Source organism: Callospermophilus lateralis, unplaced genomic scaffold (genome assembly GCF_048772815.1).
Source record: "Callospermophilus lateralis isolate mCalLat2 unplaced genomic scaffold, mCalLat2.hap1 Scaffold_43, whole genome shotgun sequence".
NCBI lineage: Eukaryota > Metazoa > Chordata > Mammalia > Rodentia > Sciuridae > Callospermophilus > Callospermophilus lateralis.
The window spans coordinates 2555010-2615957 of NW_027514380.1; the positions used below are offsets into that span (position 1 = coordinate 2555010).

At 38.5% G+C, this 60948-nt stretch overlaps 2 pseudogenes; both read right to left on the reverse strand.

Annotated features, from left to right (window-relative positions):
- Positions 1-21131: 21131 nt before the first annotated feature.
- Positions 21132-21239, reverse strand: LOC143389099 (small nucleolar RNA U13; annotated as a pseudogene).
- A 9465-nt stretch (positions 21240-30704) lies between these two features.
- Positions 30705-60183, reverse strand: LOC143389050 (semaphorin-4C-like; annotated as a pseudogene).
- Between the last annotated feature and the right edge of the window lie 765 nt (positions 60184-60948).

A 60948-nucleotide genomic window follows, 5' to 3' on the forward strand; every position in this document is an offset into this window, starting at 1 on the left:
CATTTTTTTGCTCAGTATGAATAGCTTTTTTTCTCCCTAATTGTAGTTCATGTTCATATATTTCACTCTATTCCAATTATTATATCATTCTCATTTACTATTTTTAAATTGAGTAATTTTTACTACAATATTAAGATTTTCTTTTTAAAAAATATAGTACTATACCTTTCATTATCATCAACTGCATGTATGTTTGCTTTATTATTAATTAAAAATTCTACCATCATGTGTCTGTTTTTCTTTATGGAGAGTAAAAGTGGTTTTTGGCCACTCTGAAAAACAACAAAAATAGTTTATTCACAAAATTACTACTTCCCAACTGAACTTAACCTCACAAAATACTGTATGAATGAAAGCATATAATATTAATGCAAATTAAGAGTAGCCACTCCCTTCTCTTTCCATTCTGCTTCCATATGTGCTGCTCTTTCACTCTGAAATGCTTCTAGACTGGACACATGAACTCCAATCATTTCTAAAACTGCTTCAAACATTTACTGTTTCCACAGATCTTTGCCTCTGACACAGCATTCATCATGGCATCTTGGAATTAAGTAATCTGCACCCACCTCCACCAAGAGTGTCTAGAGGACATGAACTATACCTTCTATCTCATTAGCCCCATTACCTAACACATATTAGTAAAGGATGTAAGTATTATATTTAATTAACAAGCTAAATTTTCAACTCACTAGTAGGGAGAATCAATCATTTTTTAAAAAATGTCTACTTTTCCAGAAATACCAGCCCTCATCAGAAAGATTTCTTGTTTTACTCAGATAAAATGTACAGAATTGTGCATTGTATGTCCAGTATTGCAGAAATAGCTTTACCATTGCTTAACACCTATTTTACATTGATTTCTCACAGTAGATATTCACATGTGAAGAATTCAAGTTGAAGGAATAGAGTTCTGTCTGAGAGCTTTCCAATGACATGAAAGTTTCCTCCATGTTATACAAGTCCTCTTGATTCTTTTCTATTTATGGAATCAGAATCCCAGATACCAATGTCAGGCATTCCTGCTTAAAACTGAGAGACTCAGAGTAAACTACTTTTATATATATATAAAATTGGTCCCTGTGTCTTCTCTTATTATAAGATGAAAGATATTTATCTTACATGTCAGAAATCTCAATACAAAAATATATTATTCTTACACAATTGGAGAAAAAAATGACAGCTAATTCACTGATAGGGGTTAACAAAGAGAAATAACCAACTCAAAAAAATCAACACCAAGCTGGGGTTGTAGCTCAACAGGAGAGCATTCACCTAGCACATGTGAGGCCCTGGGGTTGATCCATAGAACCACATAACATAAATAAAATAAAGTTATCATGTCCAGCTACAACTAAAATATAAATATTAAAAAAAAAACAAAGAAACAACAACAAAACAAAACAAACAAAAAACACCAAGTCAATAACTGGGCAAAAGAACTAAACAGAAATTTCTTGAAAGAAATACAAATATCCAAAATATATATGAAAAACTCTTCTACATCTCTAGCCATTAGGTTAATATGAATAATAACTACACTAAGACTTTATCTTACTCCAGCATAATGGTAATGATCAAGAATACAAACAGTGATACATACTGGTAAGAATGTGGGGAAGGGCACACTTGTAACACTGCTGGTGGGACTACATACTAGTACAATAACTCTGGAAAACAGTTTGGAGATTCCCCAAAATCTAAGCAGGGAACCACAACAAGAACCAGCTATATATGCATCTGTTGGTTACAATTCCCTGTGTAAACAGAGAGTCTTTGAGGGATAGTGTGGCTCCATGTCTTCTGTGTACACATCATCCTTCTCTTGCTCTCTTACCCCCAAAGCTACTGTGAAATGAACCTTCATTTGCAATCTATTTTAGTATTTAGAGGATTGAAATGAAACTAAGAGTATTGTTTTTTAACAGAGAGTCCCAGCCAACCATAGTAGGGAGGTCTGAACTGACCAAATGAGACAAACACCATTTGCAACCTGAAAAGCTGACTTTGTAACTAGTGGAGTTGTTTTTGTACCTCACATCTCTTTTCTGTTTGTAAATGCCTCCTGATCCTGTGGCCCTATTCTTCTACTTTTGTGATGCTGGATTGTGAATTGTTCTTTTTTTTTTTTTTTTTTTTTTTTTTTTTAAAGTTATTCAATAAATTGCTTTGCTTCACTTGGTGAAGTTTCTTCATTTAAAAATGACTTTGGGATGTTTATTATTTTATTTTTTCCCAACCTTTCCCATCTCTTCCCCCTTCTTTCTGCAGCTTTTGGTAACTTCTAGTCTACTCTGAACTTCTGTTATTCTTACTTCTTATATATTTTTAGAATTTTATTAATCTAAAAACTTTATAGTTTTTACACAAAGTGCTCAATTTTTAAACAAATCATGTTGGGATTTTAAAAGAACATGTATGAAGCTGTATAAATTAATATGTAAAAATACATTGTAACAAAAATATATATTCCTTATTACTCAGCCATAAAGAAGAATGAAATTGTGGCATTTGCTGGAATGTAAGTGTTATGGAGAGGCACTCCAGGAAACACTGTAAGTTTGAATTTGAAATCAAACGAGAGTTTTATTTACCTTGCCAGGGACTGTCACCCACCATAGAGACTCAACCTCTGTAGGAGGACAGCAGCTTCCTGGTTCATCCGAGAAGAATATAAGCATAAAACCTACAACTTAGTGACTTGCTGATAATCATGTAAGCTAGACAATCAGAGAAATTAAAACATTAACATGTGAGACCTGTGGGCTTTAGGCAGGACTGGAAATTTCCAGTCAGCAAGCAAGTGATAAACAGAAGCACTAATAAGTAGCTGAATAAGAAATAAACATATAGAAATAAATGTTTTTTATGTATGTATTAATCATAACCAGTTAGGAAAAAAATATAGGTAAAAACATTGCCTTCATAATAGCTACAGCAAATTTATAATACATTAAAAATTTTTATTGATCTAGAAGAAAATTATAAATCTTTTTACTGAGATGCTTAATAGACCACAAGTCCTCATAGGAGGAAGGACACAGGTCTGGAGAAGAATACCGTAAATATTTGGTTTTTGCTTAGTTGAGACAAGATTTATGTTGCCCAGGCTGGCCTTGAACTCATGGGCTCAACTGATCCTTTTACCTCAGCCTCCCAAGCAGCTGTAACAACAGGCATGCAGCACCATGCCTGGTTAATAAACCTTTCATGGCCATGATTGTGTTGTATATTTTCTTCATAGATAACTTCTTACTATTTATAAGTTAAAAAATACTAGAAAGGGCAAGCAGCATAGGCCCTCTCTTCATTCCCTGACCCCAACTTAAGCCTCTGGAGATGGGGCTGCCCAGGGGACTCTGCTGCACAGCCAGTTTTGGCAGTGACTCAGAAGCCACTTTTTGCAGAGCAGAGACCTCTGAATTTCTTAGCATTCCTGACAAGGAATAGATTTCAAATAAACACTTAATTTAAGACTTTTTAATGATTCAAACTATTGAAGAAGCTGTACTTACACAATTTCAGCATTGTCTTCACAGAATAGTTTTGTGCAATACTGTCTGAATTATTTTGCTCTTTAGGGAAGCTGCATAAAATATTCTACATCAACCCGGATTCTTAAAAGTGAAACAGAGATAGTTCCATTACAAACAAAAATTTTGAATAATATACTCATTTAAAACATACCTATATAATTATTATGCTTAATGTAAAACAAAACACATACAAAAATTCTTTTCTAATGGCACTACTACAGGCAAGGCAAAAGCTCTTTCTTGAAGAATGACAAAAAAATCCTTATTTTTATGTAAAAAGCACAAATATACATATAGTACATAAATTGATGGTGAGCATATGTTGGTATGAAAATTTCAACAAAGAAGCCCAAAATTTTTTTAAAAAAAGTGTTTCAATGAGGATTTGATGGTTGAGACATAATGAACAAATCTGTGAAGAAATTCTATTTATGATCTTTAAATATCAACAGTGGTATAAGACCAGAATTACATGAAAGTTTCTGTAAATAGATGGATTTTGCAATAATTAGTATTTGCCAATTTTGCACGAAGAAATAAAATACTGAGATTGGATAATAAGTTCAATATCAGGCTGGGGGTGGGTATGCAGCTCAGTGATAGAGTGCATGCATGGGTGAGGATAGCATGTATGGGGTCAATACTACAAAACAAAACCAGTACCAAAAAAGTACAATGTTTTTTCTTCAGATTAAGGCAAATGACAGCCCACTTTACCAGATTATTTCAATGTGAACTAGTCTCTTCCCTGGATCCTCATCATGCCTATATGTACATCATCTTTTGTCTCATAAAGTTTAGGAAAAGGTGATTGCCTAATTTCATCATCTTATTCTCCTGTCTCAATACACCTAGATCAAAATACCAAATACAAAAAGAAAGTCCCCAAGAGCTCAAAACAAGTTATTTTAATAACAATTGTGGTTATAAACATGCAAAATTACAAGCTGGAGAAGGATCTACTTTTTTCTTAAGTACCTATAAATCCCCAATATATAGAAATTCCTGCTGTCACATTGTTCTTTCAATTCAGGAGAACCTCCTATTGCAACTGAAGTTTACTTGGTATTGCTCCTCCTTCAATAGAAGAGTACTCATAGTTATTTATTAAACTGACAATCTCTTACTCTGAGAAGGAAACTAGAAACATTATCACAATACGCTGAGACTGACTTGTTGCTCATGTTTTCTAGTAAATGTGACATGTGACCCCAGAGTCAGTGAAGACTACCCAGTCACCACCCAGTTACCAGCTCATTACGATTTCTCTCTCTACCTTAAGCTGTTGAGAGCCACAGCCGAAGGGGCTCCAGCAAACTTTCAGACTGCCAGCTGATGATTGGCTCACAGCGGCCCCAGCAACACCTAGCTGATTGGCTCCTCTGTGGAGATGCTCATTGAGCTGTATCCCTGCCCTTTCAGACTACCAGCTGATGATTGGCTCACAGCAGCCCCAGCAACATCTAGCTGATTGGCTCCCCTGCGGTGATGCTCATTGGGCTGTTTCCCTGCCCTTTCAGACCACGGAGCTGCTCATTGGGGGACTTTTTTGGCTCCGCCCATGCAACCCAGCCAATCGGCCTCAAGAGCAGGAGGATTGTGGGAGGAAGAGGTTGTTGGGGTGTGTGGTTTGTGGGAAGCCGGTGGTGGCAGTTGGGCTCTGAGGGTTTTTTCCTGAGGAGCTGTTTTGTTTATCTTGTGTGGTTCTAAAAATAAAGTTAGTTTCTTTTGACAAGTGGCTCCTGAATTGTGCCCAGCCAGACTGCGGCATTTGGTGGCTCGCACGGGGAGCGACTGAGGGTAAGTAAACCGCTCGCCCCTGAGGGCAGGGTGAGAGGATGGGGAGCCATTTTAAGATTCCTCTTTTGTTTTGCTTCATTTTTGTTTTAAGTTGCCTGTCCCTGGAGATGAGTGAGACGGAAGAAAAACCGCTCACTTCTGAGGAAAAACTATTTACGTCTGAGGAACAGATAGGGAGAAAGGACGGATGCACATGTAAGGAGGATAGAAAGGTTATAATGATTTTGTGTGGTTCCATTTTTATTTCATTCTGTCTCGGTTTTGTTTGGCGTCATCTTGTTGGGTTGTATTATAGTAGAAATACGGGATCAGAAATTAGTAAAAAACAAACTGAAAGAGTGTTAAGTAAATTGTTAGAGGAAGAAGGCATCCCAGTAAAATCAAGAGCAGTCAGGGCATACGTTGATACAATGCAAAAATGTAGCCCATGGCTTTTTAAGGAGGAGTTGTTAAATATATCACAATGGAACCATCATGGTGAAGATTTAAAAAGAATAGAAAAGAACAGCCCAGGAACTCTGCCAGCTGGCACATTGACATTGTGGGCATTGGTATCTGGTTTGCTTAGTCCAAAACCTTCAATTCAGACAAAGGTAGAGGAAGGAGAAGACATATTGATTCAAGTAAATGAGGAGGTCTCTCAAGTTAGTCAGAAAGAGGAAAAGATTCAAGGAAAAGAGAAGGTCTTTCGAGCTAATCAGACAGAGAAAGAAAGTTTAGAGCAGAAAAAGCCATCAGGGGGAAAGTTACAAAAGGAGACTGCTACTAAAACCTTTCTATCACCAGAGGGCTTACGTGTCCAACCAACAGCACCACCTCTACAGGAGACTGCTACTAACACCTTTCTATCACCAGAGGACGTAAGTGTCCAACTGACAAGGCCACCTTCATATGCTGAGAGGCCCCCAACCCCCGCAGTGGATAGTTCAGATCCTGAGACAGGATCTCAAGTATTAACATGCCCTGTATTTGAGGTAGGAGGGCAGCGAGTTTACCATACTTTAAATTTCAAAACAGTGAAGCAGCTAAAAGAGGCTGTAACAACCTATGGTCCTCAAGCACCCTTCACTGTAAGCTTGGTCGAATCCATTACCAACTTGAACATGACGCCAGCAGATTGGGCTAATATGTGTAAAGCTGTGCTAAATGGAGGACAATACCTGTTATGGAAGGTTGCCAATGAGGAATTTTGCAAGGAGACGGCTAGGCGAAATGCAGCAGCTGGTTATCCTCAGAGAAATCTAGATATGTTGTTAGGAAAGGGACCTTATGAGGATCAGCAGCAACAAATTGCATATGATCCTGGTGTATATTTACAAATTGCTGTAGATGCAGTTAAGGCATGGAAGACTTTACAAGGACATGGAGGTTTACAAGGTCAATTATCTAAGATAATACAAGGAACTAATGAATCTTATGCTGAATTTGTAGATAGGCTTATTCAAACAGCTACCAGAGTTTTTGGGAATACAGAACAAGCAATGCCATTAATAAAACAACTGGCTTATGACCAAGCGAATCGTTGGTGCAGAGATATCATTAGACCATGGAAACATGAAGATTTAAACACATATATTAAATTATGTAGAGACATTAATGAACAAGAGCAAGTCATGGCAGCTGCAGTAAAACAGGCTTTAGATGCCAGAGACATTAATGAACAAGGGAAAATTGTGGCAGCTGCAGTAAAACAGGCTTTAGATGCCAGAGACATTAATGAACAAGGGCAAATTGTGGCAGCTGCAGTAAAACAGGCTTTAGATTCCAGGCCAAGAACATGCTACAATTGTGAACAAACAGGACATTTTAAAAGGAATTGCCCCATAGGAGGAGGGTTTAACAAAACTAGGTATCAAAGGAGTAGAATACCGGGTATTTGCCCACGATGCCGTAGAGGGAGACATTGGGCTAATGAATGCCGTTCTCAAACCACCATAGAGGGTACTCCATTATCAAAAAACGAACAAGGACCAAGTGTTTATCCACGATATCGTGGAGAAAGGTACTGGGCTCCATTGCCAAAAAATGGACAGGGGGGCCCAATGCTCCGGGGCCCAAAACCACAAATATACGGAGCACTGGAGGAACCCAGCAACCCCATCAGGGTAGTGCCCAGGACACATTGTCCATCAGATCCCTCATCAGACAAACCAGAGGGAGCGCAGGGTTGGACATCTGCGCCTCCGCCAGATCAGTACTAACTCCAGAGATGGGAGTTCAAATCATTCCCACAGGGGTGAAAGGACCTCTTCCCAAAGGAACAGTAGGCTTATTATTGGGACGCAGCTCTTCTACTCTAAAAGGACTTATGATAAGTCCTGGGGTAATTGATCCCGATTATGAAGGTGAAATAAAAATTATAGCCAGTTCTCCAAATGGTATATCAGTAATTTCACCAGGAGATAGAATAGCACAGTTACTAATAATACCAAGCCTACATGATAAATTTTCCAGTCGTGCTACAGAAAGAGGTTCCAAGGGATTAGGCTCCACAGGTGTAGATTGGGCTATGCTGTCTTTAAATTTAGATTCTCGCCCCATGCTAAAACTAAATATTCAAGGACATGAATTTAATGGGCTACTGGATACAGGTGCAGACCTTAGCATCATCTCTCGTCAAGAATGGCCAAAACATTGGCCATTACAACAAGCCACTCAAACGCTTCGAGGCCTAGGAGTGGCTACTAATCCCCATAGAAGTGCAATGGTATTAGATTGGAAGGATCCTGAAGGATGTGAAGGAACTATACAGCCATATGTATTGGATTATCTTCCTATAAATTTATGGGGACGAGATGTCCTAGATCAATTAGGTTTGACATTAACAAATAACATCAACCAAAATGCACCCACTATTATGACTAGACAAGGTTTTAGGAAAGGAAAAAGATTAGGAAAACAAGAACAAGGTATAGCAGCACCAATACAAATAGATCAAGGAACAGACAGACATGGGTTGGATTTTCAGAAAGGGCCACTGAGACAATAAAAATTACTTGGAAATCAGAAAGACCAGTATGGGTTCCTCAGTGGCCCCTGACTAAAGAAAAGATACTAGCAGCCCATGATCTGGTCAAACAACAATTAGCAGAAGGACATATACAACCTTCTGTATCTCCCCATAATACTCCCATTTTTGTCATCAAAAAGAAATCTGGTAAATGGAGATTATTGCAAGATTTAAGAGCCATTAATAATGAGATGGTTATTATGGGACCTGCTCAATCGGGGATTCCTCAATTGTCTGCTTTGCCAAAAACTTGGTATGTTTTAGTTATAGATATTAAAGATTGTTTTTTTTCAATTCCAATTCATCCTGAGGATAGTCCACGTTTTGCATTTACTATCCCTGCACTGAATCATGAAGGTCCTGATCAGAGATATGAATGGAAAGTACTCCCTCAAGGGATGGCTAACAGCCCAACTATGTGTCAAATTTATGTTGACAAAGCAATCCAGCCACTTAGAAATCAAAATCCTGAACTACAAATATTTCACTATATGGATGATGTATTATTAGCACACAAAGCTAAAAACACATTGCTAGACTGTTATGCCACACTTACAAACTTATTAAAAAATTATAATCTAGAGATAGCAATAGATAAAGTACAATTAAATTTTCCAATTAATTATTTAGGAGTTCTATTATCCTCAACCATGGTCCGTCCACCAAAAATTCAAATACGAGTAGATCAACTCAAATCACTTAATGACTTTCAAAAGTTATTAGGAGACATAAATTGGATAAGGCCTTATCTAGGTATACCAACAGGAGAGTTGGGACCTTTATTTGATATCCTAAAAGGTCCATCAGATCCAAATTCACCCCGAATGTTAACGCCTGAAGCAAGAAAGGCATTAAAAATCATTGAAACATATATGGAAAATATGCATTTGGATAGAATTGATATAAGTTTGCCTTTATTATTTATTGTACTACCAACAAAAAATATTCCTACAGGAGTATTTTGGCAAGAAGGCCCATTATTATGGATACATTTATCTTATTCTCCTAACACTATTCTTACTAGGTATCCTGAGGCTGTAGGACAATTAATACTCAAAGGAATAAAAGCAGCAAAGGGAGTGTTTGGAATTTCTCCCAATAAAATTATTACTCCATATACTATGAATCAAATTGATGAGTTAGCTAATGAGTTAAATACTTGGGCAATAATCATGTGCAAATCTAATGTTTCATTTGATAACCACTTACCATCTAATCCTTTATTGTCTTTTTGGTCATCGCATCCTGTAATTTTTCCAAAAATGACAAGAAAAACACCTATCGGGAATGCTCCAAATATATTCACTGATGGATCAAATAATGGTACAGCAGCAATAGTTACACCTGATCAAACTTTTACATTTTTAGTACCCAAACAATCAGCTCAAAAGGTAGAACTTAAGGCAGTATTACAGGCTTTTGTGATGTTTAAAAATTCTGTATTTAATTTATTTTCCGATAGTCAGTATATAGTTAATGCTATAGTATCCCTTGAAGATGCTGGTAGGATTTCCCCTTCCTCTACTATTTTCTCTTTGTTTTCCACTATACAAAGTCTAATCTGGGACAGAAAAGATGCATTCTTTATAGGACATATCAGGGCACATACAGGATTGCCTGGAGCCCTTAGTTTGGGCAATGATTTAGCAGATAAAACTACACATGACATACATATTTTCTCTACACTAGAAGAAGCTATAAATTTTCATAAAAAGTTCCATGTCAATGCTAATACTTTACAAAAGCGTTTTAAAATAACTAAGGAACAAGCTAGACAAATAATAAAACAATGTCAAAATTGTGTGACCTTTTTACCACAAGTTAATCTTGGAGTCAATCCTAAAGGATTGATACCTAACCATATTTGGCAGATGGACGTCACACATTTGCCAGAATTTGGAAAATTAAAATATTTGCATGTTACAGTTGATACTTCTTCTGGATTTTTGATGGGCTCCCTTCATGCCGGAGAAAAAACTAAAGATGTTATAGCTCATTGCTTACAAAATTTTGCCACTGTGGGCGTTCCAAAACAGTTAAAAACAGATAATGCCCCTGGTTATACTTCTACCTCTTTTAAACAATTTTGCTCATCATTTGGCATTACTCATATAACAGGAATCCCATACAATCCACAGGGACAAGGCATTGTTGAAAGAGCTCATCAAACTATTAAAATGTACTTATTAAAGCAAAAAGAAGGAATTGGGAAGGGGTATATATTCCCCAAAGATAAACTTAAAATAACCCTTTTTACTCTAAACTTTTTAAATTTGGATTCATCAGGGCTTAGTGCTGCGGAAAGGCATATGTGTCCAAAAAATGTATATAAGCCCAAGGTACTTTGGAAGGATATTCTAACAGGACAATGGAAAGGTCCTGACCCAGTAATTGTCTGGAGTCGGGGGTCTGTTTGTGTATTTCCACAGGGAGAACAGCAGCCGATTTGGATTCCAGAGAGATTAACTAAGGTCCTGACCCAGTGATTGCCTGGAATCGGGGGTCTGTTTATGTGTTTCCACAGGGAGAACAGCAGCTGATTTGGATTCCAGACAGATTAACTAAAGCGATTTCTACAGACCAAAAAGAAGATGTGATATCCAGAACTCCAGTTTGGTTATTCTTACATCTGCGACAGAACCAGAATGCTTTTTTCAATATCTATTTTATTATTGCCCTTTCCCATATTTTTTTTTTTTTGAGCTCATACAGACCTAGGTTAATGTTTTGCTGATCAGTTCTATTTTTTGACTATAGAGTTTTTAAACATTGCAATGGAGATTTCACCTGTAAAAAGTTATAAGGCCTTTACTATTATGTTATGTGTCGTATGTATTATGTGTGCACACTTGTGTTTTGTGTTTGAATGTACGTATGTCCATATGTCATATATGATGAGCGCTCATGAAAAAATGGATCCAAATAATTTTTTTTTTTATTCACGTGATTTAAATGGTTTAATTTAAATTGGGTAAACAGCTGTTGAAGATTGTTTTAAAAGGTGAACAAAAAAGGAGGTTAACAGATCTGTTTGTTTACTTTCACCTTTCCTTTTCATTATATTTAATAATTCTCTTAAAGATAATGTAAATTGTTAAGAAAATTGTTTTCTTTTAATGCCTTCTGGAACGTTACATAATTTTTTCTTTAGCCATTATTGCCAAAATTCCTATCTTCATCCCAGTGCCGGTGAAGACAATGTAAATTGTTAAGAAAATTGTTTTCTTTTAGTGCCTTCTGGAATGTTACATAATTTTTTCTTTAGCCATTATTGCCAGAATTCCTATCTTCAGTGAAGACAATGTAAATTGTTAAGAAAATTGTTTTCTTTTAGTGTCTTCTGGAATGTTATATAATGTTATATAATTTTTCTTTAGCCATTATTGTCAGAATTCCTATCTTCATCCCAGTGCATGAAGACAAAGATAAAACCAATCTACAGCTTCTGCTATAGCCATCACTGAACTGCTTGCAGAACTTGCCTGGACTATGTATCACTTATACGCATTGTGAACTCACTTGTATGCATTGTGAACTATCTGTTGGTGCAGCAACTTCTGGTAGTGTTGGGGTATTTATGCTGATGGTGTCATCGGTGGTACAATTTTTCCAAAAGGAGCCGTCAGCTGGCTTGGTGTATCTTCCTCCCTTCTGTTTGTCATGATCGTTCAGCTAAAATTTGGGGGCCAACAGAGGTGAGGCAAAGAACCTCACCCCCCCGCTGGTACGAAGACCTCTACACAGGTGTGGCTGTATACTGGACTGGTAGTCAATGACGGGTAAGATCCAATTACTATGGTACCAACCTAAGACAGGAGGCTGACGCCTTGAGGTCAGCTCATCCAATAACGGGTAAGGACCATATGTACTATTGGACAACCTAAGGCAGACACGGTCCCTAAGCCACATGCTTCTTGTTTAAACAGAGAGGGGGAGATGTTGAGAGCCACAGCCGAAGGGGCTCCAGCAAACTTTCAGACTGCCAGCTGATGATTGGCTCACAGCGGCCCCAGCAACACCTAGCTGATTGGCTCCTCTGTGGAGATGCTCATTGAGCTGTATCCCTGCCCTTTCAGACTACCAGCTGATGATTGGCTCACAGCAGCCCCAGCAACATCTAGCTGATTGGCTCCCCTGCGGTGATGCTCATTGGGCTGTTTCCCTGCCCTTTCAGACCACGGAGCTGCTCATTGGGGGACTTTTTTGGCTCCGCCCATGCAACCCAGCCAATCGGCCTCAAGAGCAGGAGGATTGTGGGAGGAAGAGGTTGTTGGGGTGTGTGGTTTGTGGGAAGCCGGTGGTGGCAGTTGGGCTCTGAGGGTTTTTTCCTGAGGAGCTGTTTTGTTTATCTTGTGTGGTTCTAAAAATAAAGTTAGTTTCTTTTGACAAGTGGCTCCTGAATTGTGCCCAGCCAGACTGCGGCATTAAGCCACTTTGATAAGCAGGAGAATAAGGAACACACACTTGAGCACACAATCTGATCTCTGCAACCTGAGGCTGGACCAGCAACCTACCCTTCTGGGAAGATAAGTGTTCCTCTCTACTCCTGTTACTGTCTTTCTTGCAGCCACCCTTCCCAAATGGACTTGCTCCATCACAGGAGCAAACTGAGGGAATACAACAGAGAACAGCTGGTGAAGGCTCCAGGAGATGCAAAGCAAAGTGCCCAAACCCATATGCCCTTTCCAGGAAGGAAGGTGGAGAAGAGAGAGGCTGCCCTGCACCACCACTTTGGCTCCTGGAAATATACCACACAAACCTACAAAAGAAAAGGAAGATTTGGTTTTTATGTTTGATGTCAAGAATCTCTAGTCACATAATTGAACCAAAAGTTCCCTCTGGAAACCATCTCAGGATACATTTTACCTTACAGAAGAGGAGAGATGTCACCCTCTGGACCTGCTAAGCCAAACACAGTCTCCAAGTTAAAGAATTTCAGGAGGAATACAGGTCTCCCAGATTCTTTTTCACTGTTTTTCTTACTACAGTAGTCCCCTCATCCACAGTTTCAGTGCTCACTGGTTAAATAAAACTTGAACATATTAATAGGAAATTCCAGAAATAAACAATTCACAAGTTTTATGTTATGCTCCATTCTGAGTATTTTGATGAAATCTCACCATCTCCTTCCATCTCGTTCCAGCAAGACCAGAACATGAAGTATTCCTTTGTATAGTATACCCATGCTGCATGTGCCACCTACCCATTAGTCACTCAGTAACCATATCCATTACAGAATTGATATTGCAGGTGCTTATGTTCAAGTAACCATTAATGGCCCCAAAGTGCAAACTATTAAAGTGTATTATTATTATTATTATTTTACATATTATTATTAATCCTTTACTGTGACTAATCTATAAATTAAAGTATCATAAATATTAATGTACATGGAAATAACCAACCTATATTCAGAGGTTTTCACTTGGGGTTTTAGAACATATCACCCACAGGTTAAGGGGAGTACTATAAAATCATTGTGACTCCTTAACTAAGGAAAATTTTTAGAAAGTAAAAATTTAAAAATGCATTGCTTTAACTTCTGAAATCAGAAAGCTTACAAATGATTGTCAGTCATGTCATGTGTGAGACTGATATAAAACTGCAACCACACGGTTATCCTCTCCATTCACTTGCACGGCTTTTTCCACCCTCTAAGTTTGTTTACATCCTGTCACAAATGGATTTTGGCTCTATGAAGATGTGTATTTTTATTTGTTTTGCTTACTGCCATATTTCCAGGACCCACCACAGTGTCTGGCACATAGTAAGTCTTCAAAAACTACTTATTGAGGGGCTGAATGAAGAAATACTTGCAGCTTCTCTTAAGGGGAACCACTTCCACTTAAGTGACATTCCTCAACATCCTGACTGAAACACAGGATCATCATACTCAACAGATAATTCAAAGCCTAAAAATCATGTGTGTGTGTGTGTGTGTGTGTGTGTGTGTGTGTGTGTTTATTTTTCTCATCCCTCTTTGTCCCTCACTGGAACCTACTAGTTTGGCTATGCTGGTTGTGGCAGCACACAATGGACAATGGGCACTGATATTGCAAGAAGTCAAAAAGAGGCAGGCCATAACATGGTGTAAGCAAAATACAGAAGCATGAATTGGGCCTAAGTCTAAAGCAACCAAAAGGGAGGTGTCAGCACTAGACTGAGAACTCCAAGCCCTCTGCTGAAGTGTCTACACCGACTGAGGATTTAAAATAATTTTCTCATTCCAATATCCTAGACTATGACTCTAATGCCTGGATTTGGATGTTTTGCCATTTCCAATTTCCCAAAATTGATCTTACACAACCAGTCTTTGTATGGCTATCTTCTACCTTGTGCTGAAAATCCTAACACCTTAGGTGACAAAGTATTCTACATTGTGAGTAGTGTTCCAAGACACAGTGAATAAACACATATAAAATATAAATGCCCCTCTTCCAGTATGCATGGCTTTATTTCTGTATCTAGACACATGCTGTTATAAAAGTCTTTCACTGCAGTATTTCATTATGAATAGTCCAATTCACTTTGTTTAATAATAATCCAGAAGCAACCTGGATTTACAATCTGTAAAATTTTTAAAAGACAGATAAACAATGCATAATTTAAAAGTAGAACCATAAAATTATAAACCTTACAATCATGATAACTACTTTTAATATAAGTGAGCAAACAAATTCTTAACAAGTAATTTTGTCTTAAATTGTTAGACCAAAGGTAAATACTAAATTGTATAAGCAACAATAAGTAAGTCATTTTCAATGATCTGCAGGGATGCCTTTTATCTCCATATTTTGAAAATATCCATAATTATATTTACAAGCAGGGGTCACAGCTATATTTTAACATTTTTTTAAAAAAGGAAAAGTAAGTAGGAATACATGTATATTATACTCGTATTAAAAAAGAAGTAATGATAAAAAAACAAAATAAATATAAACTATTACCTATAATGGAACAGAGAATAAATTTAAAGAAACAGAATCAAAGTCAAACCTGTTGGAATATATCATGTTACATGTTATTGTTATTATAAACCCAGATTTCATTGTTAGAGACAAAATAAAAATATAAAAAAATTTTTTGAATTGACATTCTAAGAATTCATGACTTTTCAAATGTATTTCCTTGTTCTGCCTAATGAAAGGGCTTAGAAGCAATGTTGTCCTAAATTTTAAGATCCTAAATGCCAAGAAGCAGAAACACAGGTATTTGTAGTCATATTATTCCTACTTTTCCAATTATTTAAACATTTTATATTTAAAAATGTAAAAAAAGTATATTGGTGGGCTGGGGATGTGGCTCAAGTGGTAGAGCACTCCCCTGGCATGCACAGGGTGCTGGGTTTGATCCTCAGCACCACATAAAAATAAAATAATGATGTTATTTCCACCAAAATCTCAAAATAAATATTAAAAATTCTCTCAATTCTCTCTCTCTCTCTCTCTCTCTCTCTCTCTCTCTCTCTCTCTCTCCTCTCTCTCTCTCTCTCTCTCTCTCTCTCTCTCAAAAAAGGAATGTTGTTCATTGTAATTCTAGTAATGATATTATCTGCAGGTAACAATTGTAAACCCTGGGGCAGGGGTAATGATCTGAAGTCACTGAAGTGGTGCTCAAAGCAGACAGGTCCTAAAAGACATTTGGTTCCTCAAAGAAGGAAACCTCACAAAAATCCAGGTTTTTGTAGCTTTTCCCAGAGCACCTCCCACTGCTCTGACTCCTTTTCTTAATATTGGAGTGGTGGAAAGGCTCTTTTTTTTCTCTTTATCCCCATCTCCTGCTGGTTCACAATTGCCTCAGATTCTATGTATAAGCTTTTCCTTTACTAGGATATTAGTTTCTGTCAACCCACCTCCAAAGTGTAATGAACATATAGCCCTATGTGATTCCCAATCTTAAATAGGATCTTCTGAGTGAGACATTTCCTGACTTCCCAAACTTTATCTGGTTCTGTTAAGATAAAGAAAGCTTATTACAGAAATAAGGAAAATTATTGTAACACATACTTCCTCCTATTTTCTGGTAATAAAGGATGCACCAATTAATTTTAGGAGGTGAATATCTACCAAAATGTTCAATAAAAATGTTTAATCAAATTTAGTTACATTAAGATAAGGTGGTTTCATTATCCTATGATTTGAATTTTCCCACCTACTTTTGAGAAAATGGAATAGACTTTCTGCTATACAAGTGTATAGACTATATGGATTGCATTTGCCTTGAAATGTGGTTACTGCTTGCTACATTGAAGTGTGATGCTTAACATTATGTGTCAACTTGGCTTGAATAAGTCTCAAAATTTTAATGAAATTCCCTTACAGAGGTTGCTATGAAGATTTATTTAGATGTGGCTGATATTTAAATAGATTTTCAGTAAGACAAAATACCTGTCATAATTTGATCCAATCATCTGAAGGCTTTATGAGAAAAGACTGAGTTCTTCTAAAGAAGCATGATTCAGCTGCCAGACTTCCTTTAGATTGAAACTACATCATCATCTCTTTTCTATCCCACAGAAGTGCTCTGCAGATTTTAGAATTATCAATCTCAGCAAATGCCTAAAACTAAAGCTGTATCCCCTCTCCTCCCGCTACCCCTCCTCTCCTCCTCCTCCTCCTCCTCCTCCTCCTCCTCCTCCTCCTCCTTCTTCTTCTTCTTCTTCTTCTTCTTCTTCTTCTTCTTCTTCTTCTTCTCTCTCTCTCTCACACACACACACAAACACACACACACACACACACACACACACACACATGCAAACAATCTATTGAATCTGTTTTACTAATGAACCTTGACTAATACAGAGAGAATAGAGGGAAGTAAGAAAACTAATTTAACAAGTGCATTCATCACTCTTTCTATTAGTTATTTTAATTTCCCAAGAAACCCTAGAAAGTAAGTTTAATTATTATTGTAATTTAAGAGGAGAAAAAAAATGAGTCCCAGAGAAGATAAGAGGTACTTTCCTGTATAATGGGAAGCCATGCAAAGAACCTACAATGACAGTCTTCATGCCTTCTGCTATTCTTAGATTACCTGCCTGTGAGAGACACTGGCTAGGGAAACTTGTATTAGCCAGAGACAGCACTATGCTCCAAAAATAAGAGAGACTCTTTGGATTAGAGAAGGGCAAAAATAAACCTCAGAGTTATTGTTGGTAAGCTGTGATTGTTGCTGTGGTTTTATTAAGCAATAATTTTTTCTGACATTGTGCTGGTTTTCAGAGATTATGAGATAGTCCCCATTTTAAAAATAAAACACAAAAATATATTTCTTCATTCCATTAGTGAGCTGAGAATGGTTTTTATTTTCTTTCAAGTTTTTTGCCCAATTTTCTTGATGCAGCCCCCACATTTGTAAGTTTCACTGAGGCTAGACTAAGACAAACCTTTTTCCTTCAAATGGAGCATGTGTTTCTATTTCAAAGTCTGTGGCCCACGTGTACCTTGGGTAAGAACAATGAATGGAAGAGTTGCCAAAATTATAGTATCCTAGGGGAAAAGCAATGTAGACTAATTGTACTCTCTAAAGAGTAAAATAAAGAATAGGCTTCTTTGCTCAAAGCCAAAATTATTTCTATATATATCTAGTATTTAAAAGTTCCCAAGAAGCATTCCAAATTTATTCTTAGGACTATCGAATGTGATGGCTTTAAGGCACCACACTAGAGGTAGAAATGAGTTTGAGTGGATGACATCTTTTTAAATAGAGAGAAAGAGTTTTCTGATGTTAATATAAATGTAAACTTTGATTGATTTTTTTGGAAACCTCTCAAAATATTTTAGATGAAAACATGAGTCAGTTAAAATATGATAATTAAATCAAATCTTTTGTACATATTTTGTCACTATATTTTTATTTTGGAACTGGTTTAAAGACTGAACTTAAATTTTATAGCAATGAGTTATCAATTTATTATTTCTGCTGTTTTTTTCTCTTTTGTATTGATCACTAGTAAAACACAAGCTTGCAAGAAGAAATGTCAATATTTCAGACTAAGCAGAATGGAGGCTACCCCCTAACTTTTCTGACCTTAAATTCAGAAGAAAAATATTGATAGGAGATATAGAAATCAAAAGCGAAAAAAGAAAAAGAAAATTAGCTCAACTGGGCTTAAAATCTGAGAGTAGTATTTAGAGCTAAGAAATAAATTCGAGTGAAATGCATCTTAGAATAAAAGCAAAACCAAAATTCCAGTGAAGAAACCAAACCATATATGTAAGATGGAAAGAGTAAGACAATTCATTGGAAAAGCTAAAATTCTAGTGGAAATGAGATTAGAAAGAAAAAGAAGATGCAAAATGGATGAAAATGAAAAGAGAAGATCTGTGAGATCTGAATGCTGTGAGAGTTTCATTTAGCAGGGCAGAGGCTCCTCCATTGCCTTCAGGTTGGATGAGTCCCCAGGCCTTTCTAACGAAAGAGTCGCAGATGAGTCCCCACACCTTTCTAACGAAAGAGTCGCATATTGTGATTTCCTCATTTCTCTCTAATGATGACGCTTTCAAAAAGTTCCTCCTTAGCTCTGATATTTGGAACTTTTTCCCACTCACCAAAACTCAAAATAATTATTAATCGGAGAAACTGTTTTTTTTTTTTTTTTTTATGAAAACAAATGCTGCTCTTTGATGATTTTCTCTATTCATGTTAGTTTTAATGTTTTTACAACTTATTGGTGTCTTTCCCCTTACTAAACATGACTATTTTGTTTTAATTAATTTTAGCATTTACATGAAAGAATACTTTGTATAGATTCATTTATTCAGTGTTTTGACCTTAATAACACTCTCTGGGAATAAAGTTATTTTCCATTATTTTGTTATTGTTGTTGTTTTTCCAAATGAAATTATGCTCTTTTTATGCATGGTATTATATTTGAAGAATGCTAATGCAATAATGAAGCCATACTCAAGCTAATTCATAGCCAAAAATGTTGTTTAAGCACCCACCAATATTGTGACTCTCTTTTAAGCTACATTTTTATGCACTTCCTTTTGTTTGCTGTTATTTCTAGGGTCTTGAATTTCCAACTAGACTATTAAATCCTCCATGATAACAACAGTATTTTAATGCTTTTATGACCTCCATTGATATTGGTATAGTGCTCAGTAAAATGTGCATTTGAATGAGTGTGTGTTGAATTGATACAGTTCTTAAACATGCATATAATTGAGTCATGTGACATCTCTGAGTTGCCAAGTTTTTGAGTTAAAAGGCACTTAAATTAAAGTAGCTAGCTTCCTTAAAATTGATAAGATTTTTCTAAAATCTCATCATTCCTAATTCAATTTGTTAAAAAAGATGCATATTTCAAGAGCCAACAATTTTAGAATATCACTTATTCAATTGCATTTTTGCTATTTAACTTTAGAAATCTTAAATAAATCTTATTTAGTATACATCTTTTCTTTTTGGCAAAGAATATACTTAAAGAATTAGAACTACATACATCCATTTTTGGCAAGAATTCTTACTATATTGGCAAGGTTCAGTTGTTTCTTTTAAGATATTTGTATTTCTTAAAAGCTTCACAACAAACAATAACAATATGTGAATTATGTGAAACTGAAGTTCATTCTGTATGTTGTGTATAGATTTATCTTCTCATATACTAAAATATTTGCTGTCCTAAACACATTGTACTGGCTCTGGTGCAATATAAAAGCCTTTGGTAGCTCTCAGTTTTCCTAAACATTTTTTTAAAGTTTTTTTTTTTTGGTGGTTGATCTAGCTCAGAATTCTTTTTGTGTGTGTGAAAGTTCTTGACTTAGAATTTAAAAAAAGTGTAAGAATTATAAAAATTTTCAGATCCATGTTGTCTTAGAGATTTATTGGTTAAAAATTAACTTTTTAGTACTCAAAGCTACTCTTTTTTTAATATATAATTTGTAAGTGTACATTGACAGAACACAATGCCTTTATTTTTATGTGGTGCTGAGGATCGAACTCAGGTTCCACCCACACTAGGTGAGCAAATCCCAGCCCTCAAAGTTACTTTTTTTGTGAAGTTGCCTGTGTGCTTCTCTCTTTCTCTCCTTCCCTCACTGAATCTTGATTTCTATGTTATCTATTTGTCAAAGCCATCAGACTTCCATCTGTTTAATAAAAATAGTGTAAATGAAACATTAGTTTTGTTATAATTAGTTGGTACCTTAATAATTTTAAAGAATTTTTTATCAATTTCTTTTGGTATTTATGCTTGTAAGAAAAAATTAACATTGACATTCATACAAATTCTATTAACATTCTGTAAATGGTGAATCCACATAATAAAAAATTTGTGTTCACTTTTATGTGCAAAATACAATACTTAAACAATTTAGGGTAGTTTTTCAGGGCTATTCTGTAAATTATCATCCAGGAGATGAGGCCTGAACATATTTTGAAGCAACTGTGTTCAGGGAAGTGAAAATATAATATACTGGAATTATGTGAAGAGGGTAAAGAGATCAAGAAAGGTCAGATCTGTCATTATTTAGAGTTAGACTTCATCCTTTAGTTGGTATAGAATTGTAAAAAAAATAAAAAATAAAAAAATTGAAAATTGAACAAGACAGTATGTTAAATTGAAAATTGAACAGGACAGTATGTGATATGTATTGGAAGATAATAAGAAAGATAATTCTTTTTGTTCTTTTTAGACAATTTCTAGGGTGGCTCATGGGCCTCAGGAGGAGAGATCAGAGTAAGGTGGAATTATATCACTTATTAAAAAGAAATAAGAACTCAAGAGAGAAGGAAGGAGTTTAAATTTACCTAATAAAATACCTTCCTTAGCCTTTTTTTGACAACAGTTAAGTAATGTGCAGATGAGTGACAAGATGTAGAGCAAGGCACATCTCCCACACCAGCCACATGAACACCCAATAATCATCACACTTATGAACCAAAAGTATATTTATTCTATTTTTATGTTATAATAAAGATTGTTGTCATGATGAAATAAATGATTAAAGTTTAATGCTTTTTTATATAGGTCATAAAATCCATGCAATTATATCTTGGTTAGTATAACAAATTGAATCATATCATAATTTTAATCATAATCATATCATAACTTCATGATATACAAAGAAATTGGATGTCAGGAAAATAACTAAAAGAATGGTCTGAATACTTCTTTTCTGCTATTTTTTCCATTTTTTCTGAACCTTTCATTCTGTTATAATTCAGTTATCAATTTCATTTATCAATGGACATGTATGAAGTTCTAACATATATTTCAAACTAAATGTACTTGAAAAGTTCACTTGAAGTATGCACTTTAGTGTAAAACAGGAAGTTATATAAACTTATCTATGTCCTTCTTGATTCTGACCATCCTTATTGCTATTCTCCTTTCAGTACTCAGAATCAAACTAAATATCTCTGCTCAGTCTTTGTCAGTGCCAGATTTAGTATTTGTGCCATTTAGTATTTATGCCCTATCAAGTTTCTTAACCTTTTTGAGGCCATAGATTCCTTCTATAAATTCTGCTTAAAATATTTACATCATAAAATAGTTTTGAGACTTAGATAAAATAAAAAATTATTTAGAATATATAGTGCCTCAAAGAGATGCTAACACTATATGTCAATAATATCTTGGTGTATCTTTAATATTACTTGTTTGCATTTTAAATCCTATCAGAAATATGTTTTAAAATTTATTTTTATAAAATAGAAAAAAATCTAGCACTGACAAAGATTGAGCATAGAAAAATTTTAATAAATTTGAAATTTTTAATAAGAATTTCTGTGTTATCATCATAGGTTTTTTTTTCTCTATATGGTTTACCTTATCAAATTAAACAGTTAAAATTGATATTTCTAAATATGAAATTAAAACCAACTGTGGCTCTACAGTGATCTTTAAAGAATATTATAATTAATGATGTTCTTATTAAGATAGTATGTCCAGATATCTATGCTAATTTTCGATTTTGAAAGCCAAGGTAAAGAGCACATGCATTAAATTTGACATTAGGATAGGATAATTTTTCATCAGCTTGCCCTTGTTTTAAATAAACTAATCCCCTCCCACTGTGGCAAAAGATGTGTAGAATTTATTCATACTTTACTCTTCAAAAAGTTCTTAAGAGTAAAGGAAATGTCATTTAATATTTTATGACATATCAGTTGAGGAAAAACTATGTGAATTCTCCTTTAACATCTAGATGAATTTTCCCTCTCCTTGCATCCCCTCAATATGTGGAAGAGCTAATTAATGTGTGGAGCATTACAGAGTATTGTATGGATTGCTGCAATTAAGTGCACATCTCCAAGCAACATAGAGCCATTATGCAAAACCATTGTGAACAGATGATACATTAAGCAGCACAGCTCTGCTGTGTATCTAGTCCTTGATACTGAGAAATACTGCACTTGAGATGGAATATGCAAATAGAAAATTCACACAAGATCAGAGTGAGAAGGCCAAAATGCCACCCTTTGTTGGTTTCAAAATGAGAAATCCATTTCTGCTGCATAATCAAGTTAAAATAGAAATAGAAATCCGTCAAAAAAATTCAGATATTTCTCCTCCTTTTTGCTTCTTTGTAAAATAATTCCTTGACATTTGCCACTAGAGATAAATAGAAGAATTATTTTCACTGTGTATTATTCCTCTGGGGTGATTTTATACTTTTATTAATTTCCTAACATTTTCCCTCTTATATTTACTCTAATGAGAGAAAATGGTGATGAACCATTACTCAAGAAGTCATCCATGATCATTGCTTTATTTCTGCTTTCCCACTCTCTGAGTTACCTTGAGAAAGAGTCTTTTCATTCTTTTCTTTCTCCATCTTAAGTACAACAATAATAATAAACAAATAAATGTATATACTTTATTTTCCTAATAGGATAAAATGATTAATAAATGGTGAAATGATTTTTATTTAGGTAAATAAATTTGTAGTTGTTTCTCTTTTGTGTTCATCTCAGGTGCACAGGGGTCATCTCATGAATTTCTGCATTTTGTCTCATGCTATTCTCCTAACTCACCTTTTTCTTATCCTTCATCCCTAATGCCCACTTCTCTGTTTATGCAGATTTCTAATGAGTTTTATGTATGTACTTGGATAAATATAAATGTGTCTCACTAAATAAGTCTACTGTGCTTAATTCATATAGCTATAATTCAATTTTATACATTTGAAATTGTACAAATCCAGTATAATTATCTTAACATTGTCTCCAACTTCTCCTGATTATCTCTAATTCTGGCATTTCTGTGAACAATGCCAAAATAAAGCAATCATGTCTATGTTTTTTTCCAAACTTTTTCAAGAATTGCTCTAAACTTAAATCTATGAGTAAAATAACTGGAACAAAGGATATATTACATTTAACTTCATTTATAGTCAGAATAATTCAATGATCTAAATTTTCATTTAAGTATTAATTTTGTATACATAAATTTAGAGTATTCATATATTTAAAGATTTTCTGAGCAAGATGTAGATACTATTTATTTTATGTCTTGAGATATATGGATCTCTCTTTTTTAATTTTAAGAGAAAAAATTAGATTCAGAGAAAAATTGAGGGAAGTTACAGAGACTTTTTATATACTCCTTGCCCCACATGAGCAGAGCTGCCTCAAGTTAACATTCTGTGCCACTAATAATATATTAATATTTGTTATGAGTGTGTGTGTTATAGTCCTTGAAATTATACTGATATAATCAATATCCAAAATAGATAGTTTTTCTATCTAAATAGATAGTTTCTCAATATCCAAAATAGATAGATTTTCTTTTTAACCTGGCAGATTTTTATTTTTAATATTTAAATGTTTGAATTATTAAATAGTTAGCCATATTCTTTTATTTCCTTTTATCTCTCTAATGTGATGGATTAGACTGTAAGGCTTCTTGATATTGAACCATGTTTGCATTGTTGGGATAATGCCCAATTAATTATGTATTTTTTTCTTTAAAAAATAACCTTTTCCTATTCTGGTGAAGGAGACATAACACAAAATTTCCTCTTGTGATTACTATGAAGCATACCGTTCTGTGGCACCCAACTAACACCACCATGCCATGTATTGTTTTGTAGTACATCATTAAATTTTCTTGTCAGGATTTTGTATCTAAAACCAGAAATGAGGAAAAATGAGACCATAATTTCATTGACTTGAATTCTTGCTCACTGATTTGGGAACCCAGGTTTCCCAGCCTTCTAAATAAGCTGGCAGCTTTCACTCTGTTTGCTAGAAATCCTTGCATGGGAGCGAAAGCAAGTTTCCTCCAGGCGCATGAAGAATCACCTATAAAACCTCCCTGCTGGTGTCTCTGTGACATTTTTGGGTGCATTTGAGTGTAAATATTTTATGGTTACTTTTTGTCTGTGCTAGGCAAGCACTCTACTGCTGAGCACACCATTCTTTTAAATATAACCCAATGGCACTCTTCAGTCCCCTGCCTGGCCCCTCTGCCAGGCCCTTTCTCTGATTCACCTCTTCTGCAGCTCCTGGTTGTGTTCTTCTAACTGATACTGGAGCCGCTTTCTCTGCTGCTCCAGGGGCAAGTGGCTAAAATCCTCTGAAGCCACAGTCTGCAAAGGAAAGAGAGGGTTGAGTCTGGGATTCTGAAGCTGAAGCTTCCAGGCGCTGCACACTCCTGAAGATTCAAGTCCACCTTCCTCCCCTTCCAAATATCTTGGGAGCAAGGTCATAGACAGAGTGAAGAAGGAGTGGGACCCAGCTGGCTGCAGGAAGCAAGCCTACGGTCCACCACATTGCTGATGGGAGGGCCAGTGCCATCCCTCCTCCCACAGTCCTCACTTACCCCCATGGCCTCCTGGAAGAATCTGGAAGGATGATAGCCACAGATTGACTGACTTACTGATCTCACTCAATAATACCAAGGGATCATAGACATAGCTGGTAAGGGAACCCATTAAGCAAGGCCAAGGACATGACACCCTCTAGGGGGAAGAGGGTTGGGGGAGCGTGACTACCAGCTGGGTCCAGGAGGGGACAGGCAAGCAGGAGGAAAGGGCAGAAAATGAAGATGGACAGAAGGATGAACATAAGTATGGATGCAGAGAAGCAAAAGCAAAAAAGAAATAAAAAATAGTAATAATATCCCAAATCAAGATGCATAATCACACAGAAAATACATGTAAGGGCAACACAAAATCTGATAGGTAACAAGGAGGATATTAGACTCAGAGAAAGAGGTCACACCTCTCTCTACCCCATCTCCTACATCCCTTGACTATTAGGTCTAGGCGCTGGAACAGGGATGCTATAGTCCACTGGGCTTTCTGGACTCAGTTTAGAAGGAGGTACAGGAGGCATTTGCATGAAGAAAGTCTTCAGACATAGGCCAAAGTGGCATGCCACTCATAGAGGGCTGTGGAAGGCTGGAAAGGTCAGGGGTTACAGCTTAGGAGGAGAGGGCTGAAGACCAGAATGGCTGGTGCCAGTGGGAGGTGTCTAAGGCATACTAGGGAGTCAGGAGCTGTCCAAGATATAAACCAGTGGTGTTAGGGTTTACATCTGATGCTGAAAACACACAAACAAACAAAGAATACCAAAACTATAGAGCATAAGGATCCATCAGATGGATAAGGATCTGGGGTTAGGGGCACTCCTAGAAGACAGGAACACAAACTGTCAGTCCAGCATGAATTTCACCAGCAGATCTTCTCCCAGCCTCCCGAGCATCAGCAGACAGATGCCACAGGACAACATCCTGCCCTCCTCAGTCTCAGGGGACTCCCAGGCCAATGTGCTGCTGACTTGTCTTCCTTCCCTCCAGCCCAGAAATGTAGCAAAGAGGAAAAGTATGGCCCAGGACTCAGCATTCCTGTGGCTGGGCTCAACTCATTAGGGCCTCAGCTGTCCCCACTCACTGTCTTCTCACACAACATTCTGGGCCCCCACCTTGCTCTTCTTGCCAAAAGGCCAGCGCTTGGCACAACTATGGCCAGGGCCCTGGAACTTAGGCTCTCCATCTGAGCAGGTGTCCAGGCCATTTTCTGAGTGTGCACAGATCACAGGCTGGCTGAAATCCTCAAATTCCACATCACCAGGGCGGGCATAACCTGACTTGTGCACTTCTATGAGAATCTGGGTGTCCTGGGGGAAGGAACAGTGGGTGGGCAGTCAGGGGCAAGGCCCTACCTAGTTTGGGAGATTCCCACAGTGCCCACTCATTGGCCTACTCAGGCACCCACTTTCTTGGCATCCACAGCTTAAGCAGCCACCTTCATTTCCTCAAAGCACTTGATAATGATGAGTAACACCTGCAGTTTCATCTCTGACAGCAGCCAGTACCCTGATTTACTGATCTCACTGAAGGTGGCTCTATACTCTTCCTTGACCTGCAATTTCTGTGGGGACAGGGAAAAGGCATGAAACACATGGGTGGAGGCAGATCAGGTATAAAGCATTCTGCAAATATGATGGTGCCCTAACTGTCAGCACTAGCTCCTGCCCAGTGTGGTGGGGAAGACACACTCCTGTAGGCGGAGCTGCAACACAGGGCTGGGGGTTGAAAATGAGTTATATAAGAACTGTAAATTTCTTCAGGTCAATTTGGTATCACTTGTGTTTTGACACAAAGTTATGGAGTATATCTTGTTTCCAATGTTTATTTAGTATAAGTGATTTCAGATCTGTATGTACTTTTTTGGTAAATTATTTTATTGAAATTATTATTTGAAATAATAATTTTTTTTTCATTGAAATAAAAATTTACAAAGAATAGGTAACTATCCCCAAGGAGTTTATTGGTTAAAAATATCAACTATTTGGCTATTTTATCTGCACATAATTAGTGGAAGTTTTAGTTGTTTCATACTGATTGGACTGAAATAAATTTGAATATATATTTAAGATAAATATGAACTCTGATAAATTTTAAGTTATTCACTTCATAAATTATATTTTTGGAAAAAACCTCATGGTACTTTTAGTTGAAGAAAGTAAATGTCTTATCTGGAGCTTGGCCCCAAACAAAGAAAGGCACTTTGATTTATTTCACTGAGTGGGCTTTGATATGTTTTCTTTCCATTGGTAGTGTGTCCCATTACTAGGCACAGCTAAATTCTAGAATCACACATTTCAGGAACAAGGAAACCATAAGCAAATGTGGACATGTTTAGGTAGGTTGAAAGAAAAATCATGTCCTGTGATGTAGAAGAAACAAGTGATCATATCTTTTTTTCAGGTATAGTGATCAAAATATGTTCAAACTAACAGGACTTCTCTCCCTGTAATGATATCCTATTAGATGCTGATGAGTACCAAAAGCATAGAAACATGTGATAGGGAGACTCTCTTGATGTTATTGGCCCATGGTTATAGCTTAATTTGAATCAACCAATGTTCAGTCTTAAGTCATTTTATCAGAGGGAAGATTCAACTTTTACTAACCCAGATAGCATCCAAAGACATAGCTTTTTCCTCATATATAAGTAGAGCCATATTTGGGGCATACAATGGAAGAAATATATCAAAAGTGATAAAAAAAGTACAGTGTTGCTGGCAACTCTAATGGGTTTGGATAAAAGTTTATGTTCACATCTTGTCAATGGTGGTACTCTTTCCTTGGTTGTCCAAATTGACCTTGAACAAACTCCTTATTGTATATATATTTGAGATAAATATGAACTCTGATAAATTTGAAGTTAATCACTTCATAAATTATATTTGTGGAATAAACCTCATGGTACTTTTAGTTGAGGAAAGTAAATGTCTTATCTGGAGCTTGGCCCCAAACAAAGAAAGGCACCTTGAGTTATTCATTCTCAGCAAATAACATTTCTTTCCATACCTTTATTCATCCACTATATAGCTATTGTAAATCAGTGAAACTATTTTGCAGTAAATTCAGAAGATACGAATATCCTCTTCTAACCAGTTCTCTATCTCAATTTCTTTAGGAATAACGAGCAGCACCTATGTTCCCAATGGAACCTGGAGGAAATTAACAATAATGTTGAGGAAATAGGTCCTCCATATGATTAGATTGGTTTTATATCCATCAATCAATCATTCAATAAATGTTTTGAACACTAACCAGCATTGTGTTCCACAGATACATGGTGATGTATCTGTGGAAAACAAACAGACAAACATTGTTTTTTTTAAATTCTTGTCTTTCTTTATAAAATTTACATTGTTGTTAGGATAAATAAACCAAGTTATTGTTGCTTAGCATAGTTATATTCTTCAGCTATTATTTTCACTATACTTAGTATTCCAAAATAATGATAGTTATGTCATTAAATAATGGCTAATTAACAAGATTTTAAATTGGTACATTTCTGGGAAGCCCCTTGGAATATAAAACAATAAACAAACAGAGGTCCAGTATTCCCATTTGACAAGACACAATTATTTGCCTTAATTAAATTAATATTTTCAGAATTATTGTGGGGATAAATTTGTTAAACTGGTGCTTCAAAGAATTTCAGGTTTCTTGTAGTTCTTGTAAAATCAATTCTTTTATATTATTCGGGGAATGGAAGCAAGTGCAAGTTTAGAATTTTATTTTTGTCAGGGTAACCAATTTTTGAAAAGCTAAGCTTGGTTTCTTTCTTCTGACTTATAAAATAAGAGTCAAGAATTATCTTCCCAAAAGAGTATAAAATACTAAATATCAATATTTACCTCCAACTCGTAGATTTGGGCAAATAATAATTTGAAAAATTAAAGAAACTTGTTTAATGTAATGAACTCAGGGGTGTGCTTCTACTGAACTACTCCTCAGCCCTTTTTGTTTTGTGAGACAGGGCCTCACTAAATTGTCCAAGTTGTCTTGGAGCATACAATCTTCCCACTGAGACTCTGGAGTCACTGAGATTACAGGCCAGCATGATAGTATATGGAGCTTACATGGAGCTTATGGAAAGGTAAGAATAATGCATATGTGTGTATCTTATACATAAATATATGCTTAGTCTGAAATATATCTGTGTGCATAAACTGTGTGTGTGTATGTATATATTATGGTAGTGCTAGGTGCTCTGAAGTCAGTGAAGGGCTATAATGCAGTGGGCAGGGATGGCTTCCCTGATAAGGTAACAAAGGAACAAAACATAAAAGTGAGAAAAGGGACCATTTGAATAGATGTACAAAGATAATAAAAGCAGCAGAAACTCCCTCACAAAATCAGACACACTGACTTATCAACTTGGAGTTATAGGACTGAAATCTACATTAAACCCAGGGAGAAAAAATCCCAAGTTAAGAATATTATATATAAGATTGACCAAATTATGGGCATGCACAGATGTGGCATAATGAATCCTATGATTATGTATATTTACAATATACCAATTTTTAAAAGTTATAATCTAAGTTGAGTGTGGTGGTGAATGCCTGTAATCCCAATGACTCAGAGTGAGGCAAGAAGATCTGGAGATCAAAGCCTGCTTCAGCAGCTTAGTAAGGCCCTAACCAACCTAGTGAGAACCTGACTCCATATAAAAAAAAAAATTCTGGAAATGTAGCTCAGGGTTAGAGTGTCCCTGGGTTCAATCCCCAGTACCAAAAACCAAAAATAATATAACAATAATTAAAATATAAATAAAAAAGAGAACATCTAAAAGAAACCCAAAAGAACATTATGCATCAAAGATCAATAATCAGATTAACAGAAGATTTAACAACTGCTGCAGACACAAGCAGATAAAAGAGATTTCCAAAGGACTGAACAACAACAACCTGTCATTCTAGAGATTTATGACTAGTTAAACTATAACTAGAGTAGGGGCAGGAAAGGACAGCTTTCTCCCTGAAAAAAACTATTAATCTGTTATTAAACAACTAAACCACATATTTTGGTGCACACCAGTAATCCAAGCAGCTCTGGAGGCTGATAGCAGAGGGTCGCAAGTTCAAGGACAATCTCAGCAACTTAGTGAGGCTTTAAGGAATTCAGGGAGATGCTGTCTGTAAGTAAAATATAAAAAAGGGCTTGGGATGTGGCAACCCTGGATTCAGTCCCCAGTACAAAAAAGAATACATCTGAATAAAGCAAAATGACCCCAGAGAAAATGTATCATTTGAAGGAGGAATAATTCACACAATACAATTGAAAAAGATCTTTATCATTGTGGAATTAGAAAATACATAAACAAAGAAACAAAATGGAGTCAGGTGACAACAGTGTTCTGAGGAGAGCAAGATGAGAGGTGTGTCAGAGCAACCTGGAGGGGAAGGGCCCTGCTTTGGACAGGGCAAGTTTTCTTTCTCAACATCAGCACAACTGAACTTCTGAGCCAGAACAGTCCTTAGGGTGGGAGCTGACCTGGGCATGAAAGGATGTAGACAACACCTGCCATTTTAACAACCAAAAGTGTCTCTAAACAATATCACAGGCCCTTAGGCCTGCTCCTGAGGGCCCTAGAAAGAGGTGTTCAAGAAGGCAGGGGCTGGCCTTGGATGCCAGGAGGTACAGATAGGGACCCAACTCCAAGCTGGTCCCAGCGTGTCCAGGCACAATCTAGAGGGGACCATCCAATTACTAGTATCCAACAGGATCTCAAAATTACTCTTCTGTTTCTGAGCTGGAAAGGGGACTGATGTGTTCTTTGAGCAACTCCAGCGGGTACAACAGGCTCTTCTCTGCTGCCTTGATATCTTTTTCCAGATTTTCCTGAAGCTGCTGGCAAAGCGACCAAACCAGAAGAACCAGTAACACCAGGCACAGAGCCCCCAGGACAACCACAGCCAGCCACATAAGCCATAGGTATTCCATGGGGGCCTGAACCTCCAGGTCACTGAGGGGCCCACTATCACAGCCACAAGGTACCCCTCAACAGCCAGCCATGTCCCCTACTCTTCTGAAAAGAAGTTGTAGGCCCCAGCATGGTGATATTGGGCAGTCATCACCACCAGGGCTTGGAGACGGGTATCATAGTGGATGGAGCCTGGCTCCTCTGCAGGTAGGTCCTGGCCCTCAAAGATCCAGCGCGCATAGGCCAACTTGGAGGAGAGGGACAGGGAAGTACCAAGTCTGTGCCCACTACCATTGTGATGTTTTTCAGCATTCACCTGATTGTAGGAACAGAGAGGGAAGGTAGCAGAGTCAGTGCAAGAGACCAAGGGCCAGGGAGGTGTGATGTGAAAAATCCACCTAAGGACCACAGCCCATCTGGAGTGGAGGGGAACACAAAAAAGCTCACCTTTCTTAGTGCCATGAAGGTCACAAAAGCCTATGGTATCTGAGATCCCCATGTTCTGAACAAGTAGAGATCTGGCAGAGGAAAGGGGTATCAGAAGTGTGGTTCCAACCACCGTATCCACACACCTTCCTGGTCCCAGCCCTTGCAGAACCCAGCTCACCCAGAGTAGCTGGCCACAGACAAACAGTGACTAGTGTTGATGCTCCAGGCAGAGTTGGAGTCCCACGCAAGGACACAGTCTGCACAGATGTGGTACTTCACAGAGTCTGCCAGGGGCAGCTGGACCAACTGAGAGCAGGAGCCAGCAAAGAGCAGCTTCTGTGGGAGAAGAGGAGTGAGAGGGTTGGTAGGGCCACATGCATCCCAGGGCTGCTCAGACTCCAAGGAGCACAAGCATGAGAGGTGCCCACATGAAGAAGAGGCAGAAGACAGCACTGCAAAGCAAGGTGCAAGTCTCAAGAAAACAGGGAGGCTATACACACAGAAGGCATGAAACATTTTCCTCCAGTGCCCTTGGCTCTCACAATGGCACCAGAACAGCATAAGGTGTTCTCTGTTTGAATGGTAACTGCCAATCTGAATGGTTACACAACCCCATATTCTTTCTGCCATTACTCCATGTGCTGGGGAACAATTTTAAGTGATAATAGCTGCAAAAGGCAAACAAATCATCATCCAGAGGATGCTGCAAATGTTTATGAGGGTTAAGGAAAAAGACAACACTTCAGGGGACATGGTGGGGAATCAGCAGGTCAGGCCCAGAGCACCACTGGGGACTAGGCAGAAACCAATGCTGGGAGGGCACCATAAACATGTCAAAGCTGGGGAAGTCTGGCGAGTATGGAGAGAATCAGAGAAGAGGCTGTAAGCAGAGTCCTGGACCCACATAGAGGTGTCTAAAAAAAACATGAGTTTTCTCCAGGACTAATTCTGGGGATGCAGCCCTGCAGGGACCAGGGTATACATAATGCTCCTGTGGAGTGCCAATCCTGTCAGCACACACCCTGACTTCCCAGGCTTGCCCTGAGCTGACTTAGGTGTGCTGAACTGGCCAAGCATGCCAACCTGATTTGGGGATGGTGGAGTGGGTGCAATGGCAGTGCATGGAGTCTAATTAGCTACCTTGCTTGGTGACAGCACAAGGCTTTCCACAGTTTACTTATCAAACACTTGCAGTTCCTCAATCAGGTGGACCCCATGCCTCAAGATCACAGCCTTGAGCAACCAGCCACCTCCTGGAAAAGTCTGGAGAAGGGAGTGTCAATGACAGGGAATGAGACTCTTGGGTGTCTCCCAGCCCTAGACACACCCAAGAGCTTACCTACCTGTGCAATTAACAGCAGTGTATAGGTGGCTTTGTCAAATCCTGTAAATTGGTAAGCCACCAGGTGGGTGAAGTTGGTGTTTTCATGAGCGGGGGCTGGCCCCATGAAGGCTCTACCTGCTCGTCCATCAGTGGGTGCTTCTTGATGAAGATGAGGGTTCTGTCAGCCAGCTTCAGAGAACTGGTGTGACCATGGTGATGGTGCCATTTGTTGATGCACTTGTGGGGGTAGGGGTATGGACAGGGGAGCTATCAGCTGGTGGGAGGCCACTGGAACTGACAGGGAACACTTCCTGCCCAAAGGACTCACTGAACCAGGCTGGGGGCTGGGTACTGGGTCAGTGTATTGACCCCACTTCTGCACTTCCTCAAGCAACCCAGGGTGGGTTTCTGCCTAGTCCCCAGTGGTGCTCTGGGCCTGACCTGCTGATTCCCCACCATGTCCCCCTCCTTGTAGGGACCTTGGAACACCCACTGGATCTCTTCCAACTGGTACTTACAGACTGATGAAAGGTCCACATTACCCCTGTTGCAATGAGAGAGGGATCTCAAGGGTCAGGTCCGATGCCCACCTTAACATCTCACCCCAGCTCCAGAGATTGCAGGAATGTAGGGATCAGCAGAAAATGCTCATGGGCAGAATAATATACCAGCAGGCAGATCTAAGGTACCACCAGGCAGGGCCTTGCCTACTTTTCCCAGGGGCCTTTAAAAGGGGCAAGTACTCAGTGTTCCAGACACTGAACACTTGGATGTCCCTATAGGACAGCATGGTTCAGGCCCTTCCACCCACATACTGCCCTTGACCTGAACACCTGCTCATCCCCACCCCAGCATTCCTGGCCAACTCACCATCACATATGAAATACACCAAAGAAGGTGGTCTTGTGCCAGGAGGCACCCTGCAGGGTGTGCACAGCCTGCAACTGGTTGAAATAGAGCTGCTGGTTGGGCACTGAGCACCCCAGCTGTGACTTCAGGAATTTGGTCCACTTCTTCTGCAGTGTGCGTGCACCGGCTATGTCACTCTGGCAGATATCAAGGGGATGCACTGGGTCAGCCGCTGCCCAGCCCAGAGGGTTCCCAGGGCTCATGCTGGGGGCTCAATATCTTGCAGACACGGGTAACTTGGGTCAGCAGCTGCTTGGTACAGCAGTCGTATTCCACCACCGTCTCACTGAAGAAGTACACCTTGTCGTCATCCCCTGTGATGCTCCCCACACTCTCAGGGACATAGGCAGAGGCAATGAAGTGGGGCCCTGCAGCAAGGCAAGGAGTTTCAGTCATGAGGTGACAAGGACCTCACAGGTTTCCCACCCTGGGCTTCCCCAGTCCTTCTCCCTGCTCACTGTTGAGCCATGAGGCCTCGTACTCTGCCTTCATGGGGTGATAGGGCCCCATGTTCTGGAGGATGACAGGCTGGGTGCCCAGGAAGTTATTGAGGGTGGCTGAGTACAACTCACCATCTGTGGGAAATGGAAGCATAGTCAGGCCATAAACAAGGTGTAGACACCCCAGAGTGTGTCAAGTTCCAAGGGACTCACTCAAAACAGGCACATCCACTCACCTACAAGAAGGCCAATGTGGCCCATAGCTGGGTCATAGGGACAATTCCCCTTCCCATCATCAAAATCTTCATGCTCCAAAGTGAAGGTGAGCATGTTCTAGAGGCAGAGGGAGCCAGTCAGAAAGATGAGCATGAGGGCAGGACCCCATACTGGAGGCCAGGTTGGCAGGCAGCCAGGGTGGGGCAGCACTCACAATGTAGGTGCACTAGGGCTAAAAGGTGTAGGTACCACAGACATACAGATGGGAGGTGTTTTAAGGCTGCAGGAAGCAGATGCAGTTGAAACACTCCATCTTGGGGATAAAGGGATCAGTCAGTGAGACCCCTAGGTGAGGGCCACTAGTGCTGAGGCTAAAGAGAGGTCTGCCCTCAAGTGACAGTACTCCAGGGAACAGTGCCCTGTGAGGCCCAGGAGGCCAGGAGTGCCTGAGCATTCACATGGTTGCTCTTCCCTTTCTCAGTACACTCGATCTTCTTCTCAGCTGGTGCCTCCCAGAAGATCTAGTGGACAAGGAATATGGTAATGTCATAAGTAGATGCAGAGAAGGATGATACCCTGTGGGAAATCTTGATCCTCATCCTCCGGAAGCTTCTTTCAGTAGAGGACAGAAGCCCCTAGCCACCAGCAAGGAGCCCTGGCACTTGTCTTCCAAGTCGCTCAGGAGGCTGAGGCAGAAATATTACAAATTGAAGGCCAGCCCTTGCAATGTAGTAAGAACTTGTATGTAAATAAAGTTTGAAAAGGGACTGGGAATGCAGCTCATAGAGTGTCCCTGTGTTTAAGCTCAAGTACATGGGTATGTTTGGGGGGAGTCCCATAGTACTTCATCATGGCATAATGCAGTAAGTGCCATAGAAGGGAACAGAGAGCTTGCTGATCCTGATGGGGGTTGGGAAGGCCTGGGGGCACACTATTTGATGAGATACCATGTGGTTTAATTGGGTCAAATGGTGGTTGCATTCCAAGCTTTCTGAGGAATCTCCATATTGCTTTCCAGAGTGGCTGTACCTATCAAAATTGATTTATTCTAAGCAAGTGTCTTCCCATGTCTTTTAAGTTTAGTGGCAAGGAGTTCTTTTTCCAAGGATGTCATGCCACTTTTTAAATTATTGTTGAAACTCCAAATATGTGTAGCTTTTCATCCACCCTTCCCACACATAAGTAAATGAATATCACAGTATCTCACTGGATCTCCAGTGCCCATATGTGTTTGCAGCTGATGGCAGGGTTGAAGTTTTGTGGCAGAGATCAGAGAGCACAGGCTCAGAATGTTTCTCTCCTCCTTATTTCCCATCCTTTTATCATTGGAGATGGAGCCCAGCAGCCTGCTTGAATCCTTAGGTAGTGTGACCCTAGAATATTGGTGGCATTATTTCTACTCTCCATTAGGCACCAATAGCGAAAAAGCAAATTGGGAGCACACTTATAGCATCTGCAGTAAGTACGAAGTTTGTGTGCATGTGTTGGGCTGCAGTGATGAGATGAATCCTCTTTGTTAATATGTGACTTGCAACTTGAAGCCTCCCCAGTCTCGGAATTATAAAGCAGGTTGCTCTGTGGGCAGCCTTTCAGCCAGAGAACACATGGAACAGAGCAAGGGATAATCCTGGGAATGCAAAGAGCACACTGGAATTTTTTGTCCTTTCCCTTTTGGTGGTGACTTTAGGTAACGGCTTCGTCAAAACCTGGCTGATTTCATAAAGCCTTGGAAGTAAGGGCTGCTAGAAATGAGAGCACACTGAAGTATGTCAGCAAAAGAAGAACAAGGGGCTGCTCTTGTAACATGCACTCTAGTACCTTGACCCCTCTCCTAAAAACTATAGTTCCGAGTCGGGCGTGGTTGTGCATACCTGTAATCCTAGTGGCTCTAAAGGCTGAGGCAGGAGGATTGCAAGTTCAAAGCCAGCCTCAGCAAAAGCAAGGCCCTAAGCAACTCAGTGAGACCCTATTGCTAAATAAAATATGAAAAAGGGCTGGGGATGTGTGTCAGTGGTTAAGTGTCCCTGGGTTCAATCCCCTGTAAAGGGGGGATTTTTTGTGTATGCTAATTATATAGAATAGTGGGTTTTGTCGTGGTATATTTGAAACTGCATATACCATAACTGTAGCATAGACAAAGGGGTCAGAGGGAGAGTTGAAGGGATGCAAGGGGAGGGTACCCTGAATGAAATATATCAATCAGAATATCATGAATCCTATAAAGAAAGAAACTTTCAAGCCTGCCACAGAACTAAGACTCTGTCTACCAACAACAGATGGAGCTGGGGGTGGGGGGCTTATGTCATGTCCCTTTGGCTTGGAAACAAATATTTGTAAACACTTTTTCAGAACCTAACATAAATTGAGACTGAAATAGAAGACAGGAACTTATTGTACTTGATCATGACCTGTTGGCATATTACTTAAGATTTATTGATTCCCTTCTTCTATAAGTCCATAGTCATAAAGAGAATTGGAATCATTCTGTTAAAAACTAGAATGCTAGGTAGTGCTTGTCCTGGAGAAAATGTACCAGAGTTTGTGCCTCAAAGAAGTGGAGTGGAGTTACAGCTACAAACCTGTTTTCTCTGATATCCATTTCTAGGAAATTGTTTTCACAATATCTGAGCATCTGTTAATTACTTGGTAAAATGAATTTCTGAGCAGAATTGTACTGTGGTCTGATAACTCAGAAAATCCCCTCTTATTCACCCCTCACAAACACTTTGCCTAGCATTTTTACAAGGATTCTCCCCTCTTCAAAGATGAAGAATGATTGTTGTTTTTATTTTATCAATCCACATATTTAAACAAGTTTATTTCTGTTTTGTTTTATACCTGAAATTGAACCCAAGGGTAGTTAACCACTGAGCTATATCCCCATCCCTTTTTCTATTTTATTTAGATACAGGATCTCACTACATTGCTGAGGCTGGCTTTGAACTTGCAATCCACTTACCTCAGCCTTCAGAGCTGCTGATATTACAGGGGTGCAACACTGCACCCAGCTAAATGTAACTTTTTAATTCCACTTCTACACATGGGTGTATAAAGTCAATGTGACCTCAACTGATGTAACCTGCAGATTAGCCACTGGTAAACACAAACAAGATTGGTGACTTTTTTAGCAAATGGTTAGACATGTCATCACTTTTCACAGTTTGTCCATGGTTATCATATACAATTTCAGCAAGAATCTTGCAGTTTCAAATGTAAGTACTTGCCATAAATTTTTATTGAAGGGGCAGGGATAGGAGCTGGGATTTTCACACTAAAGCCTGCTGTCCGTTGTGTGGATAATCCTCAGTTTTTTTCTTTGCATTTGACTGTGCAGATGACATAAAAACATTTTGTGAATTGGAAAGTATGATCACATTCCCCCTCAGGTTTCATTGAGGCACAGATTCCTAGTGAATCTAGTTTATGCCTGCACATTTTTGGGGAGGTGAAGTACTTTTGCTCTGAAGGATGCTGCAGCCATTTTTCAAGTGGGAAAAAAGTTATCTCTAATACATGTGAAATTTTTCACTACCTAAGAAGAAGGGAGTTGGAAAACAGCTTTTTTCTTTTTCTTTTTTTTTCCTTTTTCTTTCTTTCTTTCTTTCTTTCTTTTTTTTTTGTACCTGGGATTGAACTCAGTGGCACTCAACTACTGAGCCACATCCCAGCCCCTTCCCTTTTTTATTTTATTTAGAGACAGGTTTTCCCTGACATGCTTAGGGCCTTGCTAAGTTATTGAGGCTGGCTTTGAACTTGCCAACTTCCTGCCTCAGCCTCCTGAGCTGCTGGGATTACAGGCATGCCCAGCTAGGAAGCAGTTTTAAGTCACAGAGACATTTGATGTGCATATTTGTGTGAGTTAGAGTCTTACTAGAGACATTTTTTAAAATAGTTTTTAAGTTAGAGATGAACTCAATATCATTATCTGGTTTAGGCATTTTTATGTGGTGCTGAGGATTGAACCCCAGTGCCTCACTTGTGCTAGGCAAGCACTCTACCACTGAGCCACAATGCCAGCCCACAAATTAATGTATTAAAGCTCAGATTTTCCTCCTGTCAAGTGGAGTATTACCAACATACTTGACAGGGTTGCAAAGAGGAGTTAGAAAAAGTGCTTAGAATATATTCTCTATAATCCTTAGATATTGTGATTAATGTATCATGCACAATTTCAAGTAGCTTACATCATAAGACAGAGCTAAAAAGGGTGAAATGAATATCCCCCCAGTGATAGAAAGTGGTAGAAAAAGCAATTTGACACATTCTGGAATCCTGATACATTTTTACTCTGGAGTCCTGATACATTCTTACTCAGATCGTGAATGGGGTTCTGTGTGCCCCTCCTATGGTCCATGATGGTTTTGCTAGGTTTGTATATAGTAGGAGTACAGGTAGAGCAGCAGATGATACAGCCTCAGGGCCAGGCTGTATTTATCCACATTATCTGGGAAAAGACCTGAGGTTTCTGGTGGAGGAAACAAACAGTAGCTGATAAAGTTTGGTAGTACTAAGCATGATTCCAGAGAAAGCAATGCTCCCCAGCTAGCTGGTGACAGATTCCTGCTTGCTCTTCCTTTAAGCTAAGAGATGAGCAGAGGTTGATGAGAAGGGAGTGGGCGTGAGTTTGATTCTTCCTCATGGCTTATCTTTGTGAAATAGGTTAGGGAGATTGTTATTTGGACCTTCAGGATATTTCTGTACCCCATAATGAGCGAGTCTGTGCTAGACAGATTGATAGCACTCCATAAATAGAGATGGCCCCCACCTTATGATGGGTTGACTTAAAATATTTCAACTTTACAGTGATGTGAGAGCAGATCTTGGCAACCACTCTGTTTTTTTTTTTCACTTTGAGTTCAATATTCAGTGAATTCCATGAGCCTTACAACACTGTGTTGTAAATTGAGCTTTGTGCTGGGCACAGGGGTGCAGGCCTGTACCTGTAATCCCAGCAGTTTGGGAGGCTGAAGCAGGAATATCACAAGTTTGAGTTCAGCTTTACCAACTTGGCGAGGCCCTAAGCAACTTAGCGCAACTCTGTCTCTAAATAAAATACAAAATAGGGATGAGATGTGCCTCAGTGGTTGAGCGCCCCTGAGTTCAATCTCCAGTACCCCCTCGCAATAAAAAGAGGTATGGTATCAGTGATTTTGCTCTGCAGCAGACTCACACCACTGGAGTTTGTTTAAGGCAAGCTAGGCTGAGATTTGATATTTGGTGGGTTAAGTGCATTGAATGCATTTTAATACAATGTTTTTAACTTCCTGTGGGCATCCTTTTATTGTAGATTGAAGAGCATGAGTATTGGTTAGTGGGTTGAGGATTAGGGGACAACCTCTAAATGTTTATGTCATCTATAGAAAAGCAAAGAATTGACATAAACTAGTCTGTGTTAGTTACATATTAAAATTCTTGATGTGCCATATGCTGATAAACGTATAACAAATTATTGCTGTAATGACTGATAACACTCAGTTTGGAATTGGGTAGACATATTAGCATATGATTCTTTGGAGCCAGTACAAACTTATAAACTCACACAACTAATTAATAACCCTTGTGTGATGGGTACTGTGCTAAGTGGTTTAGGTATATTTGTTCATTTAAACATCACTGTAACTTTTTTTTTTTTGGTACCAGGGATTGAACCCTGGGAAACTTAACTACAGAACCACATCCCCAGCTCTTTTTTTATAACAAGAGCCACATCCCCAGCTCTTTTTTATATTTTATTTAAAGACAGGGTCTTGATAAGTAAGTTGCTTAGGGCCTTGCTAAGTTGCTTAGCTGGTTTGAACTTGCAGTCTTCCTGCCTAAGCCTCCAGAGTTGCTGGGATTACTGGTGTGTCACCATGCCTGGCATAGAACCTCTTTTGAAAGGAGAAAACTGAAGTTCATAGAGTTCAAGAAGCTATCCCAAGGTTACATGAGTTGTTAGTGACAGAATTTCCATGGGGACCCGCACAGCCTGGCTTCAGGGTTCATGCTGTGGACTCAAAACTATACTGTCACCTCTCAGCAAAATTTCAACATTGCTAATCTGAAGTTTCCTTAAGTTAGAAAAAGTCACACAAGAGCACAGTCTAAATCAGAGCTAAACTTGACTAAATCCTCTTGCTCTGTCCCATTTGCAAGCAGGTACAGCTGTAGGTCGGGGAAGTAGATTCCTTACTCCCTTTGAGTGTCCAGAATTACCCCTTGAAAGCCACACACTCCTCCTGGCTGTGTCTTCTCTCCCACAGGCATCCCTCTTTTCGCAGACTGTGCCAAGCATACATCACTCTCTTTATACAGGAGTCTACAAGGGCCTCCCAAAGCATATTTAAGTGTTACCTTATGGCTAATTTTCTCCCTGGAATCAGCCACTGTGGAATTCTGAAGAACCAAACACTTGCCTTTATCACATTGTTTACACATATAAGCCATTTTATTTTATTTTATTCTTGTACCAGGAATTGAACCCAATGGTGTTTAACAACTGAGCCACATCCCCAGCCCTTTTCTTGTATTTTATTTTGAGATAGGGACTCGCTGAGTTGCCTAAAGCCTCACTATATTGCTGATACTAGCCTTGAAGTTGACATCCTCCTCCCTCAGCCCCCTGAGCTGCTGGAATTACAGGTATGCACCACCACCCCTAGCACATTCCCAGCCCCCTCCATCACTCAGACACTCATACTCCACCCCAACTGTACACTTTTGAGTTATTTTTAAGCTACCCCCTAGGGCCCTCTTCTTCATTGGAGTGCTCTTTTTGTCACCAAATAATGTAGATCAGTGCCTTTAAAATAAAAATGTCTTAATTTGAAGATTATTTTTCCCTTTGGTCACTCTAGGCAAAGAAATGGCATTTCTTCTCATTGTGAACCATCAGGATGCTGCAATGTAGGACACATTCTTTGTTGATATTTTGTTCTCTCAGTGGGATAATTGTAGATATTTCTGCCACATCAATCTGGGTTGTGTTATCCATCTGGCATACACTACGGAGGATGGACATGGTCAGGAAGAAAAGGGCAGTGGTGTCCAGGGCTTATCTCTACCTAATGGTGGACCGTTATTGTGGCCTGAAGCAAAGGGTAGAGCTATTGCACCTCTGAAGGGTGCACAGCTGCCTACAGATTCACCTGTGATAGTTTCTTACCCTGAAGTGTACAGGGTAGACCAGGCACAGTGGTGCATGCCTGTCATCCCAGCATCTCAGGAGGCTGAAGGAGGAGGATCACAAGTTCAAAGCCAACCTCAGAAACTTAGTGAGGTGCCAAGCATCCCAGTGAGACCCTGTCTCTAAAAAAAATACAAAATAGTGCTGAGGATGTGGCTCAGTGGTCAAGTGCCCCTGAGTTCAATCCCGGGTTACCCTGGTCCCTCAAAAAAAAAACCACAAAAAACAAAAAACAAAGAGCTGCTGGAAAGGGTTTGACATCTTTCTCACTCTGGGTAACGTGACTGTCGTGTCAGTATTTTAGCCTTACATCAGTGATGCCCAGGCAGCTTTATCTATCGATGGCCATCTCGCATGCCCCCAATTGTAGCCTGTCTTATGTCTTTTGCATAACTCAGTCCTGCACCATCAATGCTGCTTGATGTTGATAGTGACCATGAAATAATAAGAAGGTGGGGCATGATCTAGGTGGGTACATGCACACTTGGTGGCTAAAATTTTCATGGTTCTGTGTGTATTCATAAAGGACCATGAAAGTGTCAAGAGCATTGATTTTTGAGGTTACAAATTAAATCTGGTGGGTAGGAAAATTTGCACAGATAGAAACTATTAATAATGAGGATTGAATGTCTCTCTCCCTGTGTGTGCAGCTGGAAAGAGGAACCACTTTTGTGATGCAGTGAAAAATCCCTCACCTACCAATTTATAACACTTTAGCTTTGGCTAAATCTCCAATTTCTCTTATCCTTCTGTAAAATGGAATGATACCATAGGGATTTATGAACATTAAATAATTTGATGACCTTAGAACAGTAGGTAGTTGATACATATGTGTGTCCCCTGCATAGATAGTATTATTTTGGCGGATGTGGGTGGTGGTGATGGTGATGTGAGCCTTGGAGACATTAAGCATCAACCTCAGCATCTTAATATTGAAAGGAATAATGTTTCTAGTTATTCTGGTTTATTTTCCACTCAGTACATACTATAATAACTATTTGGAAGACTATTGTGAGCATTCAATAAAATATCCTGCTGGATAGATTTTGGTCATCTTTGAATCCCAATACAATTGGGAGCAGTTTCACAGTCATGGAACAGTATAGATATCGCTTATCATTTTCCTTCTGATTATAAGTATCACCTAGGATTTGTAATTTTTTTTTCAGTATTGAGGGTGTAACCCAGGGCCTTGCATATGCTAGGCAAGTGCTCTACCACTGAGATGCATCCCCAGCCTATTCTGATTCTCCTTCTTCTTCTTCTTATTATTATTATTTTGAGACAGGGTCTTCCCAAGTTGTTGAGGCTGGCCTGCAATGTGTCACCCTATTGCCTCAGCCTCTCAAGATGCTAAGATTATAGGTATGTGCCACTGTGACCAGCAAGAAACACAAGTTATTTTTTTTGTACCAGGAAATAAACCCAGGGGGCATTTTATCCACTGATCCACATCTCCAGTTCTTTTATATATTTTATTTAGAGACAGGGTATTGCTAAATTTCTTAGGGTCTCACTAAGTTGATGAAGCTGGCTTCAAACTTTCAATCCTCCTCCCTCAGACTCCCAAACTGCTGGGAATACAGGTGTAAACCACTGTGCCTGTCAGGATATAGAAATTTCCATGGATGTTATCTTTCCATGAGAATTTTAAACTTCCTCACTACTTGGCATATTATAGTTCTTCTTAATAGTGATTATCAATATTTTGTCTTATGCCAGTCATTCATGATAGAGTTGATTTGTCTGTGGGGAGACACATGGCAATGTTTTGCTTGTCACAATTATGCAGAGGTGATACTACCATCAAGTGAGTAGATAACAGGGACACTGCTAAACCTCCTGCAATGCACATGCCATGCCTCACAGCTGGGACAGCCCAGAATATCAATAGTGGCAGGGCTGAAGCACTCTGCACTAACTGAAAGCTCCTTGGAAGCAGCACAGTGTCCTACTCCCTGTCCTGAGTCCTGGCATGGATCCCTATCAGATCTACCTTGGGTCCTCAGGTACCTCCTGAGTTACATAGTCTACAAACATTTAGCCCCTGGGTTTAGCATTTCTGCAGATTAACTTTGTGACTTCTAGGTTTCAGGATTCATCCACAGCCATTTTTAATATTTTATTCAGGACAGGGTCTCACTGAATTGGTTAGGGCCTCGATAAGTTTCTGAGGCTGGCCTTGAACTCATGATCCTCCTGCCTCAGCCTCTTAGATGCTGGTATGACAGGTGTGTGCCACCATGCCCATCTCTTTTCTGTTTTTATTTTACATTTTTGATGACAGAGATTTAACACAGGGCCTTGGACATACACATATAACATACACGATAAATATAATTTTATCCTCTTAAAAATATTAATCTCATAATATCACAGACATTAGGAAAGAAAACAGTATAAACACAGCTCAAAGCACTGAACGTGGACTGCCCTCACTCTGTTGAACTGTTGATCCCCAGGCAAACAAGTACAGAAAGTAAGAGAGTTCAGAAACTTGGGAAGCCATGGGCCAGTGCTTGGTGATTTCTGTTCTCTGTAGGTATCTGTCTTCACCATATTCAAGAATATGAATTTCTTTTACAATGTATGACCTTTTAGTATTTAAACTTTGCATAATAGTTAAAATTGTTGGGTAATTCAAAGACATATTTTTCCAACATTTATCATGTAAATGTTAAAATGTACAGGGAAGCTGAGGGAGTTCTAGAGTGAACAATTATAGAACTACTAAAAATGTGGATTGGGTTGCCATGCTGTTGCTTGCAGGTCCAGCCAGTGTGGAAATGAAGCCTTTATTTGGAAATAAACTTCTTCTGGAACAAGCCCTGCCCCTTATTTTATGTATTGTTTCTGCCTGGTGTTGTACCACTCAATCAGGACTGAGTAGTTTCTACAGAGAACTTTAGGCTCTGCTCCTTCACCAAGTAGCAATACATGGTTGTTTCAGAAGCACAGAGAGCCCATATTTGGATCCCCAGTTTTAGCAGGTATTGACATTTAGGTGTCTTAAGTGCACATTTGTGTCTCTTTCCCAATCTTACCCTGTCACGTCCTACCCCCAGTCTTCTACTTATTTTATGGTTTTCTCCTTTCATTAACCTTTTGGTTTATTCTGATCCAACTTCTCTCCTAAATTTATTAGAATTTTTGGTAATTTTTTTTGGTCTTTGTGTGTGTGTATGTGGGAGTATATTATGGGTTTTTGTTTTTATTTATTTGTTTTATTTTGATGGCAATAAAAAAAGATATCCAGAGACAATTACAATAATAGTAAAACAGAAACACAAGTACCAGATGCAAGGCATAGTGAACTATGCCTTACATCAGATTGAATCTGTCACCCCCTATTTTTTTTTGTTTATACACTTCAGTGAAGAAAATAGAGATATGTTTGATGTCTTCGATTACATTTTTACCTTCCATAAAGTAAGATCATTATCGTATTAAAAGAATTTCTTATAAAATGCAGGACACACAAAAAAAAGATTTCTCCTATTCATATTTAAAGCTTGAAAAACATTAAGTGCACTGTATAACAGAAAGAAAGTTCAACTGGGTGTTTTTAAACATTTAATTTTTTTTCTTTCTATAATGTATATTGTGGGAAGGGACACTTCAACAATTGCTTTCTGGTCACACATAAAACAATTCTACCTGTCTTCTATGAGGATTTCTTGCAACATTTATAAGCACCTTTCTTTCCTGAGGAATTCCTGCCAAGTATTTCCTGTGGGACAATAAAAATAGTTATCACTTGTTAGGTTTATTTGTTAAGAAACTAATTATTATGAAATGATGAAGATAGTTGTGTCTTAAGTGTAGTTTTAAACTGATTTTTTTTTGGTAACAGGCATTGAACCCAGGGGCACTTAGGCACTGAACCACATATTCAGCCCATTTTTTACTTTTTATTTGGATACACGGTCTTTCTAAGTTGCTCAGAGCCTCAATAAGTTGCTGAACATTGCTTTGAACTTGCAATAGTCATGCCTCATCCCAGAGTTATTGCAATTGCAGACATGAACCAGTGTGGCTGACTGAAATTAATTTTGATGAATCCTGGGGTCTTTTGGAGATCAGAATGCTAATATATCTTGCCTAGTAAGTCTCTCCATGAACCCTGAGAAAATTCTCATACTTCTATCGGCACAATACTCTTTGTTTTAAGATAGCTTTAGAAAATTAAACATCAATGTTTATTCTTTTTTTTAAAGAGAGAGAGAGAGAGAGAGAGAGAGAGAGAGAGAGAGAGAGAGAGAGAGAGAGAATTTTCTAATATTTATCTTATTTTTCATCGGACATAACATCTTTATTTGTATGTGGTGCTAAGGATAGAACCCGGGCCGCACGCTTAAGCACGCTACCGCTTGAGCCATATCTCCAGCCCTCAATGTTTATTCTTAAATTGCAGTTTTCACAAATGTACTCGGTGAAACAACACAAGTAAAATATCTAGTAATTTTCATAAAGATCCTGAGTTATATTAAAATGCTATATCCACTTTCTCAATAAGTAGAAAAAAATTGAGTAAGATGGAATATATTGGTTTTGTATTTTTTTTAGAGAGAGGGTCTCACTGAGTTTCTTAGCACCTCACTTTTGCTGAGGCTGGCTTTGAATTTGTGATCCTCCTGTCTCAGCCTCCCAAGCTGTTGGGATTACAGGTATGCACCACCATACCCAGACAGAATATACTGTTTTAAATGAGTTTTAAAACTTTGTTTTTTCTTGTTAATGTAAGCACGTGAATCAAAGAGAACACTAGTGACATGGGAATAACAAGTCTGCAGTTGCATTAAACAAATTTTACATTTTAGGAAATTTTTCACTGTAGGAAAATTTCTTTAACTATTCCAAAAATGTTAGACTACAATGAATTTTGCTGATAGGTGATGAGCCAAGTTTCAGGGTCCTGGTGATATTATGTGTGTTTGCCTCCAATTTCTTTGTGGAAAACATCTGATAAGAATTTAACTTTTAACCAAATAGCAGTATCTATACAAATGACTCATTTATTTTTCTTGATCCTATCCAATTTTTTTTTTCTTGAAGAATTTTAAAATTTTGAATATAAATGTTTATCTTGACTATTTTAATTAATGTGCTAACATTTGATATGTTTTTCTCCTCACTTTTCTAATTTGTCAGAAATTGTTTCATACTGCTTATGGCTATTTTCCCCAGCTTGGTAAAATTTCATATATTTGTGGAGCATATTCATCACAGTGTAGTAAGTGGAATAACTTGATATTTTCATTTCTTTCAAGAATGTATTCTCATCAAACCCTAGAATATTCAGTGGAGCAGGGAATAAATTATTTATCACTACCCAATAATAAGGGAAGGTATAAAAACTATAAAAATGAAAATTTACTTTTTAAGAAGGAATGGAAATTTTTTGGAGAGAGAAAAGGTAAAAAGTTTTCTTAATGATTATAACAAATGAATAATTATTATTTAAAATAAAATCATGTTATGTTTTTGAATAACATTTCAGAAGACTCCTTAACTTATGCCACTCCAATTTTGGGGTGTAATACTTTTAATTATGTAATTATACAATTTTACTATTCAGTATTTTGTATAAAACCAGTAATAATATACCATATTTTCAAATCAAGAATATATATCAATCTACATATATATGCACAATTTACAGGCCATTGTAAAGCTATCTTCAAAATACTTTCAAGATAATCAACATTCATTCAGTTTTGTCAGCTTTAAAAGTATGATAAGAAACATTTAAACAACAGCAACAAAAAAATCAAACAATGATCAAAGACTGATTAACCATTTATTTTTTAAAACTAATAATCTGTTCATGATTGCAGATTATTAGTCTGCAAATTATTAATTTAATACTGCATTACTCTTCTATGACAGTTCTTTCATGTGATAAGGAGGTAACTTCCTTCAGACTATGGGCAAATTGTCCCATGTTTTAAACACACCCCATAGTAATTGCACTAGAGATATTGTTCATTCAAATTAAGAAGAAATGGAAGAGCAGCAGTGAGCTTCACTAGAACATTTTAGTTGACAAGAACTATTCATTAATCGTTTTTTTGTTTTTTTTTTTTTTTTTGGGCGGGGGAAGTTTGGTAATCATTACTTTTTAAATTCTATAAAAAAAAGAAAAAGAAAAGAAGCAGGTGGTTCCTTCTAGAAAACACCAAAAGAGTGCACTGCTCATCTTTCATGGATGGCAATTCAATAAAAGCAAAGACTCAAGGTACTCTTGGCACAAGGCTTCCAGAAAATTTACAGTCTGTGTTGCCTGCATGTCTGCTTCAAGCCCCCAAAGTAGACAATAGGACTTCATGGGAACACTGGGAATGCTTCTGAGACTAGTCTGCACAAAAGCTAAGTGGAAAACAACCCTTAATAAGCAGTAGCAAGGTGAGTTTGGGGCAAATGGGGGAGTTGAAAGGCTCAAGCTTATAACTGGAAAATTCTACAGAAAATTAAAGCCACCACTCAGAACAGGCAAGGGTGCCTGTGAATGAAGCATGGCTTACCATCAACCCTCTCTGTTGTTGAGAACAGTGTTCTAGTGTATTTTATACACCATGATTTTCTCTATGCTAGAGGAGCATACTTTTTAGACACTCAGCTCTGGGACTCTTCCTGATGGTTGATGATTTGAGTGAAGTGCACCTATGAATATTTATTTCTAATTTTAATCCTAGTGGAAGTGCTTTTGGTGTATAGTTTAAGGTATTTCAGGCCCATAAGTTAGCAGAATAACTCTACCTGGAATGTCCTCCTTCATTTTCTATAGAAGGAAGGTCTCCAACTGGACTCCAAGTTACAATCCTTGAAGATGTGTGTATTTTGTGGTTTCTTGTTGGATGGAGTTTGCACTTATTTGTTGCAGAAGGAACTTTCCATGTGTCAGACCCAGAAATTTTCTGGTTCATACACATGTCCCCAGTAAGCTTAATCTTGTTGCTATAAAATTCTTTTGATGTAATAGCACTAGTCATCTGGGAATCTGAAGGAATGTGCCTTCAACAAATCCAAAGTGTCCTCTGACTAATTTAGTGAACTACTTACATACAGTGATTATGACAGTGATTTTAGCTGGAAAGTTGAGAAGCCAACCCAAAAAAGCAACTTATAGAAAAGCACTGTGGTTACCAAAAGTTTTGACCAAGTCCCCAGATGGCTGTGCACTATGAGGGGCCAGAATATGGCATGAGCCAAGGTGTAAAGAACATCTACTCATTCTGCTACAGGACATAACCATCTGCTGCAGATGGGCATATGGATTGGCATCCACTGAGATTAGTTATGGAGGACTTGGCCTTTACAAGTTTCACCCTGAGTCACAGCAGTTAAGTCCTGGGCACAGCTCAAGCATTTTCTCAGCATGAAACAGCACATGGAATGGTCCTCCTTCCACCCGGCTCTTAGCCTTTTTTGCCTCAGGGACAAGAATACACTGCTTTCCTTGATCTAGTCCCCAGGTTTAAGAAACTGGCAAGATCCTGCCCGCTCAGAGTCTACTGCAGAAAGAATTGCCCATAAAGATATGGCCATCTGACTTGTGCCTTAGTTCCCATTCATGTCATGTTTCAATCCAAGGACAATTTATCCTGTCTTGCTACAACTTTGAAAAAAGGCAGCTCTGTGCATTCAGGCTTCCTCACACATTCACCTTGTCTTTGAAGAAAAGCATTGCCTGCTATCCCCCTCCCCCCTCCCCTCCCCTCTTCTCTCTCTACCCCCTAGATAGTAGATGATAGGAAAGGCAGCAGAATACAACAGACACTAGTATGGCAATATGTAAATCAATGGATGTGTAACTGATGTGATTCTGCAATCTGTATACGGTGTGAAAATGGGAGTTCATATCCCACTTGAATCAAAGTGTGAAATATGATATATCAAGAACTATGTAATGTTTTGAAAAACCAACAATAAAAAAAAGAAAAGCATTGCCTGGTGTTGCCTTCCAAAATGACCTCCGTCCAGGATTCAGACTAGGAGAGGACAGCATGGTTACGATGGATGGATAGTGTTCACTTCTTAGGGAAGTAACCAATGTGGTTGCAAAATATTCTTTAATTACAAAAACCAGTTTTTTTAGCAGCATATGAATAATTTCTCTGACAATTGTGCATCACATACCTGGCTGTGTTCCAGGAAGGTTAAGGAAGAAGGCACTCAACAATTAAGTGCTGTCACTGCCAACAACTGTAGCTCAAAATTAACGACTTTCACTGGAATGTCTTCAGTGTGATTACACAGAAATAATAATCCAAATTGGTACTGGAAGACCATGAAAACTATTGATATTATTTCTTTTTAAAGCCACCATAATGTGGGATTGCTCTTTGCAGAGGAAAAGCCCAACAGTGATTGTGTATGTGTGAGTGTGTATGTGTGTGCATGTGTGTGTGTGTGTGTGTGTGTGTTTGTTCATACATGGAAGAAAACAAAATTTTAATTTTACTACTGACTGGGATATCCAGTAATGCATAGCCTTCCGATACTTTGGTCCCTAAGTAATATCAAAAAGGAAGATCCTTGGCACAAGGCTTCCCGAAAATTTATACTCTGTGTGGCCTGCATGTCTGCATCAAGCCCCCAAAGCAGACAATAGGGCTACATGAGAACACTGGGAATGCCACTGAGACTAGAATGCACAAAAACTAAGTGGAAAACAACCCTGAGTAAGCAGTAGCAATCATCTTCCAACTTAGAAAACAGTTCTGCCTCCTAAGTTTTCTAAAGTATCCATAAAATTTTCCTGGCAATGTACTACTTGGTGTTACAATATGAAACAGTGTTTAAATGTCATTTTCAAAGGTTCTCTCTTGTAAATCATGCTTTTTTGAAAGGAAATCAGTTGAGTACTTCATATAGTGAAATTCACAACAATATTTCAAAGAGAAAAGGCAGAATGGTTAAATTGAATAGTATCTCATTTGGAAATATCCATGGCAGGAGCATCTTCTGGGGTCACAGTGTAAATAAAAAATAAGAACATCAAAATCTCTCATTAGATACACTTCTGAGGGCCATGAGTGAATATAATTATCAGCAGAAGGACAAAATGCACCACACAGACTGGGATACACTCCAGATGGTGAAATGTGTGCTACTTTCACCTGAAAGTAAGTTGATAACAGTGTTTTTGTGGTTTAATTCAGACAAAAGTGAATCAGGCCCTTCATGTCACTGCTCAAACCTCAGACTCTGAGTTACTGAAACTCTAGTGGATCTTTTCTTGTTCAGATAAATTTCTAAGGGAGAAAGCAACTAAAGTATCTGAAATTTTGTTTTGTTCTGTGTTGAGAGCCAGGTCAGTCATAATGACGCCTAGCATTTGCCTGAGGGAATGTTTGAAAGGTGACACCAGTGAACAATTTAGATGATGATTTGAGTTAAGCTATATATAATTGCTGTGATGCTGGCTTGATTGTATTGTATATTTGACCTTTACCATCGGGCAATGGGGTGGCTCTTGATGCCTCCGGGCACTGGCTACTTTGGAGTTCTCGTGGGGATTCCAGGAGAGTTCCCATTGGTTGGGGAAGTGCCGGAGGCAGGATTTCTGGTGTGGGGGGTTTCTGGAAGGGCTGCGTGGGTGACATTGGCAGAAAAACATGACTGCAGTGCCAGTGAGAGTTGAAATAAAGTAGTTGCTGTTTGAACCTACAAGGTTTTGTGGCGGCTCGGTTATTCTTGTCCAGCCAGACTGCGGTAGTTCTGAAAGAATTTTTTCTAAATCTTTTCAGAGTTTTTTATTCCCAGATTCTTTCTTCAGTTCTGATCACAACTTTTTATTTTATGCAAAAATATTAGTCCTTGTTAAAGAGGGACTACTAAAACTGCTTTTCCTCAAAGCAGATTACTTGGTTGTTTTAATAAAGTTACATTCAAATGTTTAAAACTGTGAAGTATGTAATGAAGAATTGCTATGGGTGATATAATGTTAGATTTTGATGGTATTCAGCTTTTCAAGGCCCCAATTCTATCACCTTATGGAACTCCATTTATTATGTCACCATCACTACCTTGTTCAGGTTTCTGATTGTCTTGATTTTCCACACTGCTTGTTGAAATACCACCTAAGAGAAGTCTGGTGAAGATTGATGCTGCTTAGTGTGCTCCATTCTTCTGCCTCCCTATCTTTTCCTGAATATGGTCCCTATCCAGCCAGACACTGGTTTGTTTCATGACCAAATCCTTCTGCTGAGGCCTGATCTCTGAGCTGGGTCTACAGATTTGGACTCAGGAAATAGTCTCAGCTGCTCTCCTCCCATAATGCTTTATGATGTGGCCTATTTGAGTGGACATTAGATCAAGGCAGACTTTACAGTGCATGGAAATGGCACCTTCCACATTTTCATACATACCCAGAAGTTATTTTACAATGGCATCCATTGGGGTGCTATCATCCACAAGGAAAAAACCATGGTGATCAAAGAGTTGAGCAATATATATCCTTTTACTCAGAATCTGAGTAACATTTTGAGTAATAAATGTTAAAAATAATAAATTATTAAAAAATAAATAATTTATAGTAACATTTTGAGTCTTACTATCAGGAGAATGTTGTGTATCTTGCATAAATTCTGCAGAAGGTGGTCTGATATTTTCCATTTTAAATCTCCATTTTTTGCTATTTCATAGTGTTTGTATTTATCAATGTCAAATGTGTTGAAATTTAAGAAGCCATAATGTATTGCCTTCTTCATTATATGAGAACAGTCAAGAAAGTAATATAAAAGTTGAAACTTCCATAGGCAGCAACTCTGAAAGGATTAGAGAATGTATTTCCATAGATTAATATTTTATGTGCATTTCCTGGACTTCTCCCAAATATAGAACCATATCCCATATGCAAAGAAAGCAGCAGTAGCTTTTCTCTGATCAGAGCTAATAAAATGAATAATTTTCCTCCTTATTCTTGTAATGAAGTTAAATTTCTTATTTTTGTTGCAAAATTATCTGTAAACAATTTCTGATTTAAATAGTTTGAAATCTGCATAGAAGTCCTCATGTTCAAGTTTATTGCCTATGAGGAAAAATATCTATTTGATGTACTTTTTTGGTCTGCTGTAGAAAATGGCAAAGTGATGGCAATTAGTAATGTCCAGGTATAGATCATTGTGAAGGTGATGCATGTTCTGCAATATGGAGCTATAACTCTTCTTCACACTAAGGAATTTCAATAAATAGTGCCATGAACAAGGACATGAAGTGGCCCAACTCATTTGCCCATCAATCTTCCACTTCATGGACTTATCCATGACCCAAAATAGAGTAATAGCCATGGACCATGCATATGCATGCCCAGGAGGCCTATACCAGCTCCAAGCGAGTGCTAGTAGGCGAGTGTGAGATGCTTCCGTGGGGACATGGGGTGCCAGCTAAGCCCAGGGAAGCAGCTTAATGTATGCAAGTCCCTTTTTAGGACATATGTTTGTTGTTAAATATATCTCCAAAATATTTTTTGAATTATGCATTTCCTCTAAATAAATGAGAGTATTTGCTATTGAGCCTAGTCCATGCTTCAGATAATTACTGAAATAATTGGAAATGTATCATGAAGTAAATATTCACTTAAATATTTCTCTAGACAAGTGAATACAAAAATGAAAAGAACAATACCCACCCCTACAAAAGATGCCTAGCTGGTCAGGAAGCACATGACATTAAATTCAGTTACTCAGGAGACTGAGGCAGGAGGACTACAAGTTTGAGTTCAGCCTTTGTGACTTAAGTAGTCCCGGTCTCACATTAAAAAATAAAAGGTTTGTTCAGTTGTGGAGTGCCCCTGGGTTTAATCCCAGTCTGCATACATGTGCGTTTGCGTGCGTGCACACACACACACACACAAACACACACACACACAGCCTGAACTTACTTAATGTTCTAATTAGCAACTATGCCAAAATTGTTGTGTGATGAAATGGAATTTAGATTTTAATACAAGATACAAAATCAGGAGGCTGAGGCAGGAGAATTGCAAGTACCAGGCCAGCCTCAGCAACTTGGCAAGACATTGTTTCACAGTAAAAATTAAAAGAACTGGGGATATAACTTAGTTATTGAGGGTCCCTAGGTTCAATCCCCAGTATTGTACAAAAAAGGGAGGGGAAAGTAGCAAAGCAAGTGTTCCAGAAGGCTACAAATGTGGAGTTCTGCATACCTGGAAATAGTAATACATCTATGAAATGGCTTCAGGTTTTTTTTTTTTCTCGTAAAATATCACAAATAAAACATGTAAGACTCTTCCTTAGACAATGTGGTAGAGAGAACAATATATCACATTGTCCACAGTAAGGCAATTCTGGGGTCAGCACTGGTATGAGGACCTTTGCAAAGTTTTCTTTAGGGATGGAATTTAAAAAAAATATTACAGTTCCTTTGCCATTATTAACATAATCACATGAGCAGATAATGTAAAAAGAAAACAATTTTTACTCATCATCAGTACTTTCAGTTCCTGAAACTGTAATTTTAGGGAAGCAAGGCAAGACAATTCAATGAAACTTATTTCCAGATACACACATAAATAGTTCACAGAGTAACACTTCAGTTTACATTAATTGTATAATTTGATCAGTAGGACTAATTTTTTTTTTGTACTGAGCCACATCCCCAGCACTTTTTATATTTTGTTTTGAGATAGAGCCTCACTAAATTGCTGAGATGGCCTCGAATTTGTGATTCTCCTGCCTCAGTCTTCCAAATTGCTGGGATTACAGGTGTGAGCCACCAGGCTTGGGGTAGGACTAATTATTCTTTCAAGTATAAGCTAGAAAACTGGAAGAGAATAAATAATCAAAATTTTGACTTCTAACAAAATTTTGCTTAGTATAACCATCAGATAATTTAGTTAAATTGTTAGGAAATTAAAACATGAATAATGTCTACAAATTTAGCTGCAAAACCATATAATACCCTACAGAGCCATACAATTAAACATTTTGGTTTGCATTTTAGTTATGCATAGAAATTACTCGCAACTTATTAGTTGTACACAGGCTATCATCTAACATCAGTCTGGACCTAAGTCAGAAAGAAATAATTTAGATAAAGTTTTCATCTCATAAACTCTAGGATAGTGCTGTCAAATAGAAATATGAGATAAATTTACATAACTTTAATTTTCTGCTAACTACATTTTTAAAACTTCAAAAAAATAAGTGAAGTCAGTTTTTTAAGAATCTTTTTTATAATTGTAGATGAACCTTTTTATTTTATTTATTTTTTTAATATGTGGTGCTGAAAACTGAATTATTCTAATATATTAGTATAATTCAATTATATATATATATATATATATATATATATATATATATATATGTATATGTATAATTCAGTTATATAATATAAGTATAGTTCAATTATATATAATATATAATATATTAGTATAATTCAAATATATCTTTCAATTCAGTTCTTCAGTTGTATCAACCTCATATTGAGGGCTCAACACCAACATGTGGTTACCAAACTGGAGACATCTAGGTCCTGGAGCACAAAGATTTTCAGGAGATCTTGTAAATGTTCCAATACAGACTACAGAAAAGGCACATGGCAAAATTATTGCCTCAATTACAAGCTTTGTATAGATTTCATTTTAAAAAGTGGATTTGAAAACAGTGATATGGCACTTACTGAAAACTCTGGGGATGAGGATCTGGAGCTAGATTTAGTTTGCTTTGGGAAAACAAAACAAAAATGATGTGCCTTTCTTAAGCTCTGCAGCAGTATTTACTATTTAAACAGCAGTCTAGAATTTTAAGTGTGATTGTGGCTATTTTTTTCAAAAACTTTATTGTTCTAAGTAGCAGCATAATTGAGCTTTTAAATTCAACTGCACTTCACTTCCTGCCTTTTTTAATCAGTCCTAATTCATAAAGCTGTGGGATAATCTGGACACAAAAGGACACCTGTGCTTGTCAACTGGATGGCTCATGTACCCAGCCCCTTCCAGTCAGTCTCAATAAAAATTGAGAAAAAATGCTTTGCACAGTTTGTACTTTTAAAAAATGAAAGAAAAGTAAGGTTTAAATATGCTTCTATTTTACATTTAGTGGTTTCTCACATTTAGTGGTTATTCTTTTACATTTAGTGGTTATTCTTTAACATAGTGATTTTGATGTTTCTTAGAAATTCTTAAATGAAAAAACTCAGTGATGTAAGAATAACATCCAAAAGGAATTTTAAAAGGCTTAATTCTAAATGGAAAAGAGCACTCATTCTCTGGATCATTTCTATTCAAGTAGAGTACAGGGCTGGGTCAGAAAAGAAAGCTACCCTTAATAAAGTGTTTCAGCCTTCACACTGTTTCTTGTAACCTTCATAAATCACAGGTTCCTGAGCTCTCCTGATGATGAGCCTGCTGAGGTATATTTATAGCAGATGATTTGTAGATGACAAATATGCCAAGAAAGATATCATCTCCAGTAACCCCAGGCTCCACTGAGTTCCTCAGGAGTTCATAATTAAGACTCATAAAAGAACCCTGGATGTGGAGAATCTGTTCTCTGAACCCTGACAATAGTACAGTCCAAAGGCAAACCAAGGAGTAATCACTTTGTTTCATGTTTGCACAATGTTCCACATGAAAGCTTTGCCTACATATTGACTCAATAACCAAAGAGAATAGCAGTTTTTATACCCTCAACTCTGTGTCTTTTCCTTCCTATTGACATTGGTCCCTTTTTCTGCTTTAAAGTATTTTAAAATTACCATTTAAAATTATAAGCTGCTTAACCTCTTAAGTCCCAGTGCATGTCCATGACATCTGTATGTGTACAAACATATTTCACACACATATATAATGCACATGTATCCCTCTATTGGAATACTTACATATATAAATATACATGCATGTTTTCCAGTTAGAACACATTTTTGAGGATGTTTCACGACATTGCTTTGTGTATCTCTGCTAAACAAATTAATTTTACCCCAAATAGCCAAATTAATGGTGTAAACTAATTTTGTTGCAGTAATTCACTTGCAGGTCAGCATGGGAAAAGAAAGAAGAAGCAGAGCAAGCGAAGCAGCGGCAGAAAAAAAGTCCTTTATTGTGAACAAGCAATCTTTTTATAGTATTGTGAACAAAGAAGGCAGCCTTCCAACATCAATAAATCAGGTCTTTCAGCTAATTAAACATAGCATACAGGAGTTTTACTTACTAATCAGAAGTGACCCGCTTCTCATGGCTAATTTATTCTCGGCTCGGAGTATGTTGAGCTCGCTCTTTGTTAAGAACAGATAATAAAAATTTTTCTCAGCGCCCTCCTAGCCCACTTGGCAGAACATCCCGTTTGCAGGCAAGTCCTCCCAAAGACAGCAGACACCCTGTTTTCAAGCATGTCCACTGTTACTTATCTATACCTTGATAGAATATCCCGTTTGCAGGAAGACTCCATCAAGGACAGTAATAGTAACAGTCACATCTGATTCTCTACAAATTTTGCTTCCTTTTGACTTTCAACAGAACCATTGAGAAATAAGTTTAACACATCAAAATATGGACTGACATTGCATTTTAAATTAGCCCATGTATTTAAGGTTAAAGTCCATTAAATTAATCTCTCCTATTATATATTCAATTGACTAAGATTTCTTTAGAAAAATGATATTTCTAAGTGTATTTTTATATATTTTCCTCTATTTTTTGTTAATTCTTTTTTATTTGAGAATAACCTTATTCTCCAAGATTCCTGCTTAAAATTCAGTGTCACCTGCAAAATTGTTCTACTCAAAAATATGTTTCTCAAACTGGTTTACTCAGTTTTAGAAAGTTTTTTCTTCCTTTGTTCCTCCCTTATCTTGGACATATTGAAATTTTCTAAATTGTTAGTTTCAATAAGGCTTTAGAAAGGAGAAATAGGTTTGTAGATTATTCCTTGTTCAAAATATTCTGATATATCTGTCTTTATTGTCTCCAATTTGCACAGAAATGGCTTCTAGAAATAATTTGTATAATTAAAAAGAGAATTACCATTCAACACATTGTTTCTTACCTTGTCCCCCAAGAGTCTTAAGTGCACAATTTAATAAAGGTATTGTGAAGAGTTAGGGGAAAAGAAAGTTTTTAAGTTTGTTGAAAGAGGTTTTCCCAAGATTTTGGCCATGGAACAATCCCTACCCCATTTTGCATGACATCTGTTAAATTTCTGCAAAATTTGTGTTCTTTGGAAAATACATTGGGGACTATTGACCTAACCCCAATTCTGAATTTTACTAATAGAGAAACAGACCCCTGAGAGGGGCTGAAGTTCTTAGAGAATGTTAGAGGGGAAGTTGAAACTAGAACCCCATCTCCTGACTATTTGGCCTAAATGGTCATCTGTACCCTAAGATGAGTCCTAGGATGCCAGGCATCATGAGTAGTGTTGTAAACCTCTTACTCCCTTATGAGTTCTTCTTGGGTTGATTTGCTCAAACAGAGTTTTTTTTTTTTTTGGATGTTCTTTTTAAAATGGTATCTATATCCTATTCTTATATAATAAATCTTAGGATATCTGCCCAACACAGCATGGCTATGACACTGGTACTTAGTAAATATGCTACATGAGGATGGAAGTGAAAGCTCATAGAAGGGCTTTAAGAGGAGGCTGATCACAGGAAGGAAGAAGAAAGGGGTCAAGAAATGAAATCAAGTGAGAAGGAAAAACATGAAAAAATAGAGGGTTGGGGAAAAAAGAGACTCTCGATGGAAATGAGACTTAGAGAAGAAAGGATGGCTGCAGAGGATGAAAAAAAAATCATAAAACTGAGTGGGAAGCTGTGATCTTAACTTGTAAACATGACCCATGATGTTAATTCAGACGTCCTTGTCTAAATGATGGGGAAGACTACCAACTGCTGAGAACCTTTATGAACTCCTATCAAGATGTATTCGTTGCATGGGTGCATTAAGTTGATGAGGCAATTTCTTACCACCACAATTATAATGAGTGAGACAAATCTTGTCCTCATCAAGGTTACATTCTTTTTAGGGAGAAGAGTTCAGATAGGGACTCATATAAAATAACACTAGGTAAAATTTGATCAGGGTCTCTGGTACTGGGAAAAATCAGTGAACAGAAAAACAGATCATGAAAAGTATGAGGCAAAATAAAGACTTAATGGGTGCCACATGAGGCATGGATAGGACTGCACCAGGTAGAGATGGAGTAGGGCAGACCTATTTCAAGGTGATATGATGAAGAAAATGGGGAAGCATATGTAGCTGTGTTTTATGCAAGTGGGTTGGAGTCAAGGTGGGTATGTACAGGAAAGACCATAGAGACATGGCCAGAAAGCCTTCAACCACACTGCGGTTTTTGGAAGTTTAGCTGAGGTTCTGACACTCCAGGAAATTGATGAGAAACTAGTGAACAATGTTTTATTTTGTGCAGAGAAATAGTAGCACTAGAGGTGATATGTAGGCATCATGAGATGTGAAGACAGGAGAAAAAGCCAGCTGGTAGGGGAGGAGGCAGTTAGTTTTGGAGAGACCACCACACCACTCAATATTGCCCATCAGACAGCTTGTGAGGAAAAGTCACAGAGACCAGCCACAGGAGACTGTTTCAATACAAAATCCGCCTGCATGGTTGAGAACCACAGCCTTGAAATTCCGTACGTGTGCATTTGATTTCCAGCAACCTGCCTAATTTGCAAGGTAACTTCAAAGCTTGTTTTAGTCTATCTGTGAAATGGGAACTATTTCTATATCAAACGGTTGTGAATATTCACAAAGAGAAACTTCTTAGCACGGAAACTTCACACAGCCAAGGAGTGAGCATGGGCCACTGAGAAAAGGAACTGGAGAGTTGGGGTTATGTCCCTGAGGCAGTCGGGAATGAAATTAGGGCCCTCAGGAAGCCCAAAGCCCTGGCTTCAGCCGAGTCTGGTGAACGCCTTCTGGAGAGAATGGGTGAGCTGGGGCAAGGCAGCCTTGTCCTAGTTCCCATCCCAGGTTCTGCCCAGCTTTCATCCATACAAGTGTCCCAACAATTCTGAGCTGCCTGACTCCCAGTGCCAACACTGTGAGGAGCCAAATGCGCAGGTGCCCCGCTGTGCCCCTCCCCCCAATTCCCTGAGCACTCTAGCTTCGCAGCTATGATTGGCCAGAGGACCTCTATGTCTTGGCCAATGAACGCCGCTGTGTGCACTGGCTTTTACTGCATAGAAGAAAACAAAAACTGTGAGTGGTTCCCGGGTTGCCCGAGGTGGCAGCCGAGGCTGAGGAGCGGGGTCTAGGCCGGAGGACCAGGTACCAGGGTGAGTGGCTGCAAGATTGAGGGGTCAGTACAGTGGGTATGGCTTGTAGGCTCAGGAAGACCTTGCCCTATCCCCAAGCTCCGGACCCTCCTCAGAGGCCACAGCACCTGGGGAGGGGATGGGGCCTGGAGGCGTGGTGGGGTCCTGGCCGGGCAGTTGGACAGGGATTCTCGGCCCCTCCAAACCCCCCCACGTGGGCGAGTGGCGGTGGGACTTAGGGGTCAGTAATGTTGGGCACAGCTTGAAGGCTCTGGAAGACGGTGTCCTGTGACCCCGTCCTGGCGCCTCCTCGGAGGGAGGACACCATGCGTGGGGAGGGGAAAGGGGCGTGGAGGATGTGGCGAGGTCCTGGCGCGTGTCCTGGCAGGTGTGTTGCGTCACCTGATCCAAACCCGCCAGCAGGCATACCTGTCCCATGGCCCTGTGCTGCAGGGGGCTGGCGCTTCCCCTTCCCTCAAGACCTCTCCCCACCTACCAGGCGCTTGTGGGCCTGGGCGCTTTGTCGGGGATGCAGATTATATATGAATCAAGAGTTTATATTTGCAGCAGAGTTTTAATTTTGGAGAAGGATGGAAGTGTGATTCCCTGAGGCCGAATTTCTGGGAGGATGATCTACATCGTCCCCACCTTTCTGCTTCCCCCAGAGAAGCCCAGGCACCTCCCGGGAGCCGCGGGGCTGGGGGCCTTAGGAGTCCAGGACTGGCGGCTGCATTGCAGCACGTGCAGGGGCAGTCAGACACGTGCCCACCAATAAGCCCTGCTCTGATTGTGCTGTGTCCCTCCACTGGAAAAGGGTCTCCTTAAATTAAATATAATCTCAAAGAAACAGGACGGAAGGGGTCCTTGTTGTGCTGTATATGTCAGTTTGCTGTAGGATGCACGATTTTTTTTTAAGAGCTTAGAGTGCTCTGCAGCCCTCGGTGTCTCCCATCTCCCTCATGCCCTTGTGCCAACCGGCTGCATAAACAGCATCCATAGGATCCACAGGTGATTACCAATGCAGCTTGGTGTGCGTCAGGATGGTCAGGATAAAACGTTGCCACATGTTTTTAACTTTAAATTGTTAATGTTGTTTTCCAGAAATTGTAGTGTTTTTATTACTATTTGGGAAGCCACCTTATACATTTTAAAAAAGAGACCACAGCAGATATGTTCTAAATTTAACTATTGTTATGTATGTCT